The sequence below is a fragment of the Melanotaenia boesemani genome, chromosome 16 (assembly GCF_017639745.1).
Source record: "Melanotaenia boesemani isolate fMelBoe1 chromosome 16, fMelBoe1.pri, whole genome shotgun sequence".
Classification (NCBI taxonomy): Eukaryota; Metazoa; Chordata; class Actinopteri; order Atheriniformes; family Melanotaeniidae; genus Melanotaenia; species Melanotaenia boesemani.
In genome coordinates, this window is record NC_055697.1 from 15459493 (window position 1) to 15524913 (window position 65421).

The window sequence follows — 65421 nt, forward strand, 5'->3', positions numbered from 1 at the left end:
CTTGGTGGCGGCGAGGAAGAGGCGCCGCCATAGGAAAGGGCCGGCACCAAGCAGGTAGCGGATCAGGAGTAAACAGGCCAGATCCACCGTAAGCCAAACTCAGCTGTTCGACAAGAGGGGCAGGATCCGGAGAAAAGATCCAGGAAACCACCACTAGTGGAGCACAAGCGGTCCCTGAGCCTCACTACAACACCACCCCGCTTTCCCCGTTTCCTGAAGCGCTTCCTGCGGGGAATGAAGCAGGGAGCACGGCACAGGTAAGCTGGAACCACAGACAGGCGAGGAGGAGGAGGAGTACAGGGTGTGCAGAATTATTAGGCAAATGAGTATTTTGATCACATCATCCTCTTTATGCATGTTGTTATACTCCAACTGGTACAGGCTTGAAAGCCTACTACTAATTAAGCATATCAGGTGATGTGCATCTCTGTAATGAGAAGGGGTGTGGTCTAATGACATCAACACCCTATATCAGGTGTGCATAATTATTAGGCAACTTCCATTCCTTTGGCAAAATGGGTCAGAAGAGAGATTTGACGGACTCTGAAAAGTCAAAAATAGTGAGATGTCTTGCAGAGGGATGCAGCACTCTTAAAATTGCCAAGCTTTTGAGGTGTGATCATTGAACAATTAAGCGTTTCATTCAAAATAGTCAACAGGGTCGCAAGAAGCGTGTTGAAAAAACAAGGTGCAAAATAACTGCCCATGAACTGAGGAAAATCAAGCATGAAGCTGCCAAGATGCCATTGGCCACCAGTTTTGTCATATTTCAGAGCTGCAACATCACTGGAGTGCCAAGAAGCACAAGGTGCGCAATACTCAGGGACATGGCCAAGGTAAGGAAGGCTGAAAAACGACCACCACTGAACAAGACACACAAGATAAAACGTCAAGACTGGGCCAAGAAATATCATAAGACTGATTTTTCTAAGGTTTTATGGACTGATGAAATGAGATTGAGTCTTGATGGGCCAGATGGATGGGCCCGTGGCTGGATTAGTACAGGGCAGAGAGCTCCACTCCGACTCAGACGCCAGCAAGGTGGAGGTGGGATACTGGTATGGGCTGGTATCATCAAAGATGAGCTTGTGGGGCCTTTTCGGGTTGAGGATGGAGTCAAGCTCAACTCCCAGTCCTACTGCTAGTTTCTGGAAGACACCTTCTTCAAGCAGTGGTACAGGAAGAAGTCAGCATCGTTCAAGAAAAACATGATTTTCATGCAGGACAATGCTCCATCACACGCATCCAAGTACTCCACTGTGTGGCTGGCCAGAAAAGGTCTAAAAGAAGAAAAATAATGACATGGCCTCCTTGTTCACCTGATCTTAACCCCATAGAGAACCTGTGGTCCCTCATCAAATGAGAGATCTACAGGGAGGGAAAACAGTACACCTCTCTGAACAGTGTCTGGGAGGTTGTGGTTGCTGCTGCACGCAATGTTGATCGTGAACAGATCAAGACACTGACAGAATCTATGGATGGCAGGCTTTTGAGTGTCCTCGCAAAGAAAGGTGGTTATATTGGTCACTGATTTGTTTGTGTTTTGTTTTTGAATGCCAGAAATGTATATTTGTAAATTTTGGGTTGTTATATTGGTTTCCCTGGTGAAAATAAATAAGTGAAATGGGTATATATTTGGTTTTTGTTAAGTTGCCTAATAATTATGCACAGTAATAGTCACCTGCACACACAGATATCCTCCTAAGATACTAAAACTAAAAAAGCTAAAAAGAAGTCTGTGAACAGCATTTGACGTAAGACACTTTTGTGTCTAGATGTGTGAGGGCTGTGTGGAGATGGCATTGTCAGTCTAGCGGCTGGACCGATATGCAAACTGGAAGGGGTCCAGGGAGAGTGGGAGGACAGACTTCATGTGTTTCAACACTAGCCATTCAAAGCTCTTCATAAGAATTGGAGTGAGGGCTACCGGACTGTAGTCATTGAAACAAGAGGGCGACGACTTCTTCAGGACAGCGATGATGGTGATGGTTTTGAGGCACGTGGGGACAGTAGCCTGGCTCAGCGAGATGTTGAAGATGTCCGTTAAGACATCCGTGAGCTCCCCGGCACAGTCCCTCAGCACATGACCTGGTATGTTATCAGGACTAAAAGCCTTGCAAGCATTAATCCTGCTGAGTGTCGTCTTCACACTGTCAGGGGACCGCGTCAACACCTGTTCACCAGGAGGGGTGGAGACTTCTGTGCAGGTGTGCAGTTGTGTGCCTCAGAACGAGCAAAGAAGTCATTTAGCTCATTTAGCAGAGAGGTGGAGCTGTCACGGCTCTGCAGTGGGGGCTTGTATTCCATGATAATCTGTATCCCTTGCCACAGGCTCTGTTTGTCTTAGCTGTCGTTGAAGCGATTAGCTATCCTCCTGGAGGATATCCTTCTTTGCCTTTCTGATGCCATGTGACAGGTTGGCAGCCTTCTGAGCCTTCAACAGCCTGTTGACAAAGTTTAATTATATTGCATGGTGTTAACGTGTAACCAAGGCAACCAGCAAAATGGCATCCATTGGTGCAATGAAGGCACTGTAAAAAGAATCTAAACTAATGTGAGATAGAGTCATGTAAATTAAATGCTTTTTTTACTTGCTAATCCCAAAATAAAATAGCAAAAGTTTAAATAAATGTGTTATTAACTGAATGTAGCAGGAATGGACAAAACTGTCATATGTTGATTCATGTTAAAAATGCATCATGTTAAACATGCACCATGCATGTATGGATGATTGAAGACACGATCCAACTTCCTCTCCAAAAGCACTGAAACACTTATTTAGCGTGAAATTAACCTGAACCAAAACCTAAGGGCCAATGTCAGAGACAGGGTTTAAGGTAAACCAGGATTATGTCATAATCTGTACTAGTTAAACCGTCACATTTAAGTCACTTTCCTAATCTTAGTTTAAGGTTGTTTAAATTAAACTGAGACGATGGAGTCCTGGATTAAGCTAAGTCAACCTGGTGATAACAAAAACCTGAAATGGTTTAAAAAAGATAATAACAGTGTGAATCTGAAAATAAAACAATGGCAGAGGTTAAAAGACATCATTCCAAAAACAATGTGTAGCGTTTAGCGTCATTAAACATTAAAGATGTTTAATAAAATTATGAATTCTATATGTATGAAAAGATATTATTTAAACAAGTTGTGCCAAGCTTTGTAATTATATAAAAACAATTTCTTCCATATCTGAACGCTGCTTATCTAACTAAAATGCTGCATTGTGAAAATTTATGAGTGCAGAACCATGTTGGTGATTGCTCAAGTAGAGATATTGGCTCCAAAGCATTTCTTTCAAACATACAAAAGTAGTCTGGGACATCTTTGGGACATATTGGTCTGAATTTGAAATTTTAATTATAGTTCATACTCCCCAGCAAACATTTCTAAGCAGAAACCTAAATTTTCCCCTTTAAAGAATTAGTTTAAGAGTCTATTTAGGATTAGCTCTCATCATTCTTGCAACTGGTTAGGTTAATCCAGAAAAAGCCAAAACTGGGACTTATTTAAGCTAATTCTCTGCAAGTGACCTTGAGTTCAGTCAACTACAACAGCCATTTTTGTCTGGGACTAGCCTTAAACTGTGTTTCTGAAAATTGGCCATAAATGTTTTTACTTAAATGGTCCTTTTTAAAAAAAAAAAATGTGGGAAATTTTTTTATTTTACATGTTTATTATCTATATCATCCCAGCTCCTTTTCCTTTCTCATGTGATAATAGTTGTAGCTGAAGTAATTCCCATGTCAAAATCCCTGTTCCCTGGAGGTTCTCCCAGTAGACGACATTGCACACCCATATAAGATAAATCATATGGTTTGAAGAGAAATTGTTGGATTTTTCAAGCTGGGTCTCATTTTCCATTGGCTCTAGGTGTAAATTATTACAAGGCACATACATGTTCTGATCCCTACTGAGAGACTGTAAACTTGGAAATTGCTTTATCAACATCACAAGACCCTTAAAAAGAATAATACAATCTCAGAAAAAAAAACATTATTTATTATTTCAGACAAGCATTAAAGCCTTGTAAAATAATATAAATTAGTTGCTTCAAAACACAAGCAGTTTTGGTGCTTCTGTGTGTGCCATGTAGGCAGACGATAATTGACACTATCTGGTACATGCTCTTTTTTTATTGTGCAAGAGCAAGACACAGAAAACCCCTTTCACGCAAGAGCACTGACATTTTTCGTATAAGGACACTGCTGTTCAGTTACTGTCAAATCAGCTCCAATTCTGTTTAGCAGTGGGTTTAAAAAAAAGAAGAAAACACTTGTTGTGTCCACAAATCTGCTGTTCCCACAATTAGGCACAACTTTTTATTTTCTATTTAATTATATTATAAAAATAGTTTCAAAGAGAGGCTTTGAAGCTGAGAGCAACTTTTAGATAAAAAGTGACTTTACAGCTTACTCGGTGGGGCTTGCTTCCACTGTCAGGTTAGAAATATATAATTTCAGAAACTCAGAAAATTGTGCTCCTCAGAAGCTGCTCTTCAGCCTTCAGGGTACAGAGTAATGTCAGCCCTCCTGTTGTGGTAGCTTTAAAGGTTAGCCTCTGGGTTGGAATAATGCTCACAGTGATAGACATGCTTTTGGTTCTATGACATCTGTCAAACAGTCCCACACATTCAGTTTGCAAATGATAGCTATTGTAGAAAAAGTGGAATCTGGCTAATACTGGATTTATAAAGCAGACATTATTTAGATTTTCAGGCAGCACAATACTTCAGTATAGATTAGGCAGGGCTATATTTAATATATGAAGTGTACAAAACTATTTTCTAGCTCCTCACCTTCGAGTAGAAAAACATCTGTTCAGCAGCACTGAAATCCTTCACACATTCACAAAGACCCAACTGTTGTTGCTGCATGGCTTTAAATAAAACAAGCAGTTATGTCAGTTTTTCATGTTGACAACTGTAAACCTACATAATATTCTTTTTATTTGTTTTGTTTTGTTTTTGTTTTTTTTATTTCGAGCACTCGTGACACAAATAAAAATATTTTTTCCAATTGAGGTAACAAGGATATGGGTTTATAGTTCATCGGCAAATGTTTATCACCAGTTTTATTTAAGGGAATAACTTTTGCTATTTTTTATATTTTGCTAAATCTGGATCTTCTTGCTGAATTTGTGTGGTAACTACGGTTTTTAAAAACAATACCCAATGGATCAAGTTGATAAGAGGCTGATCGAATTATTTCTTCATTTTCCTCCACAAGCTAATAAAGACACTGAACCATACTGGACGCTTTTGTCGTTTTAAAACAGAAAATAACAATCCAACTAAAGTGACCCATCAAAAGAACTCTGACCTGGTGAGTTTTCCGGCTGATACCACCCCTGCCGCCACCTTCAGATTAGGAGGAGAAAGTGCAACACAACACCAGGCGCAACCCCTACGCTTGAGTGTGAGAGCAAACTCACCAGCATCAGCTATGCCGTGGCCTACGTTTTATTACAAACACGCCAAAAGAGTGACGAATTATGACCCCTTTGGCTTACCATAGTGGCCAACCTCACGCAAACGCTGTGAGAGTATAAATGTGCCTTAATATTCCTTCTAGTAAGCCAAGGGCTTCTTATTTTCCTTTTCTTTGTACAGCGTCCCTCAGGAGGGCAGTGTATGATATATAAAGAAATTACTATATCTAAGAAACTACCACACACAATGTCCAAGTCTGACTCACTGTAGACTGTACTTCGATCCTGGAGTATTAGACTATTGTTAAAGGCGTTAATAGTCTATTCAGTTCTTACTCATTTATAGATCATTTTCATATTATCCTTTTTTTTTAATATGACAGAGTGACTACAGGTAAGTGATCAGTGATGTCACACAGAAACAGGCCACTGGTGATTGTATTTAGCATAAAATTAGTAAATTAATAAGTGTGATGTTACTCTGCTTGGCTTAGTTATTGTTGGATAAATGGACACACTGTACATTATGTCCAAGAAATCATCTATAAAATATTAAAATCACCACAGATAAATTATGTTTTTTTTTTGGTTTACAAAGGAAAATAATTTCTCCATCCATTCACTGAAAAGTTCTTTACTTTGGTGATTGATATACAGCTTATAATTATGTTTTTTTTCTTATTATTGTGAATCTTGACAGTCAAAACATTCCATTATTCCATGAAATGTGAATATTTAAAGCAACGTCAACCCGTTTTCTTTTCTCTTGTCAAATGTCTTAATTCATAATCATCTATACAAAAATGAATACCTTTATCAGTACTGAACCAGGTTTCTGTAATAGGAATGATACTAAAGGGTTGAGTGAATTGTTGGAAATAATCTTTAAAAGAATTGAATTTTTTACACACACTCCTGCTATTAAAATGTATTATTGACAGTTGATACTGTTTACATATTGCTCTTAAGTAAAATAATTACAATTTTTTACAAAAGAGAGAAAATTATTATCAGAATCTATATCTGTGTTTAACTCTAGTGTGTTGCACTCCATGTATCCAAAAGTGTGCAACTCCATTTGTTTGTGGTAGAGGATTCTTTGTAACTTCTCCATATTGTTGATCTTTGGTGCAATTTGTGTGTTAGGTGTGGTGTGGATTGACATGGTAACTAAAATCTTTCAGCCCCTCTCACAGAGTAACAATATGCTAGTCAATGGTTTTATTGTTTTCACAACATACACATCAGTGTGGTGTAATCTCTCCCTAAAACCATAAGAAACAGAACAACAAATTTCAGTAAATATTCACTGAAGAATCATGCTGTTGTCATGGGAATATCAAAGCTGTCACATCATACAGAAAATGCCATGCATATACAGTTTCTACATTCATACATTCAGAAGCTAAATTAAAGATTCCTCCTGCAGTTTTGTTTGATTTGCCCTTTTTAGAAAATAATCTTGCACAGTTTATTTTCTTATGAGCCTCAAGTGCAAAGCCATGTTCAACCTGTCTTAGCACTCAGCAGGATTCAGACTACCTGCTGTGCAATCTATTCAGCCATGTGGCATTTATCTTGGTACAGAAGGCCTACGAGTTTCACGCTGTCACGGGTAGAGACACTTATATACCAGCCATTCATAGCATATACACAGTGGAGTGAATCAGAGTTAGGCAGCCAACCAGTAGCTATAATGAGATATTTCACTGGACGTTTTTAGTCTTTGTTCAGTAAAGTTTGACAGTAAAAACTGTTTTTCTACTGTAATTGAAAAAAGCTTTTAAATTCATTCTGCTTGCAAATTACTTTAATGTAAATAAAAACTATTAGCAGCAGTAGTATTTTACAGACAAAAAACTTTACAGTAACAGTACAAAAAAGTACATTCTGACAAATTGTTTCCACTAACCCACCAGAGTTACATCTTTTAAAATGCTTCTGTTTCAAACACTGCTGTGGGATACTTTTAACAGTCTCTGCCCTTCATGTATGAAGCTCCGAGCTGAGGTCAGGGTGGGTAAAAAGCACTGTCGCAGCAGTCAGAGTGCAGAAAACTGTCAGGATCATCTACGTCACGTTGCAGCTCTCTCCTGGGAATTTGTGTCAAGAGCTCCACATCTTCATCTGAGGTAGAAGGGTGGGTGAGGATGATCCGGGGTATCTGTGGGATGATAGCCAGAGAGGAGGAACACGATTGGGGAGGAAATAAAAGAGCTGTCATGTAGCATGATGGGTTTAAATGTTGTGTTGCTTTTTAACATTTTGTTTACAATTCAGAAAAGGGCTAAGATGATTGGTCATTTAAAATGAGGGGGTTAAAATGAAGTAATACTAAAGGTTTTAATAAGATATTTAAAAGAAAAAAATTGCTTACTGCCATCGTATGTTTCTCTCTTTGAAGTGAACCCTTATTTGAAACCTCTGCCTCCAGTTCCGACATGGCCCTATGCAGATTTCTCTTCAAATCAGACTAAAAAAAAAGAAAAACTGAATAAGAAGCAAATACTAACGGAATGTTTTTTGTTTTTGTTTTTGTTCTAAAGTATCTGGCTTGAGACATGTTGGAAAAACAATGTTCATGCTGACATCATAGTAAATCACCCACAAAGCTGTTGCCATTGCAGACAACTGCCTCAATCTTCCTGGACAAATAGTCTTCCACACTCTCCAGCTGTGACTGTTTGCTTCTCAAGCCTGCACCGTCTTGTCGGGACAGCTGTCGGCCCGTTGAGTCTGGAAAATCCTGAGGCACGTCTGGGTCACACACCTCACGAGGTAGCACCCTTTCTCTTACCACTTTCATTTTGATGCAGCTCCCAGCATTCCTGAGGGCACCGACCGCCTCGTGGTGGGTCGCCCCCTGCATGCTGAGCCCGTTGACCTGGAAGGGCAGAGGTCAGGTCATACATTTAGGGCAAAGGTGAAAGCAGCAGCATGTGTTAGACATGGAGATTAAGTCACACACACAGAATGTGTTGTCCATTAAAAAAATAACATGTCTAAAGATTTATCTCATCCTCTGTTTCCTATTTGTCACTTTTATATTTGGTCTTGTCACTCGGTGTGAACTCAGGCTGAGTGTTGGTCTTATGATGCCCCCCACTGGTGACAGGAGAAGCAACATCTGGTAATTCTTGTATCATGTAACACAGTTTATGTATGTAGTTTCAATTTTACATCCTGAGTTTTATATTTGCCAGTCAGTGATTCATAAATTCTGAAAGTATGAAAACCCCCTACCTCCAGCAATCTATCTCCAACATGGATTCCAGCCTTTTCTGACGGCCCCCCTTTAGCTACTCGGGAAATAAAAATACCCTGAAATGAAATGAAGATGGTGGAAAGTTGTAATAACAATGTACCCAAAGCTTTTCCAGTTAGTATATTTGTTCAAGTTGTATGTGGGCTTTCTGATATAACCATGAGATGCTTGAGGCTGCAGCTTCATATAATCATTCAGAGCCAAACATGGGTGCTTGAATGAGGGATGAGCAATGTTGCAAGAAATTGAGTAATACCGACTCCTCTCTTCCAGCACTCACCTCATCGTGGTCTTTATAAGGCAGGGAACCCTTTCCACCCGCAATGCTTATTCCCAAACTGCCTCTCTGGCCAGATACTTTGATCTGTAACTAAGAGGGGGAAATGGTTTTATCACAAATAAAAAAAATAAAAATAAAAAATAAAAAATTGCAGTTGCAGTTTTGGCAGAATTAGCACAGCGCCACTTAACAGGTGGGATTAAAACAAATTCAGGATTTGCAGTTTTCCAAGGGCTATGCTGCAGAGATCATTTAAAATAAAAAAGATACTATATGAATTTACTTTTAATGGCACTTGGGAAATGAGCGATTCCTTCTCGGGCACAACTGAAGACGTAAGAGACCCTGTGACCAATGGCATCTTTACATTGCAGACAGGGTCTCCATGGAGATCAGATTTCTCATTAGGAGTTCTGAGATGTGGAAATTTCCTGCCTTCTTGGGTTTCACTTTTTTGATGGTGAAATCGACTTGGTGCTGTTCCACTCTCAGACAGCTGGCCTGCACCAGCCTGATGACAAAAAATAATTTGATGCTTTCATTATCTGTCTGCAGGTTACATCAGTAAAATCCAGCCCATCCGTGCAAAATATAAATAAAATGACAGCTTGTTAAACGATGACAGTTTTTCCAGGCAGCCTCTTGGTACATTAAGCACAATGATTTGTCTACAATAAGTGGAAATCAATCACTACCAAACACAACTGTCCAGATTAAAAGCAATCAAAATAAGCAGCATACTCTGGCTAAACAGAACAGGAACTGAAACACAGACCTCCTTAGGTGGTTTAATTTCCTCTGTGCTCTTCTCTAGGTTGGAGCAATGACCACATGCACTGTTGTTGGCAGGAAACGTTTGCAGACGCTCTTTAGTTGCCACCCAGCTGAAGCCTGGAATGGCCCAGTTTTGGCAGCTGCTCCTGATGGATGGGTTAGTATGAGGATTTCTCAACTCCTGGAGATGATCAGAAGGCACCACCTGTTGCTAAAAATTTCATTTCAGTGAAGGACATAACCAGTTATAGATCAGTGTGCCTCATTTTGAATGTGAGTGTATGCTGGTCAGGTGTGAAGGTAGGACATAAAGAGCAGCAAACTAATAAAACAATGCTCCATCTTACATAAACTGTTTTTTGTTGTTGTTGTTGCAGTTCATCAGGTATCAAAACAGTATATATACATATATGTACTTACATTTCTACAGGTAGCCGGTACATTTCTTAAGCAGACAAAAGTAAAGATTTATATCCAAAGATTATTTTATTATTGCTCTGTCAGAAAATGTCATCATCCAATTAATGAATGATTGAATGCGAGGCAAAATGCACACAGTGACACTGAAGAAAAATAGATCAGGACCAATACCAGCTTTTTTAATTTATCATTTTATGTTTAATACTTTGCAGCTCCATCAGATTTTTATGTTTAAAATTCATCCCTGAAATTGCTTCAATTAAAGATGACAAAGTGTGCTCCTTTTCAAATTACACAGTAAATATTGTAGCCTGTGAACATTTGAATTGGTGTGAAGATGCAGCTCCTCTTTTTCTGTGTATGGTGTGTGTTAAGGAGAAATTAGCATGCTATCATCAGTACAACATGCGGCACATGCAGGGCGGACTTGCTGGCAGACCAGTACAGGAACATTGTGCATTACTGAACAGACAGAACAAGGAATGACAAGGTTTGTTTTATTACCTAAAATTAAGCCAGTTTAAACTTGAGCTGGTGTGAATAAGAAACCAAGTATACCTTGGATTTTTAATGCAAAAATTTGTTACTTTCAAATCAGCTGACATGGTAAAAGAAAGAAATACTCTAAAAAGGCTGACTTCTAAAATTTAAAAGGAATTGCACGCATCATTTAGTGTTGCACTTTTTTTATTGATCAGTGGTTAAAAAGTCATCAAATCTCAAGGCCCATAGCCAGTCTGAGATCTGTTTTGTGCAGTTTGATCAAAAAATAATTAAAACATAAAACCAACACTTGAACCAAATTCCATGGTCAACTATTTCAATCAGTTTAAAAACAAAATAATACAACTTATTGTGTACCATATAAAAGAATAAGATCTGACAAATGCTGAGAAGTGCATTTAAGAGGAACAACCAAATTTTTAGATTTTATTCTTGTGGTATGATCCTCAATCTCCCCAAAGCTCTGACGATTATTCTATACAGTATGTTTGTTAAAGGGAAGCAAGCTGTAAAAACAAAAACACAGCTGTTGGACATCTATTTGAAGAACAATGCAAAGACGGAAGCACAGCTCATATAAATAAGACAGCATTGTCACTTCTGAATTACATTACTGATGGGTCATTAAACTTTGATATGCAGCACTTAAATCTAGATTTGACTAATTTTATCAAATCTATTATCCAAAAATAGGCCTGAACTTCTTACAAATTATCAAACGTCATCCACTCACCCAAAGAAAATGGACTCGATAAGACATTAGTGGCAGTTTTGTTCTTTACTTTAAGAACAAAAAAAGATGTACCAAATTTGAAAAAGGAAATAAGGTTAAAAATCTGAAACAGATTAAGAAACTTGCTATACATTTTATTTACATCCGAGCTGCCAAAAAATATAAAAGTCAATATTCACAAGAGATTTACAATAATCTTTAATCAGTAGGTCCAAAAAAATCCTGCTTTTGTTTGCCCAAAATGTAAAAAGAAGTATTCACCCAGTGTTTAAAAAAGAAGATGTAGAACAAATATATAATATATTTCTGGAGGTTTATAGTGCAACTATCTAATATATATTTTAAAAAGAGCCCTTAAAAAAATTTATAATTCTTTAGAATGTTTAAAAAAAAAAAAAGAAGCATCTCTGTTGCTGACATTTAAAAGCAGAAGGCACAGCGGCCCTGGTACTGTGAGCATGTTTTACACAGGACTGGAGAGGGAGTAAGGTTGCAGGTGTCCCAGGTATAATCAGAGAAGGGGTAGGCCACACCGGGGTTTGTGGGTAAAAGAAAAAAAAAGAATAAATAAAAATAAAAACAGAGGACTGCAAGGTGTTGCAGGAGGTACACACAGAAGGTAAAAAAATATTTCTGAGGTAAAGGTCACACAGATGTGGTCACTCTGTCTGCAGCGTTATTGACCTCGTTTTTGTTGGAGTCCAGGCCTTTGGCTGCGTTCATGTCGTTGCGAATGTTCTCGGCCACTTTCTTCATGTTTTTTAGTTCTCCGGGATGAGGCGTGGCCCGCCGAAGCAATGTTCCCTGTATGGACAAAACAGATAAACTAAGTGTGTAATGTATGTTGCTGATCAAATAACTGTAGATCTGCCCTGAAGCGTCTGCTTTAAACAGATCACTGCGTAGACAAGTGATTACTCCATCAGTAAAAAAAATTAGATTTAACTCTTCAAGGCCTTTTACAGGTTCACAAGAAAGGCAGCAGTAAATCTAGGTGTGGTGTAACATGATGTGTTATAGCTATTTTTGGTCTGAGATCACCCTATAGTAAATCTGATTCAAGCCTTATATATTATACACTAGCAGGGGCCCAGACTTGTAGCAGTTAAGTGTTTGACCCTCAAATGTGGAAAGGACAGACTTTAGGTTAAGAACTCGGTTTTAGGTTAAGAGTTAAACTTACACTCAGGTAAGTAGAGGGTAAGGCCAATCGGCTATGATGGTTAGGATAGTTGTATCTGGGATGCTTTATGCCCCACAACGCTAGCAAAACAAAGATCAAACGTAACTAGGAGAGCTGGAATTTCTAAGGTTAATGTTAGCAACCATGGATATGAATGCAAGTTTTATTGTGGCTCAAAAGTTACAAAAAATTGTCTTGAATGAAATTAATTTAAAAAGCTGGCTGTATAGTAGTGATGTATGCATCTGGTACATGACAGGTCTTGAATTTTTCAGTTCTGCATAGTTCAAGGTCACAGCTTTCAGTTAAAAGATGGGCCTAATTTTGTTTCAGGTTTGGGCTGTGAAGCACCGATATCAGTGTGCCATAACTCCGGTCCAAAACCAATCGACAGCTTTTTACAGGAAGTGTAGTTGTAGACAGACAAGTAGTGTTTGAATTCATAGGAGAAATTCATTATAGGTTTGTTTTTAGATCAGTTGGCCTGCTTTAACCGTTCATATGTGCCTTATAATTTTTTTTATCACCATATCTCATTTCATGCTGCTCTCACCTTGTCGTCATCTTCCTCCTCATCATCATCTACGAAATGAATGGTACTGATCCTGTTCATGGGTTTGTTGTTCCACGTGTCATCTGCCATATCGTTCACCAGACTTTCCAATGCACCAAAGCGTGCGAGATTATCAGAACCTGGAGTTGTTTTCAAAAGAAACAACATACTTTGTTTTACTTGAATCCAGACACAGAATATTTTGAAGCTGAAAGAGGATATTTTAGCAGGTCAAAAATCAAAGTGGTTGTTATATGTGCTGCTACAAGAAATGAGGGCTGTAACACAACCCAGCGCTAATAAGAGGGAGACTGAAACTGACAGATCACGGTTTCAAATCCCAGCTTAGTCGCAGGATTACAGCAACACAATCTCCCCTGCCCCCAACCACTGCTTCACTGGCCTGATCTCCACAGGTTTAATATCTGCATTTCTACCACAAGAGAGATGACACTTCACCAAAAAGATGCCATTTCTCTTTAAAGAGGAAACCAATGTCTTTTTTTTGGCTGAATTTTTACCAGAGATTAACAAATAACATGTACACAAAGCTGTGGGTGACAACACAGAAGAAAAAAAGACAAGAAATTATTAGATCAAGCATTAATAAGACTGACCCTTAGCTGCATCTTCATACCCAGTGGGTGAGGCTTTTTTTTTTTTTTAAATAGCAGCAGGCCAGCTGCCACTAAGCCTCTTTAGCTGTCCAATCCACAGCATTTCTGATAAATATAACCAAGAAGGGCCTCAAGGGACAAGAAAGGGTTTGATCTGTCAAAGGCGCTGTGATCCTTTACAGGACCTCATAATCTACAGATACTGCAGGATCAGAGGGTGCAGAACACACTGTGCTTCTCCAAGCAGGTCATGTGATAATGCCATCAAAACCACAGGGCACTAAATGCTCAGAGATGATGCAAAGATCACAGAGTTGGCACCAAATCATTTCACTCTTGCAGTATGTGTAGACAGCTATGGCATGCCTTGCTGGCCAGGTCTCACTTGAAAAAGAGACGTCAGTCTCAAGAGACTTCCTGCTTAAATAAAGGTTAAATACATAAATACATCTTGTAGAAACTCATGCCTGCATGTATGTACATACAAACATTAAAGACACACCTTTGCAATTTTATTACACAAGGTATGAGAAAAATTTCTGAGTACACTTAGTGTCTTTGGTACTACAAAGAATTCATGAATATTCCAAATGGCCTCCCACATGATGAAATATGTTACCTTTATAGTCTGATTCACATGGTTGCTGAGGCAGCAGCACGCAGGTGAGCACCTTCTCGCCTGATTCAGGATCGTTGTCTGTCTGAAAGGTGAGAAGAGGCTGCGACTGGTTTTCCGACAACCATAAGGCCTTCAGTTGTAGGGTGGTCAGAGAAATCGGCAAGTGGGTGAGACTGAACACAGAAAGGAAGCAAATTACTGCATCAGATAACCACATAAGTACATGTTGGTTGATATTTCCAAAACATCTGCACTTCTGTGAGTGTTCAGATGATGCAGGGGTGTGTGGGAGATTTCCAGACAAAGATATGGAAAAGCTTGTGTGTGACTCAAGCAGCAGACATTGCTGCAACCTTCTCTGAAGACAAAGCAAAACACGTTCAGGCAGAGAAGGAAAACCAAAACAACCTCTGACTACAATCCTTAAAATATCAGAAAGTTCTCTAAGCTTTGCTTGTTCTGTACTCCTATCTCTTCCTCTGCTACTTAAAAACGAGCTGAGTGTTGCTAAACGTACTGGTTTCCTGAGACATCCAACACATGCAGTTCTGTGGCTTGTGACAGCTCTGCCGGTATCCTCGTAAGTTTGTTTTCTCGTACACAGAACACATTCAGACCACTGCAGCCTCCGATCTACAGAGACAGAGGGAAAAATAACATGATAAGCATGCGTCAGTCACAGTACATGATATTTATTAAGTATAGTTACACGGTCAATAACTTATTTCAATTGAAACCATTCAAAACACAATAAAAGTGCAAATGTGTATGTCTGTTATTTTGTTTGTGTTTTTTTTAAGCACAGCAACAAACTCAGAAAGCAGAGAAAATCTGTAGGCAGCATTTGGGCACTTTGCCCCAGAATTAGTGATCATAATGGCAGACTAATTACATGTCAATGGGATGCAGCACGGAAACCTAAAATTAGGTACAATTAGGCCACACTGCCAGACATAACAAGACTTGATGGGCCAGCTGAATTCCAGCTGTTACCAATAAATCTGCTCAGACACACATCAACAGAAGTTCAGGTATTCTAAGATTAGTCATGTTTAGAGGTGCACAGATAAATTTAAGGGGAAAAAAGATCAAAGATCAATAATCAAAAGAGTATAAAATATGACAAAACTGATAAAGGTTTGTTTCAATCAAGCAGAGACTGTGTCTGTTGGGAAAAGCGTTGTGAGCAACAAATTAACAATCAGCAGAATCAATAAAGCTCTGCCAATGATCAAGTAACTTAGCAAAATCCCAAATCAATACTTCAGCTGTGGTTACGCTGTGATTGGTGGAGATATCATGCAACACAGGGCTGGAAAATAATACCACAGTCGCCTCATCATCCAGGCGAAGTGTGTTCAACTGTTAGTTTTCTCTAAACACTGCAGGCTTTGCATCTTTAAGACACAGAGGCATTGTATTGCATTTAAAGAAGGCTTTCAGCTGAAGCTTTAAAGCGAGCATGACTTCACTTAGACAAGTGGTTGGACAATAATGCCACACGCAAACACAATGGAGACACTTGGTCAGAGCTGGGGGCTGAACCAAGCAGGAGATGGAAAAGTAAAAACAAAATGAGAGGATGATAAGTGAAAGAATTGTTAAGCCACATGAGAATGAACTTTAGTTTCAGTTTTAATTCATTCATAATGGCTACATTATAGTACTATGTTTGAATAGCAGCAGCGTAACCTAACAACTCTACATCAGTGTAGCCAAAACAGATTTGATTTTAATGCAGGAAAATTCATGTTTGCAGTAATTCTTTCTTTTTAAGTTTACTTTAAGCTGTACCACATTTCGACACGAACACTAACAGCAGTGATGTTTTCAACCTGAAATAACAATTCCTGCCATTTTGAAACGTGATGCTAAATGAATTTCCAAGTTAATTATATCCTGTGTTTGCTGCAAAATATTCAACTATAAGCTTGGGTGTGAGGTAATTGATACAAGTTCTGTTTTTAATTCTAGCTAATCTAAATAACCACTTATTGTACTTTAAGCTCTAAAATAAGTGATAATGGTTGGCATATTATGAACTTACCTCCTTGGGTAATGATGCTATCTGGTTTCTGTCACAGTTTAAGTTGGAGAGACGCTTCATTTTGCCGATACTCCGAGGCAAACTCTGCCACAATGACAAATGAAAAGAGTGAAAGAACATCAACATGTGCTGAATGTATTTCATCCTGCTTGGATGGCCGTTGAGTCGTTGAGTGATGTACAGTTGAGTGGAGCTATGGTTATAGCTTGACCTGCCCACTGAATAGGAAAAGTAAAGTACAATAAAGTAAGGGGATTCTGGGTTTAAACTTTGTGTGGAGTTAAAATGTTCTTCCTGTATCTGTGTATTCCTCATCCTCCCACAGTTCAAATGCATGCATGTTTGATTAACTGCTGAATATAACTTTAGTATACGTGGCTGTCTGACTGGCTGTCTTTGACCTGATAAACTAGGACCTGTCCGGGTTATACAGCATCTGTTAAAGTGGTGAAGGCTCCAGTCCTGGATGGATATGCATGTAGCTTCTGTACATCAGCCTTGGCTACAAATCGTTTCCAGTTAATTAGACAGATTTTAAGGTCACCTTCTCTAAATTAAGCATGATGGTACTACTCACACAAAACACTTATCAAATTTTAAGGCCACAATAACAGTTGAGAAAAACAAACCTGTAACTGGTTCTCTGTGAGCACAAGTTCTGTAAGGCTTTCACAGTTACCGATACTCTCTGGAAGATACATTAGCCTGTTCTGGTCAGCTTTCAATATAGAAAGTTTTTTTAGTTTTCCTGCAAAGAGAGAAAAAATACATATAGCAACCATTATTATATTGCAAAACATGGTCTAACTTGTTAGCATGAACAAGCAGGATATTGAAACAGTTATGACTTGTTCCAACTACAGTCTCTTAGAGATGCTGCTTACATATGAGAGGGCTAATTTCACTATGGTCATGTATGCAGACACGGAAGCACATCACACAGTTTATATTCATTCTAAATATGCAAACAAACTTCTTTTTTATTATTTAGAATAAAGCAAATTTTCCCAATATTTGAGAAGTATTTAACAAGGAAGAAAATTCAAATAGATTGTCTAAACATCACAAGACGACTGCAAAAAGCTTAACTTTATAAAAATAATCTAACATAATCTAATAATTATAACGCTTATACAGAGCTGGAAGAACAAGCACTCATACCAATGGTTTCTGGAAGAGCATCAATGGAATTCTGAGACACTAGCAGGTCAGTGAGTGACACCAGCCCCCCCAGCTCTTCTGGGAGTCGCTCCAGTTTGTTTTCTGATACATCCAGACACAGAAGGGTCCTAATACTGCCCATCTCCTAAAGTTCAAAGCAAAGAGGCAGAAAGCAAATGGGTACACAACAACAGCAGCGTAGAATCAATGTTATACACACTGCCTGATCAAAAAAAGTGTCCACCTGGATTTAACAAAGCAAATAGGTACAAGCCTATTGGATAAATAAGAATGGGCGATTATCTTTCAGCTGTAACAAATGTGAACTAATGCAAAGAGTAACTCCTCATTTCTTAAACAACCATGTGGAAAGACACATCCCATTGTTGTGGAAAAGATGTTGGTCTGGTTAAGAAGGGTCAAATCATTGGCATGCATCAATCAGAGAAACCTCTAAGGAGATGCAGAAACTACTAAAATTAGGTTAAGAACTGTTCAACGCTTTATTAAAAACTGGAAGGAACCATCGTCTTCCAAGAAGAAATGTGGTCAGAAAAAATCACGCATGATTGTGATCAGCGATCCCTTGGACTCAAATCAAATAAAAGAAAAACAACAGTAGAACTCATGGCTATGTTTAGTAGTGAACGTAAGAGTATTTCCACACGCATGTGAAGGGAATTCAAAGGATTGGGACTGAACAGCTGTGTAGCTGTAGGGAAAACCACTAATCAGTGAGGCTAACTGGAGAAAAAGGCTTCAGTTTGCTAGTGAGCATAAAGATTGGACTCTGGAGCGATGGAAGAAGGTCATGTGGTCTGATGAGTCCAGATTCTGTTCCAGAGCGATGGGAGCATCAGGGTAAGAAGAGAGCCAGATGAAGTGATGCACCCATCATAGTGCCTACTGGACAAGCCTGTGGGGGCAGTCAATGATCTGGGGTTGCTATGGCTGATCAGGTCTAGGTTCAGCAACATTATGTGCTCAAAGAATGAGTTCAGCTGATACCTGAGTATACTGAATGACCAGTTATTCCATTAATCTTCCCTGATGGCATGGGCACATTCCAAGATAGCAATGCCAGGATTCATCAGGGTCAAATTGTGAAAGAGTGGTTCAGGGAGAATGAGACATCTTGGGGTGTGCTTGAGAAGGCTTTGCACAGCGGTCGACCTCTCCCATCATCGATACATGATCTTGGTGGAAAATTAATTCAACACTGGATAGAAAAAATCTTGTGACATTGCAGAAGATTATCTAAACAATGCCACAGCGAATGTGTGCAGCAAACAAAGCTAAAGGCGGTCCAACAAAATATTAGTGTGTGACCTTTTCTTTTGGTGCAGACTTGTTTTTGGCCAGGCAGTGTATGTATTTGTCATATTTAACCAATGACTGTGGGACTAGCCAGCTCACATCCCTGTGCCGTTTTCAGGAAGAGGTTAACATGAATCCAAGACATGTATTTTATTTTTTGTAAGAATATTAAAAATATTAAATATTTATATAAAATATAAAAACATGGGGTACTATAATTAACAAGAAGACAAAAGAATATCAAATACAGGAAGAATTTGCATAAATAGCTTACTGTAGGTATGTCAGTCAAGTGGTTTCCATCCAGCCACAAGTCCTTTAAGCTGACAAGACAGCCTATTGATTCAGGCTATGTGGGAGGAAAAAAATGTGAGGATTGCAACAGTGAGAGCCAGGAAAATTAAAAAGAGAAACAAAGCAGAAATAAACTATTTTAGTGGCAATGTACTTCATTTTCCATGATTTCCTAAAGAGGATATTAACTTGTAAAGCTGCTGTTGTATCTATTTTTAATTCATAATGAAATATATTTTGGTACAACAAATACAAAACACACTAAGTATATTTTAATTTAAAAAATTAGAGCAGTAAAATTCTAATAAATGACCAATAAACAACCCACATATGAAACATTTCTTAGCCAGTCTGATTTTGCTTTATCTGCCTGTAAATCATTCACTATCAGAGTTAAACCATTCACATGAGATTACAAGGTAAAACCAAAGCTCAAAACAGATGGTCATCCTCCCTTCTGCGTGATAAGACATGAAATCTGTTCTCGAGGGATGCTAATGTGCCTGTACATGAGTTGGATAAGGAAATGGGGAAAAACTTCATTCTGCTTATTTTCCTTCAACAACTTGGATTCATCTGAGCAGAAAGAAAGAAAGAAAGAAAGAAAGAAAGAAAGAAAGAAAGAAAGAAAGAAAGAAGAAAGAAAGAAAGAAAGAAAGAAAGAAAGAAAGAAAGAAAGAAAGAAAGAAAGAAAGAAAGAAAGAAAGAAAGAAAGAAAGAAAGAAAGAAAGAAAGAAAGAAAGAAAGAAAGAAAGAAAGAAAGAAAGAAAGAAAGAAAGAAAGAAAGAAAGTTCTCACCAATCTGTACAGTTCGTTATTGCCCAGGTCAAGTTCTTCAAGTCTGTGAAGCTGAGATAATGACCTGTGGGTGAAAGAGTGGAAGAAAACAAAGCCTACTTTAAACTTTGGGACCAGAGTGAATATACATTCATAACACACCAGAGTGGGCTCAGTACTTACTCTGGTAGGAATGTCAAGACATTTTCTCTGAGTTCTAGTGATACCAAGTTGGCAAGGCTGCAATGACAGACAAAAAGAAAGATGATGGCATGTTTCAAAACCAAAGGGTTTCTGAAGAAAGCCAAACATGGCCATACAGCCTGGCTATCAGATAACAGACAACAGGAAGTACTTTGGAGGTGTATCAGTCTTATCAAGGCTGCACAATTGCAGAAGCATAAACAACAACTGCATTCTTTAAATGAAGAGCAAAATGTCCAAATGGTTGGGACAGACCAAAGTACACAGTTATCTGTGTCTGTGCTGTACAAGTACCCTGTTAATACAGCATTTTATGACGACAGCTAACTAGTATAGTGCAAAGTCTGTTCTGTTGATCAGAGGCCTGACTAAATAATCTCAACTTCATAAGGTATTAGAAATGGACCAGTATCTTCTTTTCTTTAACATGGCATGCAAATCAGTTTTTCTCTAAAATGAATGAGCTCAACTGTTTTACTGTGGGAAAAGATTGTATGGTAATAAATGTTAGACTGTTAGAATTGCTCATGATGCGATCAAATACTCACTGAACAAATTTTGTTCCAACTGGTTACAGCTGTTCCGACTGCACCCCGCTGTAATGCGTTTAATGTTTTACCTAAAGCACTCTTAATTGTCTTGAACATGAAATGTGCTGTACAAATAAACTTGCCTTGATTCTTAATTCAAGCTATATAAAACCCCACCTGAACCACAGGCTGACTCGCAACTACAGCATTAAATACAATTGCTACTTTTCATTAATCTTGCCTTCTGGATTTATTTTTATTTATATAACCACAGCAGATCACTGAGCAACTTCTTGACCAAAAAAAGATAAAATCTCCTGAAATAAACACCTTATGGCATTTAATCCCTAGTGATCTTATCTACTTCAGAAGACCCACAGCTTGCTGCTCCAACTGTGTTATGCTTTTCATTACCTTCTCCCCTTGACAGAGAGCAGGCCTTCAGTAACTGCGTTATGAGCGATAAATACAGGACATATGTGGGGGAACAGGCCGTACCACGAGGCAGAGGAAGGAGGCAAGGCAAGTGCAAGACTTTGTGCACAATATAAATAATGTTAGTCAGTTTGCTTTGTTTTGTTTTTTTTACCGCAGTTGCAGCCGTCGTCTGTTTTCATGGTGGCATGGTAAACAAAACAGATAGTGCCAGTGAAATGGTCTATAAAACAAGGACCTCAGGGAGGAGTCAGAATTTTACTGCAGTAAAAATAATCTTTTTGAGAGGACAATGAATCAGTTCTGTTTTAGAAAATCAGTGTTGCAGGAAGACAACCGGCAGTTTGCAAACAGAGAGGCCACCGATCATGCTTTAACAGCTGACTAACAGAGCAGGCTTTTACAAGGAAACATTCACTTTGAAGCAAACTTTAAAAAAAAAAATCTAAATGAAGCTTAGAATTGAAGCTCCTAAAAGTAGCCTTTACTGCAACAAAGAAATATTTATGATTACAGAAAGTGCTACAACTATTTTAGCTTATTCTCATCACATAATCATCCATGATTCATCAATATATGAACTTAGAATATATCTACAATACCACAAACAGTATGCTGCAGACCTGGCATTTAAAAATATTATAAAATATATTTGATTCTCACCAACCAACAACTGCTCTGCCAGTAATTGCTCCTGAAAATGCCGATCATTTTTCGCACATCTACAATAATTGCACCTCCTCAAATCTAACCCCTCATGGCTTTAAATTCAGGTTACCCTGAAATTCCAAACCACTATGAAAAACATCCCCTGTGGCACCTTGACCTAAAATCACATAGTTTTGTTATTAAATTCAATTATAACTGAACTCAACAATCAAAGATGGCTCATAGGAATAAGTCTGTTGGCAGACATGCCTTTCAATACTCAGGATTGAATGCCATCTCACAATAAGCTTTTTACCTTTTATGAACAAAGACAATGCAGCCAAGAAAAAGACAGTGACTTATGTGTCTGGAAAAAGTGATGTGGTTGTTACCCCTCCACCTCCCCAATGAAATAAGATGAAGATTTTGGAAGTGAAGAGAAAAAAAGAGACAACAGACATGGTCTGTACGCTCCTGTTGCTAATAGTATTTACTGCACAGCTTTAGGTTTTAATAGGCATACTGTCATAAATTATGTTACCAGGCTGCATGGTAGGACTCATGTCCTCAAGATTATTTTTAAGAAAAACAATTGTCTGCCTACCAATGTTGAAATAATGGTTTGGTGCTTTTGCCTGAGCAAAGTAATGAACGCCACATCTAGATGATTATATTAGGACTGAAAGTCTGTAGTTTGTTAGAGCAGCTGTCAAATTCATCTCTAGCAAGATAAACACTTAAGCAAAGAATGAGACTAGGAACATAGACACAGACAGGTTGGATCTTACCATAAAAAATTGAAGTCATTATTATATTTGTGCATATTTATCACTTCTAGTGTAACAAATTTCTTCAAAACAAACTGTTTACAGAGGCCATTAACATTTCCAAATCCTAAGAAATAACTAATAAAATCATTACTTTCTGACTTCAGCTCTCAAAGTGATAGGGATGTTTACTGGGAAACAAATGATGGCACCACGTATTTACTTACTTTCCAATGTTATCTGGAAGAGTCTGCAATGAAATGTCATTGATGGAAAGACAAGTGAGATTCCGTAGCTCTGGAAAGCTATCAGGTAACCTAAAAAAAAATAAGACAGAGTGCAATATGAAGAGTAAAAGTAATTCATAGCAACATATCTATTAAAAATGAAATACTTCAATTTGGCATTTTAAGAGAAAAGACAACTTTTGCCCTGCAAACGTTTCCATTTTAAATATGAACATCTGGGCATCAAAACATTCCTGTCCACATGATCAGACTGTTATCAGGGACATTTTGTTGAACAATTTTGGGTATTTTCCAGTTATTGCCAGCGGCTGAAGCACACCAAATGTCTCCTACAAGAACACAGCTCCCAAACAAACAGTCCATGATATTTGTGCTATACAAAGCAGGTGATATGGGTATCCTTATAACTAGCTTACTTTCTTTTGTTACTTTCTTTCTTACTTTCCAAGTTTTTACTTTAAAAATTCTCTTTAAGGCAGCAGGCTGACCTAAATGTGATTATTCATAAGCTACTGTCATCAAACACAGTAATATAATGCTTTTTCCACCCCTTTGAATTCTATATATCTTATTTTTGCTGGCAGTTATTGTACTAGTGATGAACTTCAAATGTGATTACAGAGCTAAAAAACTTTGTTTCTACCCAAAACTTTAATCTGTCACATTACTCATATTAGGCATACTCTAAATATCTTATTTAAATGCAGAAATTTAAACAAACAAATGAGAGTGTCTGTATATTTAATAAGCAAGCTTGCAGCAAGTCTAAATAACCTAAAAGCTGTTCTGCAGGCTTGTGTACCTCACTCCCATGCTAAGGTTTGCTGCTACATCTGCATGAAAGCATACAGTTTAGCCATTTATTTGCTATTTATTCTAAATAGCAATATATATATATATATATATATATATATATTATTGTTGATACTACACCACATGCTTGTGAACCTGCAGTTGGAACCAGATCTTTACTATTTCACTATTAGAGCAACAGAAGAAAATTGGGTTACTACTGTGGAAAAAGAGAGCTGTTTGTGTGTTTGTCTGGCAGTGTGTGTGCATGTGTGTGAATATATTGAACAGCACAGACTTTGTTTGCCATTTATTGCTGCCTTCTAAACTCTACACTGTAAAGCCATGTGGCTCATGCTGAGGTGTAAATTACATTTGACCTCACCCACAAAAGAAAACCAGACTATGCACAATCTGCAATCTGTCTGGTGTATAAATGTAATGTTCCCAATGGAAAAGAAAACAGCAAAAAACCTTAAAAACCACAATGAAGACACATCTCTTCACAGAAAATATGTATATTATCTACTGTCTTTATAACTATTCTTTTCCCTGTTATTTAACAAGCGTGTCCCCCCCCCCAAAAAAACTTTGGATTAGACATCTGTCTGTGAATTACCTTGTTAATGGATTCCCACTGAAATCTGCCACTTGGAGAGATCTGCAGTAAGAAATGCTCTCTGGAATTTCCATAATATCTAAAGGAAAGAAAAGACAAGATTTCTTAACACTACGATATGTTGCAAGCTGCAACAAATAAAAGGCATTGTGGGAAATAAAAATAAAATAAAAATGCAGAGATTTGCAAATCTAAAAAAAAAAAAAAAAAAACAGTACAATTCTCACAAATAGAAATACTGTACACTGACCCCCGAGTGAAGCACACAGAAGGCAGGTCATAGTGTAAAGAGTATGCTTTAGTACTGGTACCTTCAAACAAACAGCTGTTATAAAGAGCAGGAATACAAATGGAAGATGCAGCATGGTGGAATTTGTGATGTTAAAATGTCCTGCAACACCTCTGAGTGGATGTTAAGTGGATATCTTTGTAGCAGGACAAATCGGCTTTCTTGAGCAGATGGTGTAGATACCAATGAGTTCTGATCTGCACATTAGTGCCATGTGCAATAATACACCTATAACATGATGGATGCCACCTTTTTTAATTTAGTACAACTAGATGGTCTAATGGTCACAACAATTTAATAATAATTTTCAGTTTTGTCCCTTTATATAGACATTTCTCTGGATTCTCTCTCTTTTTTATATCATGTATAATTTATGATGGAGTCCCAAAATTATTTACAAACTTACTTCAAGAAACATTCTTTCTTAGTTGTATAAATATATTTTAAATAATGCTTCCTCACTTTCACATTTACATTGCACAGCCCTTCTAGTTTTCTGTCACCTGATGGATCCTTGTTTTTCTACATACACATCACTGACATCAAATAATGCAAAAAAATAAATATTTAATTTCTCCATTAAATATAATATGTAACTAATTTGCTGTTTTTGTTTACATTTAACAAAGTAAGAAGGTGACTAGTGGAGAATAAGCCTGTTCTTAAGATAAATGATCATATTGGCCTGGTCAAGCTTACAATAAGTTCATCTTTTAACCATTAAAATAAAAAGCTTGCACAGCTGTTTAAAACACAAACTTGAACTTTCATAGTTGGTTATGTGAATTTGGTTTTACAGCCAAAACTCTGAACAGCTTTTGGAGATTTGGAGTAATGAAAACCATTCTTTGTTTTTATGCATCTTTGTTGCATCAGCTTCGTAAATGAAGCGTAAATCTGTCAGTGTGATTCATTCACTGAATTGAGCACTGTTGCTCAACCCAGCATACTCAGAGTTGTGAATACAACACACAGAAACACAGCTGTATGTGTTACAATCTTTTTTACTTCAGTGTGATACAGATTATTTCTTCTCTTACCATTTCGAGAGACATCCAGCTCTACCAGCTGCATGAAGTTGGCTATTTCTGGTGGAAGTCTTTGGATCTCATTGTCACTCAGGCCCAGTTTGCGAAGTTTCACTAGCTGGAAAAATGGCTGAAAGGGAAAGAAAATATACATTCAGTTAGAAGCTTTACAAGGTATTAAATTTGAACACAAAACTTCAGTAACACTAGAGATCCTGTACTAATTTAAGAATTTGTTAAAGGCAAAACTGTTAAAAGCCAGAAAAATATTGCATAACGTCTCCAGTGTCTCCTCACTAACTAATCATGATCTCACTCTTGGATCACATGCTCCTGGCTGTTACTAAATGAATTAATGGAACAGAAACACAATCTCAGCAGAGTTGCCAGATCTTACAGGAAAAACGAACGACCATCTCGATAAAAACAAGCCCAAAAGAAGCGACTTGGCCCCTCAAGAAAAAACTAAAAAAATCTGTTATTTTGAAGTGCAACTGGTTAACATAATCAACAATCACATTAAAATAATAAATCCATAATTCCCCATCAACTGTGCTGTCCTAAGGAAACAGACAACATGTCAAGAAAGAAAGGTCTAGATGGAGGCCTGAAGGCATTTATTACAAATTGACATCCAGAACAAGAAGGGGCAGAACCTTACCTCTTTAGCCTGCCAGACAGTAGCTAACAATACTGCTTTAGGTTCCCTTGATGTTTTGACATGAACTGAAGAATTCATTAATTTTCCCTCAGGGTTTTTGCATTTTCTTAGTTGCATCTATCATCAAACCAAAAACCTGGTTCGATGTTAATCTATACCAGTGTTTCCCCTTCCCCTTACCACTAGAACGACTGCTCTTCCTCCTGAGCTGTAGCTGTAGCTCAGGAGGAAGAGCAGTCGTCCTTCGACCGGAAGGTAGGCAGATAAATTCCAGGCTTCCACTGACTACATGCCGAAGTGTCCTTGGGCAAGACACTTAACCCCATGTTGCCTCCCGATGTGCCTATTGGGGTGTGAATGTGTGTGTGAATGGGTGAATGTGATAAGTAGTGTAAAGCGCTTTAAGTGGTCAAACTGACTGGAAAAGCGCTATATAAGTACAAGTCCATTTACCATTTTATCCTTTTATTAAAAAACTAAACAGTCTGATGGTATTTATCTGATTTACATGAAGGCATGTCACAGCTGCTCTCTGTGTCCACAGCGGAGTTCCACCATGATGCCACACTTAAGCTACGATTACATGGACAAATGTTTCATCTATTTGATAGAAATCAATCTGATGGGAAATTCCAGCTGACATGTTGACACATACACTGGATCAAGTGATCCGATCAGTTGTATTTTTTAATACAGATTTAATATGATCGTAACACCTTTGATATGAAAATGCCTGCTAGTTTGGGAAAGTAGTCCATGATGTTTCTTGATTAGTATTAATTTGTCAGCTTTGTGTGTTTATTCATTTATTTTATTTAATTAATTGAATCTCCCAAACGACACAGGTGATCCGTTCCGTTTCCTTCAGCACCGTGGACAGCAGCATTGTTTGTTTGTCGTGTGCTGTAAGCGTCCATACAACAAACATTCAATATGCTTCTTTCTGGGGTTGTTAAAACAACTTTCCATCCCTCTTTCTGAGTAAGCAAACTGCATACAGTAGTAGCAGAGGTTTTTTTTTTTTTTCCCCCATGTGGTTCAAGCATGCGTAGAAATAACATACCTCACAGAAACTATCGAAATGAGTGTACGGCTATTTTTTCCTGATAGTGAAAAGGTTTCAACCCCTCTCGATCGAAGTGAAAATTCTTTTTCAATCAAGGCCGATCGGATCAGCTGACATGTTTGCATGATGCATTTTATTCTGATTGGATGTTTGATCGGATTAAAAGTGTTCCATGTAAACGTAGCTAGTGAACAGGTGTGCGTTAACAGGTGACCACATGTCCGGCAGCGGACAGAGTGCACGTCAGAAAACATGTCAACCAGTTAAAAAACAGGCAATGACTAAATTATTTTGTCATTAGCAGATGTATCATATAGAGTAATTTATTAGTCTGTTTTCTATGCTACATGCATCCATGATACAGATGGACAGAAAGGGGCAGAGGGGAGGGAATAAATTGGTCTGAGGGATGGGTGGATGTCTTTCAGGTCGGTGTTGCCATCATCAACAATAACAGTTGTTCCCCTTTTAGTTCCCTTTTGTCTGACTGGTAAAAAGACAACACAAGCAGTTGATTACAGTAAGATCAGCTGCACACATTGAGCAAATTATTGGCCTCAATAATAATTTATGAATAAAAGGTAAAGATTGAGCTATTTCCTTAAAATTTAACACTACCAGCTTCAAACTAGACGCTTCATGTGGATAAGATAATGCAATATTACCGCACACAGCCAAATTATCAATAGATCTAATCAAACAATCACCTAGGTGTAAATGCCATCTGTAAAGTGTGTTTGTCTTTATCCATGGACCATATTGAGCCACACATTTAATGTGTGCACAATAAATAAAACTCAAGAGTCTAAAAGTCAAACTCCACCCTGTTACAGTATGCACATGTTGCTTCAAGCTCCCAAGACAGTTTAATCTTTCATCTGACTAAACAAACATGTGTTATTTGTCTAGGCTTACGTATCCAAACCAACTTAATTTCAATTTCACATTTAATTCAAATCCATGTGTGGCCGCAGGGGCCGATGTCTGAATTTGCTTTTAAACCACAAGGAACAGCCCAAGATTTGTTCCTTGTTTATAAACTTACTTCCAGAATGCTGAACTTGAGTTAAACAGATCAGATCAGAACTGTACTGCTTCTCTGAGCAATGGAAGCTGCATTAAGAAACGCAAATAGGCTCAGTGTCAAAGATACAAAAAACCAATGCTTAATCTCTCCTTCTGTCTTATCAGCTGCCTGGCTGCAAAATACCAACAGGCTTTGAGTCCTGCATTTAAAAACCTGTTCTTCCTGTTAGTGTCATTCAGCATCAGTATCCCCAGTAAGAAAAAAAAAAACAAAAAACAAATTGCCTATGTTTGACATACAAAACAAAAAATGCTCCAGTCAAGAATACATTCCTATCTTAGTTTTTTTGTTTATTTGTTTTTCCCCCTAATCCCTACTCAATATTTTACTTTTCAGTTAGTTTGCTTTTGATAGTCCACTATCTTGTTGGGATAAAGGCGTAAGTAAATTACACCAGTATCAAATGTTTCCTGTTAAGGTTACAAATAAATTACAAACACCACACCGTATTGTGTAAAACAGCATGAGCTCAGGTTAAAATACTCCCAAGCATGTGTCAAACACGCTACAACTGCACTACCTTTCTGACACCTTTTCTTTTGATCACATGTGAGTTAGTTTGACCATCGACTTCCTGCTTTGGCATTCATAGCACCGCTTGCTTTAGCACTTCACAGAGATCATAAACCTTGCAGTTTCCTGTCTATACACAGATATTGTTTCCCCTTTCCATCACCACCACGACTCTGTGGCCCATCACATTTTCCAGTTTTCTCCAACAGACAGAAAAAGCAAAACAAACATGCAGTATGCAGTCATAGAATAGATATTTAATACCAGCAGATGTGTGTACAGTATTTGAGGAACCAATCGATTTCTAGTATTTTTGCTCAAAATTAGTTTTAAACAAAGTGCTGATTAACAAAACTAAAAAGCACTTTTCAGTAGACTGACTGGCTTACTGGCTGCTGCAACTGAATGCCATTTATGCTTTAAATTCTGAACGAAAACCAACTTTTATCAGGTTGTAAATATAAATTATTTGACACAGTAAAATCCAAGTAGGTAGGAAATGGCCCACATAGATTGCCTTTAAATTAAAGTAAAATGAAAAAGAAAGCAAGTCATACTAATAAATGCTTCTTCAATATAGTTTACTGGAGATTGAGTTTAGATAACTCTTGACTCGGTGTGATCTACTCAGGATTACTATTTCAAAAAGCTATAACATAGTTTTTCTTACGCTGGCTATAACTGGTTGAATTAATTATAAAACTATGAAAGTTTAACAAAGATTTTGCATTTTAATTTGTTTTGTCAGTCCTAACTCTTATGACATTTAATGAATTATAACAAAGAAATGCATAAAATATTTACACTGAAGACAGAGCTGCTAGAGAATATTTGGTACTAAGATTTATCGATCTTAGGAAAAAAACAAGTTACAGTTTGCCAATTTTGTCTACTGCCTCAATACAACTAATACATCAATTAAAAAAAAAATAAAGCAACTAAACATGCTGTTTTAATCCCTTACTTTGGTCAGAAGGTTCTTCTTTGTAAAACTACTGAAATCGTCTGCTGAGGTTCAACTTGTCTCATCTTGTCACTGGATAACAAACCTTTTCCGTTTCATCTTGCAATCAGAACTGCCTTGTGCATGTTTTTATCTGCCTGCTGGTGGGAATCACTGACTTGAAATATGTTACTGTGTCACAGCTTAGTTGCATCATTGTTGATTTAATAATAAAGTCAGTGGTCGGCGTATATTCAGTAAACCACCTCCGAGGCAAATGTGATGAAGCCACAGAGCGAGCACTGAAGTTATCCACTTGGACATTTCTTGAGTTCACTCAGCAAACATTGATGACATTAGTTACATTCCAAAGAGCATAATAGTTTTTTTTTTTTTTTTTTGTCGACGTGCAAACAATCCATCCCCTAGCCTCTAAACATGTTTAGAATATTTGGAAGTTGAGTAGAGAAATGACTAAGTTATGATGCAGTTGTTTGTGTGTTGTCACAGTGAGAGTACACCTGCTAATCACATCCTTTCAGGTAGATAGAGTGCAAAGAAGCTTGTTTATCAGGCTTGTTTTTTGTCGGATTACGTTTGTCAAGTGTAATGTCTTTTCTGTGTGTTGGTTTATGGTTGTATTTGTCTGTACTTTACAATTCAGGTCATTGATTCACTTTGACTTCATTAGAAAACTCTAGCACAAACAATTGTTCAAACAAGGCAACAAAGCACATAATGCTGTCTTTGTTTTCAGTCAGAATACGTGTTCCTGAGCTTTTCTTCAAAAGACAAAGTAAGCAATGTGACGAGGCCACGGCAGGTTGCTCACATTTTTGCTGTTCGATCAAATATTTGTGTACATGCCCAGCATGATATTATTATTTGGAGTCCCTTTTGTATTCTTCTGTGGATTTTTATAAGCCAAAAAATGAATGCAGTTGAGAAGACTTGATTGAAAGGATTAAGTTGAAGTTTTTCTTAGACTTAGACTTCATTTAGACACAGACGGAAATGTAGGGAAAAAATGACAGTTATCCATCTGACACACATTGCCTCTAGTTATGAGGCCAGGAGTTTCTCAAGTGAAATAAGTCATACTTTGCTGGAACAGCTGTGAACCTAATAACTAATTTCCTGCACTTTGAGTTAAAGTAAAATGCTTAACACAATTTCTTAGGCTTAAAATACACTCCAAAGAGCTGAACTAAGAATGCTTTCAGCAACAGAACTAGTTTTACTGGAAACGTTTAAGAGGTTTGCTACAGAGACATAAACTATGTAGTGAATGTTGCAACACCCGGTAGGATGATAGCTTGAAAAACAACACAAGTCAGGCATCTTCAGTTTTAAGTACAGACATAAAGAAATTCTAAGGAAGCCCATAGGTAATAACATGTAAATCCTTTAAGTAGTATCCCACTTAATCCTGAGCATAGAGGCACATGTAAAAAGACCAGGATTTTGTGTGTACACTTCTTAAAGTCTATCTGTAGTCCTGTTATGAGATTTCTGTTTGATTGAGTTTAAAAACCAAAACGTTCATATTGTGAGACTTCTGTGTTGGCTTCAAAGTTGACTCCATGACATTAATATCAATAAATGTTCATACAAAATACAGCCAGTAAAGATAAATAGTATCATCGTGGTAGAAGAAGGTACTAAAGATGAAAAATGTCAGTTCTTAATGAGGTTGTTTTCATATAAGCAAATGGAAATTATTTCAAAATACTTAATTGCCACTTTAAATATGTGCCGTTGGACAAGTTTTAGAATATTTCTTCCTCTCACATCAGTAACAGCCACAATCATGCTATAATGACAATATGACAAAAGACCACAAATTACCTGAAAATGCACTCCTCACACTTTATCATATTGTTAGATGATATTACTGGTCATATTACAACAGATGTTTACCATGATGACCCACTTCATATCCTTTTTACCAGATTTTGTTAGAAGCTATTATACAGCTATTGCGAGATTTTTGTCCAGAGCTTTCCGCCAAATGTCATGGGTTGAGCAGATGGCTGCTACTTTTGTCAAATCTATTTTCAAGGTCAGACATAAACCTATGGTTTACAATAAGAATTGAGTGAAACAGATGAATTAATTTGGACAGTGAATTTTAGCTTCCAGCTTGACAATCATATCCAAAATTATTTCTCTTAATTCATATCAATCAGATCTACAATGGAGTTGGTATTGCTACTAACGCCCCTAAAATATTACCAGGAACTTAGGTTGTGACTTGAATTAGTCAGTGTTGTTATGGGATCATGTAAATATTATCTGCATTCAGTCATGGTTTTCTTTCTGGCTGAAGCAGAGCTTATACCTCTCTAATATATTGGTTTAAACTTAAAAGGTCACTTGACCTCAGCATCTGAACAAACAGGTTAGACATATCAGACACAGTGTCAGGGCTTTCTAGAAGGCTATGAATGTTTGAGACACCTGAGACTCGTAATATGTCTCTGATCAAAACCTCGACCCTAGCTCATATTTTTAGTTAACCTGTGGAGGGAGGTGGAGTTCAAAGGAAATGTTCCACGTACAGTGTGCCTGCCTTGCTTAGCTAGCGTAATTACTGTACCCAGGTCCCAGTAGATTCTCACGGGATGCCTGTTCAGCTCAGTTCGCAGCTTTGTCAAAGCCAGTTTGACTGGAGGGACACAATTCTTATTAACAAAAACACCCCGTGTTATTCTTCATCTAGACCTGCCGTTTACACAAATGAGCGGAAGCTGTTCTCTGCTTACCTTGGGCAAGTCTCGGAGTTGGTTGGCATCCAACAACAGCTCCTCCAAACTCCGTCCGTAGCGATAAATCTCATCGGGTACATACAGCAGGGAGCAGTGGCGTTTATCGATCGTCTCAACGTGACGGTTACACCGCCACAGGGGTATGCAGTGAAACATCACGGGGAGGTGGGAATAAATCTCTTATCCGTGCGATTAACAAACAGCGTGGCGAGGGGATGCAACAGATTGCTACGGCGAGACTAACCTGAGCTCAACTTACCGCTAAAGCACACGCCAGGCGAAACTAAGGCAAGTAAACACCGAAACTCCCGCTGTAAATAAGTCGCGGTAACGTTACAGTGCTAACGTTCGTCAGGTCGCCACGAACATAGGAATAACTCTCCGTCGTTGTCTCACTTTAGTAATTCGTGGTAGGCACCTGTTTTCTTCCTCGTCTCACCTCCGCCGTTTTTAAAAGCCTTCTTTGTAGCATAAAAAATACAGGCTGCATCTCAGTGTAGCAGAATATGGCATTCTGTTTTTTTGTTTTGTTTTTTCGTCTCGTCCCGGAGTTAATTTCCTCTCCCGTCCAGTTTCTGACCCGGAACATTCACTCCCTCATTCCTATCCTACGTCATCGTTCCAAGCTGCTCCTCCCTCCGGTCCCTCCTCTGGATAGCCCCGTCCCGCACAGGACCGCCGCCATGATGGGGCACAAAAAGGGAGGAGGGGGGTCAACCGAGAGAGAAAACATATTCTACAAACTTTTAAGTTAAATATTTATTATTAAATACCGGAACTGCCTCTACCTATAGTGTCACTAATCAGACTTAACAAGTTCTTCTCTACTTACAATTTTAATAAGTATTAGCACTATGGAGAATATTTATGGCACATGTAATGTCTCTTTAATTTAGCTACCGTGAAAGTATCATCAGAATTTTCTTAACGCAATTTAAGTAATTAGAGTAAACAAAACGTCAGGCGAATTTGGAATGAGATATAGTTTACTCTTTATTTAGCTAGTGATAACAAAGTGCATTAAAGATTTTGAATGCAGCAGTAGTAATTGTATATTTTCACACACATAACCGACTAAAATTATGTGAACTGTGCAGAGAAATTGCCATTTTGGCCCAAAGACTTTTGGAATCAATGTATATCACATAATCATTGGATAGGTTTTAAAATTGTAATTTTAAGGACTTAACTAAAAAGAATTATCTAAACTTGTCCCAAAAAGTAAACAAATTTGTGTATGGTCATTTCTTTGTTTCTTGTATTAGTGCCTCTTGGAAATAAATATTATATAGCTGGAAAGCCTGTTTAAATGGTGCCACATTTGTTAAAAAAATGCATTTGTGAGATGACCGACTGAATTAAGTATGTGGGCTGCAACAGTAAAAAAAAATCTTGTCAAATCTTCTCTGCCAATGCCAGACAGCTTTTACTTCAATTGACTGCCCTTCCACATCAGGCCCATTTGCACTGGTGTTGGCAGCATGCACCCTGGAACCTGGATGTGCATTAGCAGGAACATTATGTTCCACCAACAAAGGCTTTTCAACAATATAAGATTTATTGCCAAGAAGTATTGTTACAACAAAGAAATAATTGACCAAATATCCTTATCTTTTGTACAAATTTTATATTTTCACAGTCCAAAGGTGACAAAATAATCTGCATTTAGCAAGGTGTGATCTGTTAGCAACAACTGTTAATCAGCCTGTTGAAATTGTCTCATTTCACAGCCTGTTGAAATTGTCTCATTTCACAGCTTCACCTGTCTAATGTTAGAGGTGAATGGCAACAACAGGCCCACCCCCTACCCCACTTATTTTACTGTCTGTCCATAATAAAGAAACTGATCAGTAAATTGAAGTCCTTTCAAATAATCACTAAGCTTTTTATACACAAAAAAAGATGTCACTTTGATTTCAGCTGATGAAAGTCCATAACCCCTTGCTATCCTTTAAAGCTTCATAGTGGGATCTTTCCTGGTCAAGGTCAGCTGCTATGAATAGTGCTGAGGCATTATAGTGAAAGGACCCCCTCTTTAACAATCAGGTCAGGTTAACGCTGTCGCCAAGGTTAGTTTGGCTTAGCTTTATCAGATAATTAGCAAACAATATAATGGTCTATGTTAGGTGGGCAGAGTTCTAAGTGTTTAATTCCCATTATGTATTTCAAAAGATCAACAGGTAAAACTCTATATGGCCCTGAATATATACGCCAATAAATCCACACTACAAGTTACTAAAAATGAGGAGAAAAACACGTCTTTTTTTTTCCAAAGCTACCAAGGGTCACAATCTGCTTTGATTTCCCAGGCTCTGTACATTAGAGAAGTGGCAGATGGCCCGCACATTAAACAGGAGGATGGATAAGTGATGAAGTCTTAACGGGCTGCCACAGCTGCAGCATTTTCTGAGCCTCCAACTTTAATAACTCAATCAGTTAAGCTTTTCCAAAAGACTAAAACTGATGGGATTTCCCACCAAACGTTCAATAACAGACGTCTGTGTGCTTAAAAGACATCAAAGATCCTTTTGTGAAACAATTTGCTGGCTTGCTTTCAATGTCTGTCTTGACTAAATAACTTCAGCTAAAAGTACTGCTTATTATTCCAAAAATGTTATAGAAAAATTAAGTCTCAATTTGTTGTAGCACTGAAACAGAACATAGGTATTTACTAATATCTGGAAAGTGTATTGTGAAATTTACAAAGCAAATAACATCCTCTAGAGGGAGCCACATCCTATCAAATAACCTGAACGACCATGTTTTGCTGTGACAGGCTGAAAAGAGACTGTTTGAATTTGCTGATTTTATTGTCCATTTAATAGTGAAGACAACAGAAAAAAAACATGGCAGTTGCATTAAGGTCAAAACATCCAAACAGAGACTAATAAATTAAAATGGGCCTAATGCTGTTGAAATTGAATGAATAATAAAGTACATATTTTGTACATCTGCACACCGTAAATATCAACATAGTTTAACATTTATCTGCGTCCCAGTTTCTTGAATGCTTTTAAAGACTTTGCCATCATTGGAGCAACTCCTGTTAGAACAAGCAAACACATTAAAACACTTGTTAACAGGAATGTGGTAAATAAATAATCTGGATTGTTGCATTTGAAATGATTTCTCTCTGCTTAACAAGCAAAACAGGCCAGTTTTGAAGAAGCTAAAACAAACTATTTAGCTCACTTGTTTTTTTGCGGGGTTCTGGTGTATTGCTTCCCCCAGAACTGGTGCTGCGGGGCCTGTTGAGTTCATTATAGCTGGACCTCATCTGGTTGTCCTGAACTTTGGTACTGGAAAATGTAAATAATCAACAGCAAATTTGGTCAATAGAATAAGGGGGGAAAAAAGTTAAGATCGTAATACAATTAATAAAATAAGTTAGTCCATCTCTAAACATGACAGACCACAACAGAGTTAACAATTGAAAACAAAAGACTGCCTGTAGCTTGAATAAAACCAGTTTATCCACATTGCATCAATTCCTGTCACCCACTGTTATCACACCAGTCCCCAACAGGTTATGATCCTGCTGAGTACCGATTGTATTGATCACTTTGCGGTTAAGGGATTTTATGTGAAACCAGGTGTTCATGTTTTGCAAAAGACAACCAAAAGCACGTCAAAGCCCAAAAATAGATTTTGTAGCAGAGTCTTTATAATCATTAATAAGTTGAACAGAAATTGCACATATACCAAAAAAGGCTAGTTAAATAAATTTATTATGGGGTAACAAGATATTTTAAAATCTCTGATGCCCACCTGCACTTGAGCTGATGAGGCTGCTGAACAGCAGTTCCATGAATTTCCTGCTGAATTCGCACGTCTCTTGGTGGCTTGGCAACGGTGTGAATAAATGCCATCTTCACCTGCCGCCCTAAAACGGGGACAAAAAGCATTAGCATGCACCATGATTCTAAAATATATTACATATATTCAGCTTATTGATCTTATTGCAACCAGTTATAGTTTTAGATTTATTCTATAAATCTCTGAAAGAGGAAAATCTATCATAGCTGAATCTGTGGTGACTGGATGGTGACTGGAAAGTGGAACCAAGTGCATGGTTTTTGCAGTTTCTTCTTTTTAATGAGTGTTTTTAATGTTAGGCACCCACCCTTCAGCTTCTTAGACTGTGCCGAGACAATGGTTTTTGTCAACCTTTGGAGCTTTTTTTCTCTCTCTTCAGAAAGCCTGATATACATCTCTTTCCATGATTCATACTCTTGAAGTTTGAAGTCTTTGAAATCCCTCTGGCAATGTTTTCCCCACAAGTGGTCAGTGACTCCAATGTAGATCTGTGAGAGAAAAAAAAAAACTGTCCGCTCAACATCCTTCAAACATTAACAAAACTTTGCCAGTCGTGACCTATGATCTTCTGAGTTTAAGTAAACTTAACCTACTACCATTTCAGAATCACTGGCACTCACTCACAGGTTAATGTAAGTAAACCTGCTCATTAGCAACCAGCACAGATGTGGCTCATGTAAAGCATGGAAAGGATCAGGCAGTTGTTCAGCTAAACAGTGTATTCATACGATTAGCAATCAAATAATTAATGTGGTGCAATTTTTAATGAAAGATATGGGGGTTAAAATATCTTAGAAAGAGCTGCTCCTCCTGGATTTATATGTAACAAAACACAAAGTATGTGTCTGATACTTCTCTGTAGAACTACTGTACAGTCAGGTGAACAAGTAAGCATGCAATCAGATATGCTGATAAGAGGGCTGCATGCGGGCAACGAAAAGGCAAGTACAGTAGTAGTGTGTGGAAAGAACTTGTATTTCATCCAAGAGTTATTAAACAACACCATGATGAGATGTTTACCAGTGTCAATAAAATAAAAGGACTTAGAAAACTTATCTGCAATAAATATATTAGCCACATCCATTTATGATTTGTTTTTCCCAACTTTGTAGCTTCAGTATCTTTGTGTTTTGGTAAAGCACAATGTCAGCATGTGCTTTAGAAAATTGCTTGTGGCATATATCTGACATTATCTGAGTAACCATAAGTAGATCAAATCAAAATTATAGCTTGCAGTTATACTTACAAGTTCAAAATGATACTTTAAACTTTAATAATGCAATAAACTGGAGATACAGGCATGTAATCACGATCATACCAGCATGCGGCTATTCTCTGTTTAATTTATTTTTATTTGTATTTTTTTTTCATGAGCTCTTGGCTTTGAAACCAGGGATGACTGCACACGTTTCTGCATGCAAGCCTCTGTCAGGGGGAAGCAAAGTTCTTACTTTTCCTCCACTTTTTAACCATTTTCTCATTTGAGTTGCTGTGGCACTCAGTGATGATACATTATCCTTTTATAGGGTGAAAGTAAGCATGATCAGGTATGATGCAATGATGATACAATCACAACATATAATATGACTGATTGATGAAAAAGAAATGTGTTCACTTAAAAGTCCTAATCAAATCTAAATGTGAGGTTTACTCATCAGAAAATACAATTTTCTTCATCTTTTTTTATTGAGTTGGGGGGAGGAAGCTGAGTCCCCCTAACTTTCCTTTTTACACTAAATGCAAATCAGATCTTAGGTAACATTCTTTGCTGTTTGCAGACCAGGCTCAACCTTCACCAAGTGTCCATAGTTTGTAAATGATTCAAAGAAGTTAGAAAATGTGTCCTCTGCCCACAGAAGGAGGTAGGAACTGGTACTGGTGCAAGAAGGGAAATAAAATAAAGTGACCCCAATGCCTGCATCTGTGCCAAGAGAGTATGTAAGATATCACATTCTTACTGGGTTGCATTCCTCAATTCGTAGCAGCTGCTCCGGTGTGCACCTCTCCAGCACTGGCTCAAGAAGTTCAAATGGGACTCCACCAGTTTCATAAAGCACTGAGAAGAGATTCCTGCACATAAATACACAATCCAGGAATCTGACAGATCTCAGAGCCTTGAAAATTCTTTCACAGGATCCTACTCACAGTTAATATTGTTCTGGAGTGTGCGGATACACTGTTGATACAAGCTCATCATAGTTGGTAGGAAAAGAGTTTTGGCACCAGAGTACACCTGCATCTTCCTGTTTAGCCGCTGACCGGTGAAGACTGCAGACTCTTCTGAGGCGTCACAGAAATCTGGCTCCCTCTCAACTTTAAAACCAAAGACATGTCAAACAACACAACAACAAAAGAGAATGCAGCGGTATTCATTAGTATACATTACCTTTTCTTTCATAGTAGTAATCAACACTTGACGGCTTTTCTAGATCAGGCAGAGCAGCAGGTAAAGGAACGTCCATCAGGTGCATCAAAGATTCCTGAGGCGTCTACAATATTAGGAATTATTAACAAATAAAAACCAGCCATAGTCTGCTCTCTCTCTCTTTATAACAGTTGTTTGCTATACCTGTTCTGGGGCAGCAGCAGGTAACTTCACGGGTTTCATGCATACATCTTTTGGTTGCTCTTTTGCTGCAGTCTTGAATTTTTTGGAAGTTTTCTTGACTCCAGTTTGCTCTTTTCTCTTCAAAGCATTCACATCATAGTTCAAGCAAGATTCAAAAGACATGGCAGGCTCTTCTTTATCACTGTTACTCTCCCCGTCTTTGTGACTCATCTTGGCCTTTTTGTGTTGTGAATGTTCATTATTTTCATAGTCTTGTTTGTATTTCTGAGTATCATGTTTCTCTTCCTTTTTTTTCTTTTTTCTGTTTTGGGCTTCTGAGCTTACTCGTGAAGATCTGTCATCCTTGGCTGCTTTTAACATTTTTGAGTCTTTCTTGTTGGATGAAAGCGACTTCTTGCTTTCCGTTGGCCATTCTTTTGATGGCTTTGATTTTGTATTTGATTCTCTTTCTGACCCAAATCTTCCCCTGTCAGAGGCATCTTTAAACTTCTCTCTGGAGTCAGATCTAGATCTCTTACAAGTACCCTCCAAGTTTTTGTTTCCAAGCAAAGAATCACGGTTTTTCTTCTTCGATCCAGAGTTTTCCCATTTGTCCTCTTGAATTTCATATTTGTCCTTTTGAAAGATTTTGTAGTTTTCCTGTTGACTTTTTTCATATTTTTTGCTTTCCTTAATGTTTCGTTGCCCCTCGTGACAGTTTCCTCTCTGTAAGTCAGCTTTCTTACCACATGTTTTGAAGGGGGTCTCATCTGAAGAGTCTCCATTCTTGTGATTAGAACTGAAGCAGTTATTGTTTACATCAGGTGGGAAACTTCCATTTTCTGGGCATGTTTGGTCATCTTCTTTGTTTTTAACAGAAACAGTCTCTGAAAAAACTCCACCTTCTCCATAGCTGCTTCAAGTGACAATTCAAGATAAAAATGTCAAATAAATGCACATAAAAACAAAGAAAAACGAATTATTTTTACAGCTAAATAAACTTTACCTTATGGTTTCCTTCGGCACCAGTTTTTTCCAACCTTTGACCAGTGACTTGGCAAATTCTCCAGCCTGTTTGTGTCTCCGCAAAGAATTAACTGTTTTCCCAATTCCAGTTTCCTAATGTATATTAAAACACTGTGTGTTCAGTGAAACTTTAATAATGAAGGAATGTATTTACAGAAAATTAGTTTTGCATACTCACAGCAAGTATGTCTAATGTGATATCGAGATCCTTCAGTTTCTGCAAGATTCTTACAACCTGTAACGAGAAGAAAAACATCAGTTTTACACCATTGTGTATTTCATGACTTTAAAACAGTCTGTCAGTGTGATTAAACGTGATTTATTTGCATGTTCATGACAAAACATACAGGAATGTGTGCTACATTGAAGAAAAACTTGCCACACCAAATATGGTAGTTCTGGTTTTGGATCACCACAGTTGCCGACTGTGCATTTAAAGCAGAAGCTATGTATGGGACCCTCACACACCCACTGGATGCTCCTCCTTTTACTGTGAACTATAAATGGGAAATGCTACTGCTGGCTGTTGCACTGAGCAGTGTGTCTTTACAACTGAATTAGGAGTTTCAATTTGGAAAGGGGAGGGAGGGAGGGGGGATTAAAATACCTTAATTTAAAACTGATCCAAAGCATAATTCATAATTATGTGCACATCCACACGCAAATTTCAGTACCAGAATAACAGAATGCCCCAACTTTCAATGATGATGGACAGCAGCCATAAGCTGAGAAACTGGGGAAGCTGCCAGTTTTAGCAACCCCCCAGTTAAACAGCTCTACCCTCACAGCAAAGTGTTTTCAAGGCTGAGTATAATCAGTGCTCTCAGCTTCTGCTCGCATGTCAGAGAAGATGTAGCCAACAGAACTAAGACGGGACAAAACCATGAATGAGTTTTGAATTTGCATAATCGCACCAAAGTGAAGATCCAGAGGAAACTTCAGTTTATAGAATAAATAATATCTACCGTAGCAGGCTCTGCTGTGTCTGCCAGCTGAAATTTGAACCGTATGATTTTCTTCACCACGTCAGAGCTGCTGGCCATCACGGAGATTCACGTGCAACCACCTGCGCACACCGGGCAGCGCACGCCCGTTGATGACACCATTTTAATGGGCGGGACCGATGACCTTAGAAAACTTAACCGTCTTACGCACAGATCCTGCTTTATAGTAGCAAATCATTTAGGCTGAAACGTGGATATAAAGTGTAAGCTGTGACTAAACAGTCCTCAGTATTTTGCTGCTATAACAAATTCTTTAAATGGACATAACAAGCTTCCCAAGATAAAGATTGCAAAGACACACAAAGTGACCAGAGATAAATAATTACAGAACCAACTCAAATTAGAAGCAAAATGAACACAAATAAACTCAAAATGTCTGAATAAGCAAATAAAATATTCAAAAAGAGATTTAAAACTATGTAAAAAAAAATGCACAAACAGTAAAAAATCTGTTGCAAAAGAAAAAAGGGGATGTTTTTAGAAATGTTTTTGGTGGTTTTGTGTTTTTGTTTGTTTTTTTATGTATTTATTTATTTATTTAGCCTTACTGGAAATCAGATTGAGAGCACATTACCTTTTTCCATGAATGGAAATCATTATATATACCATTCTTAAATAAAATTTGAACAAAAGAGAGAAGAAAAAGAAAAGTCCAGCTGTCTGGGACACAGAGGAGTTGTGTCAGATCCTTTGTTAGCTTGATGACCAAAATAATCTTACTTGTTACCTTCCCTTGTCTGTGTGTGTATTGGGTCGGAGTAACGTGCAGGAGTAGGACTAATAGGGTATTTTTATTACTTCCACTCCTTCCGACACGTCCAAGTTTTATGTCGTGCCAATTTACAGTTACAAGGTATGTGAAATTCCATATCCTGATTATATCCTGTAGGGAATATGATTAGATTTGATATGATATGGTTAGATTTGAGAGGTAGGATAAACATATACACAGAAATATAGAGGTAAAATGTAAAATCAAAGACTGAAAATATATTTATGATAAAAACTAGTACATTTAAAACAACTCCAACAAAAAGGATTGTAGTTATATACAGATTTGATTTGTTAATGGTTTATTGATTCATTAATGATTATCAAAACCAATGCCATTGATAGATGGATGTAGAAAAATCATTTTGAGGATCATTGAAAATGACAAGAGCTGATGATCAGCCAAGAGTAAGAGATTAATAATAACTGTGGTCACATTGAGCTGTTATTAAAAAGTCTGACTGTTGTTGGAATTAATGACTTTTCATCTTTGGTTTAGTTTTTATTTTCAAGGAGGAAAAAAGTAAACTGCATAAATGCTGAGCTTTTTCTTTGTTGTTGTTTTTGTTCAAATAATAGAAAGCCTAATTAAAATAATATCCTTTCATCAGTGATGCAAGTAAAGCTCCCCCAGTCATCTGAGTGGGGGCTGATATTATGAGTTGGGAGATATGCCTGGTCCCCGCCTGCTGCCACATGCATTGCACAATGCTTGATTGGCACTCACTCCTCCAGAGGAGGAGTTAAGTGCATGTCTCCTGCAGAGTTGACGGTTGGTCTCTCTCTCCTGCTCCAGTAACTGGAGGTGCAAGTTCCTTCTTCACCAGCCTCAACTTCATTTCTGAGGTAAGTGGAGCTTTCCAGTGCTTGTTTAATTGTCATATTTTGAGTGAAAATGCAGCTTGGGTCAGAAAATGCATCTATAGTTTGTGTCGTCCTACCTTCATGAGCTTTATAAAGCTGCTGAGTTAAGGTTTTAGAAACAAATAAGTATTCAGTATGCTTCAAGTCTGCTGGGGTAATTCTTATTTGAGAGGAAAGTTTTTTCCAGAAACCTTGTTGTCTTGAGGTTTGTTATTTTTTTTACTACAGACTTAAGGTAAAATTGGAACAATTCATTTAAAAAAGGAGACAAAACAGTTTTTGAATTTGAACTTAAGCAGTCAGAGGACATGAGGCCTGTGGCTCATGTCTCAAAGTCTATAAAAGGAACGTCATGGGAGAGCTGTCCAGTGCTGCTATTCCTGGACGTGCTGCTGATAAATCGTGACAGATGCAAAGAGGGGGCATGTTTGTGCACTCACACCCTGTAGCATCACCTGGTAGCACATGTTTTCAAAGTTGTCAAAGACCATTTTTGTCCAAACAAATCTACAAATCCTCAAAGAAAACATGTTAAAGAGCTAAAGATCTGACAGTACTAACACAGCAGGGACAAAGAAAACTACATAAAAATACCAATGAAACAAGTTGCATTTATTACTGTTTATATGTGTGCTATGTTGAAGCTTTAATGGTGTTTTCTGACTCTGATATGCATGTGTGTGTATGTATAATTTCAGAAGGTCTGGGCTGTGTACCACTGCTACAGCCATGGCACCCAAAAAGAACAAGGCGACCAAGAAGAATAAAGGAGACATTAATGATATACTGGTAGAGAGCAGCCCCATTAACAAGATCAATGGGTTAAACACTTTGATAGAAGGAGGAAACGGCTTCAGCTGCATCTCAACTGAAGTTACTGATTCTGTGTATGCTCCAAACCTCCTGGAGGGTTTAAGCAGCATGAGACAGGATAGTTTCCTCTGTGATCTCACCGTCGCCACCAATTCAAAGTCTTTCGATGTCCACAAAGTTGTCATGGCCTCCTGCAGCGAGTACATAAGAAACATCCTGAAGAAGGACTCAACCCTCCAGAAGATCGACCTGAATGACCTCTCACCAGTTGGCCTCGCCACTGCAATCACATATGCATACTCAGGAAAGCTCACCCTGTCACTCTACAGCATCGGTAGCACTATTGCTGCAGCCATGCTGCTGCAGATCAGCACTTTGGTGAAAATGTGCAGTGATTTCCTCATGCAGGAGCTTAGCGTGGAGAACTGCATGTATGTGGCCAATATTGCTGATGCTTACAACCTTAAAGAAACCAAGGAAGCATCTCAGAAGTTCATGCGGGAGAACTTCATCGAGTTTTCTGAGATGGAGCAGTTCTTGAAGCTTACGTATGAGCAAATTAGTGAATTTCTCACAGATGATTCCTTGCAGCTCCCCTCTGAAATCACAGCCTTCCAGATCGCCATGAAGTGGTTGGACTTTGATGAGAAGAGGCTGAAGTATGCAGCAGATCTCCTGACCCACATCCGCTTTGGCACTATTTCTGCTCAAGACCTGGTGAATCATGTCCAGAGTGTGCCTAGAATGATGCAGGACTCTGAATGCCACCGTCTTCTCGTTGATGCCATGAATTACCATCTGCTGCCATATCAACAGAACATCCTGCAGTCACGTAGAACAAAGGTACGAGGTGGCCTCAAGGTGATTCTTACAGTTGGTGGACGTCCTGCCTTGACGGAGAAATCTCTCAGCAAAGAGGTTCTCTACAGAGATGCAGATAACGTGTGGAATAAGTTGACAGAAATGCCTGCAAAAAGCTTTAATCAGTGCGTAGCAGTCCTGGACGGCTTCCTGTATGTGGCAGGTGGTGAGGACCAGAACGATGCCAGGAACCAGGCCAAACATGCTGTTAGCAACTTCTGCAGGTAACCACTGATTTATTTTAATTTAGCTAATATTGTTTTAATTGCTTACCAAATTAAAATAACTGAACATTGCTTTTGCATTCTTTAGGTATGACCCCCGTTTCAACACTTGGATTCACTTGAACAACATGATCCAAAGGCGCACCCACTTCAGCCTCAACATCTACAATGGCCTCTTATTTGCCATCGGCGGAAGAAACGCTGATGGTGTTCAGGCCTCTATGGAGTGCTACGTGCCCTCCTCCAACCAGTGGCAGATGAAAGCTCCCATGGAGGTGCCGCGCTGTTGTCACGCCAGCACTGTCATCGATGGCAAGATTCTTGTATCTGGAGGTTACATCAACAACGCGTACTCCAGGGCTGTGTGCTCTTATGACCCCTCTACTGATACCTGGCAGGATAAGACCAGTCTGAGCACACCCAGAGGCTGGCACTGCGCTGCCACCATTGGAGACCGAGCCTATGTCATCGGTGGCAGTCAGCTTGGAGGGCGTGGGGAGAGGGTGGATGTCCTCGTTGTAGAATCTTATAACCCTCATAATGGTCAATGGAGCTACTGCGCGCCTCTTCACACGGGGGTGAGCACAGCCGGGGTTTCCATTTTGAACAACAAGATCTATCTCCTTGGAGGCTGGAACGAGGGCGAGAAGAAATACAAGAAGTGCATTCAGGTTTACAACCCTGACCTCAATGAATGGACTGAGGATGATGAGTTGCCAGAAGCTACAGTCGGCATTTCATGCTGTGTTGTCACCATACCCACGCGGAAAACACGAGAGTCCAGAGCCAGCTCAGTTTCATCAGCACCAGTCAGTATATAAAGATATAGATGATAACCGTGATGTAGTTTACATGTCTTTAAATCTCCAGTTTATCTGTTGCAGTAGTTTGGTTTTTACACACACCTATAAAACAGACACCAGCTATAAGATAAGAAAATGTTGGAAAAAAAAAGTAAAGACTGTAAAATTAGTTTAAATTACACACATATTTTAAACAGTTAAAGCTCATTTATTTGTACCTTTGGTGTCATTAACGCCATATTATATTTATGAAAGAGACAGGCAAACTATAGTAAACAATACATTTCATCATGTTTAGTCAAATTTCTTTCTGGGGCCAATTTTAGCTGGAATATAGTCTTTGCTCTACAGCCAATATAATGTTATTTAAAAATCAATTTAATACAAAAAAAGAAAGCTCCGCAAACATTAAAATTCTGAACTTGTTCATCATCATGTGTACAATGACTTTAGCTACTGTAACTCATACTTGAATAGCATATGAAGCTGGAGTGAGAGTGTTGGTGGTACCTACCAGGAGTAGGGGCCTGTGATCAGTGTTTCCACACACCACACAGTGCGACTGCAGTTTCTCTTCATGTATCTCATGTACATCATTCAGTTGTCTGCTGTTGTATGTTGTGTGATGGCCATAAACATTATTCAGGTAATTCAAACAGATTTTGTTGGAGAAATGAGGGAATGATGAAGGCTGAACACTGTCCGATGTGGTACTAACATACCATTTTGTAAAAAAGAAAAAGGAAAATACAAGATGGGAACGACATTCAGAGCCAGAGCTTTCCCAGAAATTACAAATTCCCTAACTGCTCATGTCTTTCTACTGTATGTTTGTTTTTAAATTAAAGATATGAGGTTTAAGCTACTCCGAGCTCTGTCATTTATTCATGTCTATGCACCATAAACCTTTTCAAACATTCAGGTTTTATAGAAGTTGAAGGTTTGGTGTATGCCAATGCAAGAAGATGCTTTGTAAAATTTTTATAGGAACCTTATTTCAATTCAACCACAGATTTCTACACCACAATTTTTATAATTAAAATGCTCCCCTTCTTGAAAGAAATCCTACTTATTGTAACCCCCAAAAAATATCAAGCTGAAGTTTCCCCTTGGAAGAGGGTTGATTGTTGAAAATTTTGTTCTTGTTCTTTTTTTTACTCGTCCCAGTATATTACTTTTGAAAGTCTATGAAATGTAAATCTTTTATTTCGGAGCCATCTTTACACGCCCAGTCCTTCCAGACTTAATCATATTAAACTGAAGCCTGTAATGACTTATTATATAGTAAAAGAACGAACATGGCCTCATACCGTTTAAGAGCACTATAGGCTTGTGTGAGGAAAAGAAAAAGAAAATCATTGTTAAAAGCATCAGTCTGAGAAAAGCTTTATAGACCAAACACATATCTGACCATGCTTAATAAATTTGGTAAAAAAAAAAAAAAATTAAAAAATCTAATCTGTAAAAGTGGCTGAAATGTGATAAATGAATTCCCATGTTATCTATTAGCTTTGTAAAACATTTACATTTGAATATGGATATTAACTAAGAACTAATTCACATTTGTAACTAAATGTAACAAAAGTTATCTTTTGTTTTCCTTTCACTGATCTAACAGAGGCTCCTTGTTCCTGGTATGAACCTCGGCTGGCTCTTCTGTGTGGTGTTTGCATCTTGTCCTCCATGCATGCTTCCTAAAACATCTGTACTGGTCCTGTGATGGACTGGTGGCATGTCAAGAATGTACACTTCCTCATAGCTGCTGGGATATGAGCCAACCCTGTGACCCTGCATGGAATAAGTGGGTATAGATGATGGAAGGATATTCTAATAAAGGGAGAAAAATAGATGATCGCACTAAAAAAAGACTGTTGGGGCTCACCTTATTTTTATCATTGTGCTCTACAAAATGGCAGTTTTTTTTTAATATATTAAAAAGTCCAATGTCTAAAACAGCAACCTGATGTATTTTGAGCAGACTTGGATGGTGTTTACAACAGTGTCTGAGAATCAGCTGGATCAAACGTGAGGCTATATTTCTGTCTTTCATTTGGATCATAAGATATGCACTACATCAGCTGCTGTCAACACAACAATGTTAATTTCCCACTTAATAAGAGAGTAATGCTGTAACAACTTTTTAAACAGTAGTTAAACCTGCCTCTAATTTATTAACATGTTTGAGGATTTCAGAGAGATAAAGATCACTCGCTCATACTGCAGGGTGAGAACATGAAAACAGAGCCTGTGGCATCAAACATGAAGCAAGCAAATGCACAAAAGCACCCATTATGTACAATACAGCATTTCATTGGTGATCAGTTGTCTTTTTGTTTTTATTTCAAGTCCATTAGCCCCAAAGAGTGAAATATCTTCTACTCACCACTGGGTTCATTAGAGTGCAACTTTGGGCATTTGGAAACACTCACAAACTCACCATTGTATCTTATATGACTCCTATAATCCCTGTAACAAAGCGGAAACCAACAGTTTTTTATTACCAAAGTATTTCCAGGAAAACTATGTAACCTTAGATCTTTCTTCGAATGGGAGTTATCTTTCTTTATGCATGCTTGGTTTTGAATGAAATGCAAAATATCAATACCTCAGAAACAACTCCCTTTTTCCTTTAAATGCCTTTTAAAACTACCCTGAGGGAAGCATGGTGTTGTTTTAAATAATCGTTGAAGGGCAATAAAACTGGATAAAGATACAGGTGTGGCTTGTGTGCCATACGCCTCCCTTCTCTTACTATCTAACCTGTTGTCGCTTTTAGATTTTACATATTGTGCGCCATATAAAACGGCTTATGTTCTGTTATACCCCCAGCATTACAGAGAAGCAGCTAATCAGTTCATTTCAACTTGAAGATATTATATTTCCCAGTATGGGATTAATAAAGTCTGATTCTGATTACACTAAGATTTAAAATTTTTCACCAACCAAACCAAATTCAACAATGAATATACAAAAAAAAAAGTGGTTAATTCATACCACTTACATGTGTTTACATGTTACTTCTTTCAGATCTTTCTGCAGCAGAAATTCAGACAAACACATCAAGACTGTTTTCAAATTCATCTGTTCAAAGTGAAAGGTTTCAGCCAATTTACACAAATGTGATTATAAAACTGAAAGTTTGCATGATTGCAAAAAGATTGTTGTGGTAGATTGTTGTTTAAACTAATGTTTCATGCAGAAACCAGTTCCATGCATGTGTATACCAAGTCTTCAGGGTCTTCACTGTGGCCTAGTTCAGCACAAGATACCTGCTTATCACATAACTGGGATATGGTTTACCATATCCCAGTTAGGGTTTTGATAAACCACATCTGTAATAGGGCGGTTGAAAATGCAGCCCATTAACCTCCTCCCCATATCTTAAACACAGGCATGAACAACAAACACACCCTCCACCAGAAATCAAATGCTGTGTCATCATTACTATCAGGCTTTTCCTCAGGATGTTGCATTCAAACACCCTTGATTAAACTGGCTCTTCGCACACTCTGATCATAAACATGACTCATTATTTTTTAAGTTGTGGGGATTATAGAACAAGGCACTGTGTTAGTATATCTAAACTCAAAGCTCACCTCTTCAAGATAGTATACTCTCTGTAATTACATTGTCCCATGGTTTTATCCCTGTATCTGTGTTGTTTTTCTTTCTTTCTTTCTTTATTGTTCTATTCTGCTGTTTCTTTTATTGTGCAATGTCCTTGACAAACTTGAAAAAGGGTTTTAAATCATCTGTATTATTATTATTATTATTATTATTATTATTATTATTGTTAGTATAATTTGTGGAGCTTTTAGTGGCAAAATTAGGGTAAAATGTAAAAAACAAAAACTTAAATTAAATAGAAAAAATGCCATGCAAATGCTGAGCATAGCAATGTACTGCTTTTATTTTGTATCTCAGAAGCCACTAAACTAACGTACTTGCAAAAATAAATAAATAAATGCAAAACAACATTAATCAGAACCTAAGTTTAAAATGTAATTCTTTTTAGTTTTACTGTCTAAAGATCTTTTTCCATTTAAATTTTCAAGTTGATTAAAAGGAAGTAAATTAGTTTTTGCAAGTAATTTATTTTAGTTTAGTGGGTTATTTATTAATTCGTTATTTTGTTGTTTTTTATCGCTAGAGGGAAAAGTTTTGGCTCTTCCGGTGTTCCTGAACGTCGCACTTCGGCGTGCTCTGATTGACAGCTAGAGGGGAGGAGCCGAGCAACAAATAATGCTGAGTCATAGTGGCGTCACTCCACTCCGCCTTGAAGGTATCACGTGTGTAAAACCAGGAGGCAGTTCATATGTACAACGCAGTTCAACTCTGGGAATCAGCACTCTCTTTTGGCGAGTGACTTAATACCGGTTCACCTCGCTGTTAGTCCATCACGGAGCTGCACACATACAGCCTCAGCCCGGTGCTGTTAACAGAGCCGAAGCTGCCAGACACCGATAAAAACCCATTCGGCTTGTTACTGACTGACGTCTGTGCTTTACGGGGCTAACAAGACCTTAGCAATTGATGAGCAGGGGCCTCTTTCTTTTGGATGCCCAGTTAAGGTTAGTGACCGGGCACGCCGTTTAACAGCTCAAAGAGACTTTGCATTTTGCCTTTGACCGCATCCACAGTACCCTCAGGATCCAGACCCTGTCGCTTGTGTGGAGCGAGACTTCATGCTAGCGTCCCACGAGTTTAATAAACTAGCTAGGTAGCTAACGCTCGGCGTGCAGTTTGCGGTTTCATAGCAGCCACCAGCCGTCAGTTGATACCTCCATCCAGTCTGTGCGATGGGTTTACTTTCACAAGGCTCTCCGCTGAACTGGGAAGAAACCAGGAAGTATGCTGATCACATCAGAAAGCACGGAATCATTCAATTCCTCAACATTTACAACAAGGTCAAGGAACGTCAGAAAGATGTGTTAAAGTGGGGCGATGAGGTAAGAAACTGTCTTTCCCCTTTAAATCGAACCAGCCCGGACAGGGTCTGTTAGTCATGATGGCTGTGGATGATGCAATTATGCTATTTTATTGATATAGCGCCTTATAATTTTATCCTTATTTAAATGTGCTCAAATATATCTGCGACTTTTACGCTGCGACTACATTTACTTTTAACATTTGTATTGACATTTTTTCTTCAAAATGAAAGTGTAAATGTTTGCGTGTAGGCTGATTGGCAAGTTTGAGTCAAAAATATTGACTGGTTGCTGCTGAAATATGTGTTAAAGTGCTGTACTTCTAGCAAGTCTAAACATATTCTTTAAGTCATGACTACTGAAAGAGCCTAACATATCTGTTCACAGTTGCCCAGCTTTTTTTTTTTTTTAATTTATTTATTTAGAATAAGTTTTAAAACAACTTTTCTTCATGAAACATAATTGATGTTATGACAGTTGTGATTACACAAGGGAAAACATTCATGTTGACTAAGAAAAAGTCTCCTACATATTAAGATTTGATTTTAAACTTTCCAACTGGCTTCACTGGCCCTCAAAACTTCAGCACGCTGCAGCTTGAACAAAGTGTTTGGATTTCAAACGATGCGGAATGCTGTTGTTGCAGATTAATCCCTCTTTCAGACAGGGGATTACAGAGCACCGAAGTCAAAGTCAAGGAAACATAACTGATGAATCGGAATTGATGTGATGGCGTTCCAGTCTGGTCTTGAAAACCTCGGCTTTGTGAAGCAGCCCACGGAAAGCCTGTTTTTAGGATTTAGAAGTGCACACTGTTAGCTTGTGAACTCATGTTGTTTTCTTGTGTTTTAACTTTAGGTTGAGTACATGTTGGTGGAACTGGATGACAAGGATGAAAAGGTTCGGCTTGTGCTAAACGGTGGAGATGTTTTGGAAACTCTTCAAGAACAGGGTGAAAAAACAAACCCCAAGTAAGTTATTTCTGCATAGTGTTCAGCCAGATATATTATAAGGAAGTGTTGGCGGCATCTTTATACTTTGATAGTGTCATTGTGTTGCGTAATGTTTGGGGAGATGGAGATATGGACAGAAAAATCAAATACTATAGGAGTCTCCCTAAATAGATACTTTATAGTCAGAAAAAGCACAGCAAAGGTAAACAAAGAACAATTAATACCAACTTATTTCCTTACTTTTTTATAAGGTATTTACATCTAAACAATTTATAAACCAGGGGTCACCAACTCTGGTCTCCAACATCTTGTCCTGTTCATTTAAATCTGGTGTGTTGCTGCAGGGACACATCCAGTGCCTGCAGGATACCGGCCCTCGAGAACCAGAGCTGGTGATCCCTGGTATAAAGTAGCTGTTTATAGAGGTGTCCACTTATTGTAGAAAACATCTCCCTCTAGAAACATAGTTCAAGTTCCCTGTAGATGACTAAATGTTAACCATGATGATGTCTAAATGGTAACTGTGATGGATAAGCTCTGCAGAACATGTTGCTTTTTACATATTTTCTGCTTGTTAATTAGTTAGTGTGATCATCATGAGGATTTATTTGTCCTTATACTAACGAGTGTAGTTATCTGTGAACGTACAGCAGCAAACATTTAGTATAGTTTTTGTTTTATAGGCTCGGGTATTTTAAAAAGGAACACTTTATAACGTGTGTCAGTGCTCAGTCAGAAAGAACACACTGCTCTTTATTTACAGAACGATGTAATCTGGTGTTTAAATTAAAATTAAATATGACTCTTTTTTTTCTCCCAGAGGGACACTGAGAATTTTTTTTCTTTTAATTCCTATTTTTATTTTATTCTAATTCTTCTGAAATGTGGACCGTATTCCAGATGGAAACCCTGCATTACTCTGTACCTTTTTGTCATTCAGGTTTCTCTTGAGTATGATGAGCATGTGTCACCAGATCTGATCTAGTTGGGTTGTTTTTATGACTTCTTACCAGTCGCCTTCAGATCTTAGATGATCTGGTGCCGCCAGTTGCTTGTAGAAGTAAATCTACCTAGGCAGGTATTAAATTAGGATGAGTTATGGGAAAACCCTTCAACTCTGATTTTCCTCATAGGAAATCATTAAATCTATTGTATTAAAAAGAAGAAAAAATCTCATCCTCTTTTGCTCAGTTTGAGCAATATGTCCACACTTCCCATCATGCACTGTCCAACCAAAAATTGCTGATGTGTTCAGAGGTTTGGATCCACCACTTTCTACATGTGGTTATCAGTAAATGCTCTTTTTCAGTTGAAAAATGAAGTCGTAGCCACAAAAGATTGTGACAGAGTAAGCAGCACTGTACAGCAGTGGGTTTAGCTATTCTTAATAATGTACACTTCGAGACGTACTGTTTAATAATTTACAGATTCCTATTTTAGCTGACTATAAAGTCTTTTTGCCCAAAATAAATGAATAACAAATCAATATGTTTTACCAATTAGCCAATTCTATCAGATTTGTTAACCTTTGCCAGTCAGATGCAATAGCAGGAACTGATTTACTCACATGTTGCATCAGATCTGTGTGGAAACTGTTCAGACAGCTTAGATTTTTAGAGACGCTGCATTGATATATTTGTCAGGCGCATCTCACCAAGCTTTCTGAGTTTTTTTCCATTAGATTTTTGGCCATTTTTTTTCCTCAGTCTTAATTGACATTTTTACTATTTCTTTTCCCAAACAGCATCTTAAATTAATCCTGTAAATTAATTACATGACAGTATTTCAGCTCTGAAATAAGCACGATTGTCTGTTTTTATATACAAAAGGAAAATGTCTAGTATTAGCAAGGAAGTAGCTAATTTAATTAGCCCGAAGAGCTTCTCATGGGAATGCTGCTTGTGTAAACTGCAGCATCTTTAAAGAAGAAAATTTTTGCAGGTGCTGTAAATGTTTGTTCAGGCTCAGGAGTGTTATTCTTGCCCACTGCCTATGACGTAGCCAACTTTACTAAAGGGAAATACCAGTGGCAGTGACAATAGTAGAGCCAATGCATTCCTCATTACTGCCCCTCTGTTGCACACACCAAAGAGCACGCTCTGAAGCACAAATACGTGGCGTTTGTTTGCCCTGCCGGCATTACGGCTGCCATATCATAAAGGCAGAGTAGTCGGTTTATTCAATCAAAGAGGTCATTGTGATACTGAGACCAGGACCTTCTTCCTGGCTTACGTACAAAAAAAAAGGCAGGTTGTTTTCACAACATGTTTTGTATTTCTGCAGTCATCCCACGCTGTGGAGACCAGAGTATGGCAGCTATATGATTGAGGGAACCCCAGGGCAGCCCTACGGGGGCACGATGTCGGAGTTCAACACTGTGGAGGGCAACATGGGGAAGAGACGACAAGAGGCATCATCTGTCCTGAACCACAACGAAACCCTCAGCACCATCACCTCGTTTCCAAGGTGCCTCAGCTTGCACCGATCAGAGAGTTTTCATTAGAGTGGTACAAAACTGGGTGTTTAGGTTGTGGGTGTGTGTAGTAACTTTTTGTAAGTTCAAAGTGTTGACTTGGATGTACCTTTTTAAATATGAAACTGCAGCTATTAGCATTTCCACTCTGATTGTTGTAATGGTTTAAAGCTGCGTTAAATCTACCAGTTGATCTATTATTGTACAACACAGGATTGTTTCAGATCATTTCACTTCAGGCTAATTTTTTCCCTCTATTTCCTGGTTAAAAGAATCCCTCAGTTTAGGAATTAACTGGCTGACTGATATATATTTTCCTTGTTCAGGTTAGGTTGTCCAGGGTTCACCAAACCAGAGTACCGGCCGACTCCTGTCGAAAAGGGAGTGTCAAAGTCCCTTTTTTTCCCAGATGAAGCCATCAACAGACACCCACGGTTCAGGTAAAGTTAACAGAAAAACTCAAATGCTTATATGTGTGTTTTTTTTTGTTTTTGTTTTTTTTAATATATTTTATGTTTCATTTTTAAAAACTATGAAATGCATTTTCCAGCTAACTGGTGGCATGTGCTTAGCCACACGCTTGTGATTTGCAGCTGTGGAAGATTTTGACATGCTCATTGCTTTTGTTTTCCCATAATACAGGATGTGTTTGCGAATGAATCATTTCATCTGTTTCCTTTTATTTTTTTTTTAGCACCCTCACCAGAAACATACGTCACAGAAGGGGAGAGAAGGTTGCAATCAACGTTCCCAGTAAGTTTGATCTTAGTTGTGGAAAAATGGCGGCCAATGTTTGGATATTTAAAATGTCAGATTTATGGATTTTCCTTGTTGATGTTTTGAACCAATCGTCATTGTGTGCATGCATTTAAGCATTCACACAGCAGCTTTCCTTATTTGTTATTCTGACTTTTGTACGTTTTTCAGCCCATAAAACCTTCATCATAATTTCAGCCATTCAGGTATCAAAACATGATATTTCTACTTCTATTCAACTTTTTGATATATTTTAATAATTTTTTTAATTATTAAGGTTTTTTTTATTCAATTTTAATAAAATTTTAATCTTTCAGATTTTTACAGCCTGTATTGTGCCAGGTTAAAGTGTGTGATGTCAGTCCTTCAGCTTTTATTGGTCTGCATCAAAACTCTCTTTAAGGTCCTTTAAAAAAAATTTAAAAAGTCTAAGAGCAAAACTCTCGTGTATTTAACTTGCCACCCTTTACACTCTGTTCACATTAGAGTAAAATCATGTGTTCTGACCCTTGTGGTGCTCAAGGTGAAAAATAATTTTGAAATCTCTCGTGGTTTTCTCTTTGAGTTAGCTTAAACTTAAAATCTAATTATTCACTTTAATCTATTATTTAAAAAAAAAAGATCAATTAAAATTCTAGTAATTGTCATTTCTTTTAACAAAACAAAAAAAAAATTACATCTAATGCATCACTTCTGGTCTGTATAATCTACTTTCAGTATCATCTGCTTGTTTGTTTGATGGCAAGTCGTGGAATCAACAGAGCAAGAAAAAAAGCGACAGTGAAAAAAATGTGTCAAGTGTGGGATGGTTTTACACTCAAACTGTACGGTGCTTTGACTGTAAAACCAGGCTAGTACAACTTGCTTGTTACAGCATTTTGGCAGAAAGCACCCAGGCACGAGTAGCGGACTCTAGTTAGGGAACATGGTTGAGAGTTGAAATGAAGATAAAAACAGAATAGGGAGCTTAATTGTGTCAGGTTGGCTGGAGATTATATGGCCACTACTGGTAATAGCTTTCTGCACAACTATCTTCACTTCAGTCATTCAGTAATAACACATTCACACTGCTGTTCTGCAAGAACAGCAAATTTTCTGCTTCTTAATGTTTTTTTTGTTTTGTTTTTTTATGTGGGGAGTGTGTAGTGTTGTGATTTTTCCCGCTATGAATGCTGTTTGATGGGTTAAAATGATCTTAACTGAAAGGAGTATTGCTTTCCTGTTTTAGTCTTCAAAGACAAGCGCACTCCATCTCCCTTTATGGAGGAGTTTCCTGAGGATGATGGGGAAGCAGCGAGGGCGGCTCTGCCAGATTACATCTATATGGACGCCATGGGCTTTGGCATGGGCAACTGTTGTCTGCAGGTAGAGAACGACCAAACGGGACGTCATGATATGTCAAAGCTGTTTGTGCTTTGTGAAAATGAAAATATGTAACCTGGACTGTTTAGAGCTTTTCTGTTAGAGCAACTCTACAATCCTAATTAGTGATTTATAAATGCACTTCATCCTCCTTTATGATGCTTTTGCAGGTGACATTCCAGGCTTGCAGCATTGATGAGGCAAGGTATCTTTATGACCAGCTAGCAACATTCTGCCCCATTGTGGTAAGCGGATGCATCAGACATAAATATTATTTAACTGACGACCTCCTCAGCAGAATTGTTATATAATTAGCAATAACATTGTAATATTTTCCGGTTTTTTTAAATGTCTTACAAAGTTGAAGGTGCTGTAAGTGTATGAATATTTTCCCTTAAAAAAAAGTAAGTTTAACAGAAATTATGGGAAATTTATTTTAAACCTCATTTTTTAAAAAGTTCACTAATTTCTGTATTTGTGGGACCCGTATTTTCTTTCAATCTGCCTTCACTGAATTCAACTTTTGCTCATTGCAGATGGCGTTGAGCGCAGCCTCGCCTTTCTACAGAGGCTATGTGTCGGATATTGATTGTCGCTGGGGAGTTATTTCTGCCTCGGTGGATGACAGGACACAGGAGGAACGTGGGCTGAAAGTGAGCACAAGCTTAAAAACACCACAAAACAAAAAGAGGATGTTGGCAGACGTTCAGAATGCAAAAATATGGCATAGTCCAAAAAAAAAAGAAATTTATTTGAGAATAAGATGGCGAGTTGAGCTTTCTTTTGGGGTTTATGTAGGACTTATTGTATGTGTCTCTGTTGCTTACATGACTTGATTGTTAAATTACCAGAGCAAGGCCCCAACAAAGCCTAAAATTATGTCTTAAATTCTATATTATTTTGTATCAGGTTGCCCTTGGATGAGAGATTTCAAACTCGATGGGATTTTTAACCTGGTTAAATAAAGGTTTAATAAAAAATAATAATTTACATGAGAGATGAATAAGTATTTCCCTGAATAAATGGATCGATTTGGGCTTCCATCTTTTCTATATGGAGGGAGTGGTTTAAGTCCACTGCTTCAAAATAGCTTCTTTATTCTTGAGATCAATGAACTTTTGGGAACTTGAAGCTTGTCACTTACAAAAAAAAATAGTTAAAGTTGGTAAATAGAACTCCAGTACTTTGATCAGTTTACTAATACAACCTTTCAGTAGCATCAGAACAGTTTAGTAACTTAGACTGAGTTATTATTCTATGAAGTGCAGTGTATTCTGCAAACAGTTTCTTTTGAGGCTGTTGTAGTTTACATAGGAAGAGGAATTCTACTTTTGTCTTGCACTTGGGGTGTAATGAGAAATGCAAACTCACAGTTCAGATGATGAATTAAGATTCCCGTTTAATGTTTCAACAACTCAATGTGGCAGTGGGGAGGACAGTTTTCTGTTACTCCTCAAACCATTAGCAAACACAAGCTACTTGTACAAATACCAAAGCTAGATTTTTTATTATAAAGAGTTAACCTAGTGGACTTCACATTGTGTATTTTAAGTATACTGTATGAATTTTACTTTTTGTTTTGCAGCCTTTGAAAAACAACAAGTACAGGATCTTTAAGTCAAGGTATGACTCGATTGATAGCTACCTGTCTTGTTGCGGTGAGAAATACAACGACATCGATTTGACGATAGACGAGGAGATCTACAAGCAGCTACTTGGTGCAGGTACTGTCAAAAATGAAAGAAAGTGTTTGCCAAAGTCAAAATCTGCCTCTGAATGTTTGTATGGCAGTGAAACATGAAATAAAAAAAATAATTTTTTGTAAACAGGGATTGACAAGCTTCTGGCTCAGCACATCGCTCACCTCTTCATTCGAGACCCGCTCTCTGTATTTGAGGAAAAAATACACTTGGATGATGAAAATGAGTCCGATCACTTTGAGGTGAGGATTTCTATATTCCACGTATAGTTTTCTATAAAGATGCGTACTCTTTTCAAGAGGAGGTGTAACATTATTTAAACTTCCTGCAGAACCTCCAGTCAACCAACTGGCAGACGATGCGGTTTAAACCTCCACCTCCCAACTCTGATATCGGCTGGAGAGTTGAGTTCCGCCCCATGGAGGTACTAAACCACCATCAAACTTGAAGGTTCATATGTAGTCCTGTTGGCTTGTGAATTATATACACAGTTTTTTTTTTCTTTTGTTTTCTGTCTTTTCAGGTGCAGCTAACTGACTTTGAAAATGCTGCATATGTCGTCTTTGTCGTTCTACTCACAAGAGTGATCCTGTCCTACAAACTGGATTTTCTAATCCCCTTATCAAAGGTAATAATAGCCACACAGTTTAAAAAGAGAAAATGAAGCCACGTTGTTCTGATGTTTGGACCCAGTGATCTGCAGAGTTTTTGGGCACTGATGCAGAATGAAATATCTTTTTATTTTTTTTATTTTTTTTTTTTAGGTTGATGAAAATATGAAGGTGGCGCAGAGGAGAAATGCTGTTCTAGAGGGCATGTTCTACTTCAGGAAGGACATCTTCAAAGGTGGGTTAAACAGGAAGCGCAACTGTAAGTCAGGGTCTGTAGTGTCTGCATTGGAGTAACTGATACATGTGTACTGATCCATCAACAGGCTGCAACCCAGTTCTCGATGGCACTGCTTCTGCTCAGAACGGCCTGGAGACCGATGGTGGTAATGAGGAGTACACGCTGATGAGCATTGACACCATCATCAATGGAAAAGTGAGTTTTGTCTTGCATTTGATGAGTGGTTAGGTCAAGTTAGCAGCAACACTATACACATAGTTGCTACGATGCCATTAAACCATTTATTCTAACAGACAAGCATTGGCAGGACGCTGGAGAAAGATTTATCCTGAATTTTATTTTCCATTGCTGGCAGCTTGTCACCTTAAATTTTAGAAACTGAAACTACAACAACTATTAGAGTGCTCTAACATGTTAATAAAACAATAATAATATTTGTAAAGATAGGACTGAAGATTATTTTTGGTACATATTAAATATATTTCTTAGAATAAAAATAAGCCTTATGAATCAGAAAAAATGCTCCGTTTGGTTTGCTTCTCATTCTGCTAACTAGGTTTTTATTACCTGTATAAATACTTCACAGAGGCAATAAGCACATGCTGTACTTCAGCTTATTTAATTACTACTGCTGTTTTCCTCTTCATTTCATAATATCTAGGAGGGGGTATTTCAAGGGCTCATCCCGATTCTTAACTGTTATCTGGAAAACATGGAAGTTGATGTGGACACCAGGTGCACCATTCTGAATTATCTAAAGCTCATCAAGAAACGTGCCTCAGGTAATGTATCTTCAAAGTACAAAGCTATATACAATGTTTCTGTGTATGCAGCTCCATTTCTGACCAGCCATTTCTTCTCTTGGTGATCTAAAATAGGTGAGCTGATGACCATGGCCAAGTGGATGAGGGAATTTGTTGCAAAGCACCCACAGTACAAACAGGACAGCGTCATAACCGACAAGATCAACTATGACTTCTTCAGAAAGTGTGACAGGATTGCAAAAGGCGAAGAGCAGTGCCCTGAGCTCATTGGAAACCCAGTTAATAAGTTCAAATGAGAAAAATTTAAAAACGCTATAGGAATGAATCATTGTTATATGATCGAGCATGTAAAGAAAGACCAAATGTAAGAGGTCCAGTTGTAAGAGAATACAACAGCATGTGTGTGTGTGTGTTGAAAAGAAACACACCCGTATCAAATATTTGTATATAAACACTGTATGAGATTTTTATGATTACAAGAATATTTTAATAGGATGAAGATCTTGCAAAGCATTGTGTAATAGAAGATCAGATGTGTATTTATTTTTGTCTGAAAATTAAGCATATCTGTGTGAGACTGTAAATGTAGAAATGAGTGTATAGTAGTCTGTCTTCTGTAAATACTGTACTTCTACTCTTTAAAACATTAACACGTTTGTGTTTCTTTTTTTTTGACAAGAGCTTTCTTAATATCTGGTTGAGATTTTTTTCCCCTCTTTTTTTTCTGCACTTAAAAAGTTTTTTTTTGCTCCGAGTGTAGTGGGACCTTTAAATTAGTGTTGCAATCAAGTGGAAATAGCTTACCATTGTTTGCAATGTGATGCTGTTTCAAAAATAAATCTGTAATAAGTCAGTTTCAAACTAAGACAGTGATTTTGTCTGTTAAGGAGTTGTTTCTCACTTGCACAAGAGGAAGTGCTGCAGCTACCTTCAGCATCATGGAGGTTACGTTAACTCCCTCAGCAAATTCAAATGTCAGACTAACAGGAAGAAGCAGCTTAAAAGAGTACATTTTTAAAATATTTTTAACCAAACACAAAATTACACCGTGAGATCTTGACAGATGATGACAATAAGGGGAACAAAACTAAAGGTTTAAATGTACATTACAGAAATCTCAAAACTTTTTTGTGTAACTATAAATGTCCACCCACAAGAGGGTGGTATTGAACCACTTTTTCCCCTCCCAAGACTGTGCTGCAGTGACAGATGAGAGCATTACCTTAGTTTGACATGAGGATTTTATGGCTGCTGCAGACCCATCTACCTACTGTCCTACATCTCAGGGATTCATTGTAGTTTTAAGATTAAGTAAAAATGAATAAATGTTGATTTGATTTTAGCACAACCTTTTTATTTTTAAGAAATCCACCTTACGTTGTCATGACTTTCTACAATCTAATTCGGTAAAGAAAAAATATTATGCCATCTCCATAATCCAGAATGCTCCAATGAGAGTTGTGATATATTCAAAGACTTCTATTAAAAAAATAATAAAACAAAAAAAAAAAAAAAAAGAAATGCGGAAGTCACGTGGTTCATGGGGCGACCAATAGTTTCCAAACACCAGTTCCACCATGGAGTGTAGTTCATTTTCGGTGTTTCGGACGTATTTCCTTTAATAATTGGCTGAAATGACTCAATTTCTTGGCATTGTGAGACATTAGCTGAATGTTGAGGAACAACTTAAGTCAATTATGTTATTTTATGCGGCCAGTTTTAATTGAATAAATAACGAGCTAGTGGTAGTTTAACTGTGTTTAGCTAATGTGAGCCAGACTCGTCTCTGTAGACGCCGCCATTAAGCCAGTATTTATCACAAATTTATTGCGGTTATTAGCAGTTTTATTTGTTCCCATATAAAGATTGTCGTTGATTATTATATTTGTATTTAGTTTATCTTCTGTAAAATTGATCTGGTTAATTTAGCTGGAGTTACATGTCTTTTAACGGGCAGTGCCTCAGAGACAGCAGCATTAATGGAGCGATAGCCTGGCCCTGCTGAATAAATATGGATATCATTAGTTTTAAAAAGATTTGATTGTGAAAAAGAGTAATTATTTAATAGTTTTCAGCCTGTTGAAACTCCACTGGTGTTGGGACAGGATTCCTCTACCTTATTCAGCAAAACAAGTTTTCCAGTGAGTCTTACATAAACCTCGTCAACAAAAGTGTCCATGGCCAAGTCTGTCTTTTTGGGATAATAAAATCGTAGGTTTTTCAATAATAATTCCTGTTTTCACAGGTGTCCAACAACCAGTTGGGCTTATCTTAAGTTAACAGAAGAGTTGTATCATGCCTTGGAGGAATTCAGTGACTTTGTTAAACTCTTCACAGGTCGGCAAGAGGACATGATGTCCAACCAGAGGTTCTCTGCTCCAGAAACCATGCTGTTGTCAGGTCAGAGGGAGGTCACTGTTCCACCATGTATTTCAGCCCTGCACTTCCTGACATACTGAAGACATTCATTGCAGGTCCCACCTTCATTTTCAGAAAATGACTGAGCTGAAGGTTTTTTTGTTTGGTCTTTCTTACTGGTTGAGAGTAATTTTCAGTGTTATTTCTTGTTGAAAATCAAATCTAGAAACTTCCTTGTGCAGGAAGCTCTTTTTTTCTACTGTTTAAGGTGGAATTGTCTGTCCATGGCCATGTCACATCCTCAGAAAGCTTGGTGCAGCTCCCCGATTGGTGTGATTACTATCTCATCCAGTTGCACACATTCCCTCTCCATCTCTGTGAGGCTGTATAATAAATTATATTTTATAATAAAATGTTTTATTCTATTGTGTTTGGTTGAAAATTGAGTTTTTCCAGCCTTGAGTAAATAATTTTGTTATTTATTATGGTATTAAGCAGAAAATGTTTTATTTTAATATTTTTTTATTAATATTTTACATTAGTTTTCTGGCTAGAACGGCAAAAAAAACTGGGTTACAGATGTATTTATTCAGTTCACCTAAGAAAAACTAAAATATGATAAATAAAATAGTGATATTATTAGGGTGTCTTCTATACAATTATTCCTAAGTCATCATTCAGTTAATCTACAGCCACTTATTGTCCTTCAAGTAATTTAAAACTTACTGAAAATAATTTAGATCATTCAGCTGATGTTCCATCTGATACCAGGCAGAGAGATCAGGCAAGACTAAATGACATTTTCTACAGTTGGGAGTGTTTGAGGCAATAGGAGTAAATCTTGAGAACAAACAGTAATATCACGGGCTTTGTTGAGGAATGTAGATCTGAAGGTAAGCTTAAACAGGGTACTAACCTCTGGCACACTAGGAGGAGGGCGAGGTATAGCCTTCCCAAGCTAGCCAACAGAGAAAAACGGCAGTTTTGCCTCCAGTTTTCCGTTGTGAATAATGTTAAAATCCACTACAGACACGCATTACGGGTATTGCATTAACTAATATTTATTTTTTATAACTAAATATAATTTGTAAATTTATTCTGTGATGTGTTTTTAATGCTCGAAAATGTAAAACTGTGATAAATGTCCCCCTGCTGCTTCCAAAATTAAAGCTTTGATCAAATTAAAAGACAGTGCAGTAATCAATTAACATTATTGCTCAATAGTGGGTGAAAAATGATGTTTTGCGCTGCTTTCTACCGGAAACCGTTCTAGTTATTCTGTTAGGAACTTTTTAGGGCGAGCACACGGACCACGTGACCGCGTGTCGGCGAGTTCAAGCAGTGTCGTAATTCTCTAAATTGAACTGCAATGACCAACATGGCATGAGGAGCAACCAACCAATGACAACTCTGCAAATGTTATTACAGCTTGATTGCTGATTAATAGTGTCTGCCAACATGGCTTGACTATCAGCAGAGATAAGACAAGAAACTATGCTGAGGTAAAAACTGCATTACACTGACTCATGTTTCATGCTGAGATTGAACACGAGTCCATTCTGATATTTACACATTTGTTTTATTCTTAAGTGATTACTGGCAAACAATCATTAATGGATAATTGTATTTTAGATCTTCCTAACAATTATGTGAAATTTTCTATCTCCGGGAAAACTGATTGATACTAATTATGTTTTGTCCTGCAATTAAAGGCCCAGACTAGTTTTACATTCAGACTTTAGACAACTTTATCAATCTCTTTGGGAGGTTCTCTCAGGGAAATTGGAAGTTCCACTACATCCTCCACTGTCACACTATCTGGAAAATAAAAATAAGAAGAATATTATAATGCGGAAGTATAAAAAACAAAAAAAACAAAAAAAAAGTATGGCAAAGTATATATACAAATAAGTAAAATAAAAAAAAATTACAGGAGTAATAAGACTATATATATATATATATATATTGCACATAGATTCATTGTTAATGTTACGCAATCAGGTCTGGCAGACAATGAATGAATACAATGCTATACAATGAAATGGTCTTTTTTATTATTTAGAATTTCAATAGAACTGATGTACAGAGTTGGCGCTGGGCCAATGTGCTGGTGGGTGAGTGATGGTGGGCAGTGTCTAATCAGGCCATTGGACCTGACCAATCAGAGCAACTGACTGTGCTTTTCAGGAAAGTGGGCAACATCTCTAACCTGTTTTTCCTGGACATCTAAATGTGTTGTCACTGTGGCATATAGCACTGTGCTACCATGGAAACCTGTTCCAAGAAGCTGAGTTAGCTGTGAGATGTTGAGAGTGAAGACTGAGATTATTCTTAAAGTATTCTTAGGCATGCTTTGTGTTATAATGATGATAGTTTATTTAACCATTATGAGGGTGTACACAAAGACAGTTTAGATAAATCCTCTATGCAATCTGTTCTTTATTAAATGACAATTGCAATTACAAAGAAGTTGGTGAGATTTGCAAAAGTGCATACTATTCTTATAGCCACTGTAGTCTTAATAGTTTGAAATACAACTCTAAATTATTAATGTTGATTTTTGGTAATGTTTGTTTTGTTAACTAAATATTAAAGTGTTCTCTTTATAGCACCTTTTTTTTTCCTTCAGGCAAAGCTATACACTTCATCCAACTTTAACAAGTATGAGCCTCTTCCAGTGACAGCCCTGAAATTAGCCACAATCTTATCTCCCTGTCAATGTTGACTGTAATCCAACAATCATTTTTAGCTGTAAAGCCTGTATTGACTAATACTTATGCATCCACTCACTGACCAAAGGAGGCCAAGGTTATGCAAGAGGACATATGAATATGGCCAGCTCTATCACTGTGGGAAAAATGTTCCTGAAAAATCTGTGATATTGTCTTTATATCTGTGATTATTCTGATGCTAGCTGACCAAGTACTCCAGTGCTTTTGCATAACTGGTTAGGCCTACTTAAAGCTAGATAGTAGGACTGCAGCCATAAATATAATTTTATTTGTAGACCTCTTAGTCATCACTGTAGCACAATGAGAGATTAGTTTTCATCAAAAATTCATTGAGTGTGCTATATTTTGTAAAAACAGCCATGCGAATGACTGAATCTGCAAGCACAACCATATTTTGAGCTACATGCTAATGTCAATAACTAGGATGCTAATGCTCAACTGGTACCATAATTGCTCTCTCAGTTTAGTTGTTAGTATGCCAACACTGGTTTATAAACACAAAGTGCAGCTTAGATTGATTAATCATTATCAGACAGGCTGTTATCATCTCCCTGTGAGTTTCTGAATGTACATTTATGTGAGTTTTCCTTGCAAATTGCGCCCTGAAGACACCTACTGTTGCAGTAACACATCAAAATGAGGTTTGAGAGCAGTGGCAGGTCTATACACAGAACAATGTGTAATGCAATGTTAAAGACATACAAGTGAAATAAACTAGACTGATTGTTTAGTTACAATGCAATGTCCTACAAGGGAAATTGTAGCTCTTATTGTGATGCTTACCAAAACATTCATTCAAACAAACACACCATTTGATGAGATTACTCTCCCGTGTCTTGCAGGACTATGTGACCTGCAAGACAAAAACTGTCCAAAAATATTTTGAAAACTAAACAAAGAATACAAAGCACTGACCCACCCTGTAAAGATCCCAGATCCCAATCATGGGAGGATCAAGCTTTATGAACATAGGCCAGACCTCACAACAGGACTCAGTGGATTTGCTGTTGGTGTCAAACACCACAGGACATCCCCTGATGCCCCGTGTCCATTACCTAATGGATCTATTTTTTTGGCAGCTAGAAGAGCTACAATATGGCTTTGGTCAGTGTGTATCTGTCTGTACACTGGTGAGGACACATTTTGTAATGCAACAAACGGTCAAAAGTTTGGACACACATAGTCATTACAGTTCAGTAGGCGCTTGTGTCCCCTAACACAGCTATGTAATATGTCTTGCA

General features: G+C 37.8%; 5 protein-coding genes and 1 long non-coding RNA gene across 7 annotated transcripts; 3 read left to right on the forward strand and 3 right to left on the reverse strand.

Moving 5' to 3' along the window:
* Window positions 1-6772: 6772 nt before the first annotated feature.
* LOC121655638 (disks large homolog 1) lies at window positions 6773-9808 on the reverse strand. 2 transcript variants are annotated; one of them, XM_042010417.1, is made up of 7 exons: window positions 9754-9808; window positions 9262-9489; window positions 8979-9068; window positions 8677-8754; window positions 8231-8317; window positions 7811-7906; window positions 6773-7597 (listed from the first exon to the last, which is right to left on the reverse strand). In XM_042010417.1, the coding sequence occupies exons 2-7, from the start codon at window positions 9337-9339 to the stop codon at window positions 7445-7447; spliced, it is 582 nt and encodes a 193-aa protein (XP_041866351.1). In that variant the 5' UTR covers window positions 9340-9489; window positions 9754-9808; the 3' UTR covers window positions 6773-7444. The 2 variants fall into 2 exon arrangements, with proteins under 2 accessions (XP_041866351.1, XP_041866350.1); XM_042010416.1 differs by having other exon boundaries at window positions 8042-8317.
* Window positions 8124-9851, forward strand: LOC121655639. Its single transcript, XR_006013260.1, has 3 exons — window positions 8124-8211; window positions 8510-8563; window positions 9793-9851. It is a non-coding gene; the product is annotated as an uncharacterized LOC121655639 (long non-coding RNA).
* Window positions 9852-11799: 1948 nt separating this feature from the next.
* On the reverse strand, window positions 11800-33187 carry lrrc1 (leucine rich repeat containing 1). Its single transcript, XM_042010415.1, has 14 exons — window positions 32573-33187; window positions 25550-25667; window positions 24221-24299; window positions 22789-22878; window positions 20161-20217; window positions 19999-20062; window positions 19181-19255; window positions 17590-17734; window positions 17058-17176; window positions 16429-16512; window positions 14899-15014; window positions 14382-14554; window positions 13146-13285; window positions 11800-12213 (listed from the first exon to the last, which is right to left on the reverse strand). Exons 1-14 carry the CDS (start codon window positions 32729-32731, stop codon window positions 12055-12057), a joined length of 1578 nt encoding a protein of 525 aa, XP_041866349.1. The 5' UTR covers window positions 32732-33187; the 3' UTR covers window positions 11800-12054.
* Window positions 33188-35409: 2222 nt separating this feature from the next.
* Window positions 35410-41050, reverse strand: eloal (elongin A, like). Its single transcript, XM_042010523.1, has 11 exons — window positions 40931-41050; window positions 40144-40200; window positions 39946-40058; window positions 38961-39855; window positions 38778-38880; window positions 38537-38704; window positions 38350-38447; window positions 36699-36879; window positions 36344-36458; window positions 35768-35874; window positions 35410-35618 (listed from the first exon to the last, which is right to left on the reverse strand). The coding sequence occupies exons 1-11, from the start codon at window positions 41006-41008 to the stop codon at window positions 35560-35562; spliced, it is 1974 nt and encodes a 657-aa protein (XP_041866457.1). The 5' UTR covers window positions 41009-41050; the 3' UTR covers window positions 35410-35559.
* A 1427-nt stretch (window positions 41051-42477) lies between these two features.
* On the forward strand, window positions 42478-46773 carry klhl31 (kelch-like family member 31). Its single transcript, XM_042009590.1, has 3 exons — window positions 42478-42586; window positions 43303-44502; window positions 44591-46773. The coding sequence occupies exons 2-3, from the start codon at window positions 43334-43336 to the stop codon at window positions 45321-45323; spliced, it is 1902 nt and encodes a 633-aa protein (XP_041865524.1). The 5' UTR covers window positions 42478-42586; window positions 43303-43333; the 3' UTR covers window positions 45324-46773.
* A 2847-nt stretch (window positions 46774-49620) lies between these two features.
* gclc (glutamate-cysteine ligase, catalytic subunit) lies at window positions 49621-59940 on the forward strand. The gene is made up of 16 exons (XM_042010649.1): window positions 49621-50254; window positions 51092-51204; window positions 53470-53652; window positions 53986-54099; window positions 54354-54412; window positions 55644-55780; window positions 55948-56022; window positions 56314-56430; window positions 57363-57501; window positions 57607-57719; window positions 57809-57901; window positions 58001-58105; window positions 58242-58323; window positions 58412-58521; window positions 58988-59108; window positions 59205-59940. Exons 1-16 carry the CDS (start codon window positions 50105-50107, stop codon window positions 59384-59386), a joined length of 1893 nt encoding a protein of 630 aa, XP_041866583.1. The 5' UTR covers window positions 49621-50104; the 3' UTR covers window positions 59387-59940.
* Window positions 59941-65421: the final 5481 nt, after the last annotated feature.

Coding starts and splice junctions, on each gene's coding strand:
- LOC121655638 (XM_042010416.1), bottom strand. CDS start 9,339: ATGCCATTGGTCACAGGGTCTCTTACGTCTTCAGTTGTGCCCGAGAAG. Junction 8,755..8,978: donor CTTATAAAGACCACGATGAG/GTGAGTGCTGGA, acceptor ATTTCATTTCAG/GGTATTTTTATTTCCCGAGT. Junction 7,598..7,810: donor GAGAGAAACATACGATGGCA/GTAAGCAATTTT, acceptor ATCATCCCACAG/ATACCCCGGATCATCCTCAC.
- eloal (XM_042010523.1), bottom strand. CDS start 41,008: ATGGCCAGCAGCTCTGACGTGGTGAAGAAAATCATACGGTTCAAATTT. Junction 39,856..39,945: donor GTGCCGAAGGAAACCATAAG/GTAAAGTTTATT, acceptor TGTCACTTGAAG/CAGCTATGGAGAAGGTGGAG. Junction 38,881..38,960: donor CTGCTGCTGCCCCAGAACAG/GTATAGCAAACA, acceptor CTAATATTGTAG/ACGCCTCAGGAATCTTTGAT.
- lrrc1 (XM_042010415.1), bottom strand. CDS start 32,731: ATGTTTCACTGCATACCCCTGTGGCGGTGTAACCGTCACGTTGAGACG. Junction 20,218..22,788: donor CTTCCAGATAACATTGGAAA/GTAAGTAAATAC, acceptor CTGTCATTGCAG/CCTTGCCAACTTGGTATCAC. Junction 12,214..13,145: donor AGGAGGAAGATGACGACAAG/GTGAGAGCAGCA, acceptor TTGTCCATACAG/GGAACATTGCTTCGGCGGGC.
- klhl31 (XM_042009590.1), top strand. CDS start 43,334: ATGGCACCCAAAAAGAACAAGGCGACCAAGAAGAATAAAGGAGACATT. Junction 44,503..44,590: donor GCTGTTAGCAACTTCTGCAG/GTAACCACTGAT, acceptor TGCATTCTTTAG/GTATGACCCCCGTTTCAACA.
- gclc (XM_042010649.1), top strand. CDS start 50,105: ATGGGTTTACTTTCACAAGGCTCTCCGCTGAACTGGGAAGAAACCAGG. Junction 50,255..51,091: donor TGTTAAAGTGGGGCGATGAG/GTAAGAAACTGT, acceptor TTTTAACTTTAG/GTTGAGTACATGTTGGTGGA. Junction 57,902..58,000: donor TTGAGTTCCGCCCCATGGAG/GTACTAAACCAC, acceptor CTGTCTTTTCAG/GTGCAGCTAACTGACTTTGA.